Here is a 71,577-nt window from a genome sequence, read left to right as displayed (position 1 = left end):
AAAACCAGCACCAAAGAACTAAACTGGGAAAACTCCTAAAAACTGTGTTTTCTGCTGGTTTGTTTGGAGCATGTAATAAAACACCACAAGTTCTGCTGACTGCTTTTGAGAAAAAAATGTGACAGAGCATGGGGAGCAACAGGGGCAAACACTACCTGGCAAACCCACCCCAAGCCCAGGGCTAGTTCTGGAGGCAGAGGACCACTGGCCCTTCCATTGCTCAGGTGGAGGCCCAACATGTTGTTACCACTGAGTGCACATTCTCTGACACAGGAAGGAAAAGGGCAGATGCCAAAGAAGATGGATTTAGGGGATCTCAGAGCTGTATCCTTATATGCACACTGACAGGCTGTGGCAGGGACCAGGCACTCCAAACAGCCACACCACTCACCAGCTGCCCGCAGCAGTTCCCATAGCTCTGGGACAGACACACACAACAGCCATGACTGGGTTTTTGACCATACAAAGTGGTTCAAAAGGGAGAAGAGGCACAGGACAGCAAGACCAGAGCATGCCTGCCCAAGTGCACTGCCACAGCATGTGCTCTTGGAAGAGCACAGTCCCAACAGTGCCTTGACGTGAGTCTTCTCACCCCACGAAGGAGCAAGCCAAGGCACACAGTGGAACTCCACTCACAGGAAGCCTTTTTTCCCCTCTGTTTATAAACAGGTCAGGTCTGAAACAAGCAGATGCATACACAACAATGTCTTCAGCCATGCCAAATTCAGACACTGGCTGACATGGAGAGCAGACCATGTGCTGGCCACCAGCAATGGGATAAGGGCCTTTCACCCTGAGGTGACAGGTCATGTTTCCAGTTCTGGCTCAGGTCACTACGGACCACAAGCCATTATTACTTGATGTCCATTGAGTGTCCTGTACTAGATGAGGCAGCAGTTTCGATTCAGCTCCCCATGAGCAGATTCACACCACACTAATTTCCATCACACTTGACAAATTATTTGACACCAATTAGTGCCGTGGCTGGAAGGTTGAGCTTGGTGCTACAGGCAGGAGTCTGTAGGAACCCATTTTGTAGCTGAAATGTTCATTCTGGGAAACAAAGATGGCTGAGGATATCTCATGACTCTAGGCTCAGCTCTGTCTTGCCTGAGAAGGCACCTTCTGGTTCCTCCACATTAGAAGGTAAACTCAGCACTTAATTCTGGAGTAACCACTACCACCCTAATCCTTACTGATCATGAGCATTGTATTTGCTTCAGGCAGATAAGAGGGGAAAACAAAACAAAACATAAACAAAACAAAACAAAACACCACTTTATGCTTCTCTCAAAGACTCCAGGGTGAAATTTCCAGAAAGCAATGGAGAGTTTACAAGCCAACAGCTTTGCTGCTGTTTCCTATGAGTGGGAAAACCCCAATAAACGATGCTGCACAGCTCAAAGTGCTGACAGAAGCCCTGTGTTCCTGTCTGTGACAGGAGAGGCAAAGAAGTGGATTTCAAAGTGTAAAGCAAAGAAGATTTGTGACGATTGTCTTCTCCCTCCCCTCTTGCAAAGCCTAGTCCTTTAGTTATCTCGACTTCATTGTGTATGTTCTTCACAGAACGTGTCTTAGAGATATCTCCTTATGTGTATTTTGTAATCTCTATACTGTCTCCAGTCTGTAAAGGCTGGGAACTACCTCAGCTAGAGTTTGAGCTGCACTCACTAGGACCCTGGGAATCTTTTTCTGATGCTTCTGCTTCTAGTTTGGACACATCACAAAATATCCAATAACATTTTTAGAGAGTGAAGATGCTTCACTGGTACAAACTAGAGAATGTACAGGGGGATATTCTCCCAAAGCAGGCTCTACCCTAGAGTGGGAAATGGAGTAGGATTTCCATAGGAGGTTCAAATTGCTTAAGGACTTTGGCTGTCAGAGATAGTCCTGATCACATGGGATACAATGGCTCAACAGAAACAAGTTGCCAAAAGTTTATTACATATTATCATCACCATGAATCCACCATAAAATGAGATAAGATCCAACCTTATCATGTGAATGACACCTCTGGAACATGCAGAGGGACACACAGATGACAGAGCTTTCCTAATTACCAAAAACTTTATATTTAGGGGAGTATGTGTCTAAGATAAGGGCTGTATAAGATACATACTACCACATGAACTAAAATCGAGGAAATCTGTTTGGCATGGAGCTGCTGTTTATCTGTTCACTTTGATACTTGATGATCCCCTGCACTGCTCCATCCTGTCATGAAGCTTTTGATGGTGTCTGGCAGATAAGTACCTCCAGAAAAGTGCTGCGTGAGTCAGATGCCCTGTGTGTCAGGGCAGCTCATAGCCCTGTACTCCCACTGTAGTGGGTAGCAGACAACATTGACATTGCAAAGAGCATTCCTAAAAGCTTCAGTGCATCATAGGATAAGGCCATTCGCATGTGAGAGATGAAAGCCTACGTGGGTGACAATTGTGCCCCCCCCAAACTTTCCTCTTTCAGCTGAAGAAAGTATGGGCTACCCTGAAATATCTGAACCCACAACAAGCTATTTCTTATTACTCCTAGCATTATTCAACGTTCTGTGTTTGTCTCTCAAGTGACCTGTATTTACACTTCCTTAGAGTATGGCTGTGCCCATCTCTTGGGAGGTCACTTGATCCACTTCTCTGCCATCAGGCACAGGCAGTACTCCTGTTTTGTACGGCGCTTAGGGAAGTGGTCTAACAGTCGTGTACAGGCAGGTGTTTGGATATAGTTGGGCTTGATGTTATTAAGGTATTTTCCAACCAGGCAATTCTATCATTCTGTAACATGAAAAGAGGTAAAATTGTGTTTGTGTACCAGAAACTTACAGAATGACATTAGCCTGCCACTAAATAGACCCCAAATGAGACTGAATGGTAAACATCTCACTCCTGTGCACTGTATTAAAATGAATTACCCTAATTTGCTGCTCCTGGAATAATAAAGTGCATCTGGCTGAGGAGTGCTGACTCAGCAGTTTGGGTTTCTGGGGTTTACACAAAATCACAGTGTTGATGGATCTGTAACCACCTGAGTGAGCTAACATCACTATAACAGAGCATGTTGCTAAGTGGATCAATCAGGGGAAAACACCCAATGTCCCTGCAATATCATTTAAAGTAAATGTTAAATTTCTTTAGGTAGGTCTTTAGTTAACCATATTACCATGACAAATATTTCTTTGTCTAGCAAAAGTAATTAGAATTTAATCACTTTTACTGCATCTTAATTACCTCAAATGAATTGAAAGGGCATTTAATAGCGAAGATTAAATTGCCTTAATGAACGATTTCTGCGACTACATCAATATTTTAATCGCGTTAGCTCTTCCCGCCCTTCCCTACCCTCCTCGCTTCCCGCCGCAGAGGTGCAGGCAGCTCCTGGCCCCTGGGTGGCGCCCGCCCCTCGCAGCTCCCGTTCCGCTGTCCTGCGTGGGGGTAAAGCGCTCCGCTCGGCACCGCTGCCCCGCAAGAGGGCAAAGCGCTTCGCACTGCTCCGCACGGCTCCACGCCTCTCCATATCGCACCGGTCCGCACCCGCCCTCAACTAAGGAGTGCTGCCCGTCCCGCTTCTCTCTGTACCGCATCGTTCCGCACCTCATTGCTCTGCGCCGCTCTACATCCACACCATCCAACCGGGGAGCGCCGCATGCACCCGACTTCTCCGCGGCGCCCGTTCCGCCCCCGCGCTGCTCCGCCTGTTCCACACCCCACACCCAGGCAGCACCGCCTGTTACGTACCTGTCCGCTCTTCCTCCCCACGCCTCTCCCGAGCCCGCTCTGCGCCGCCCCGCCCCGCGCTCCCGGGAGCAGCTGCAGTACTGACAGCCCCGCCCCGGTCTCTCCCTCGCGGCTTCCCCGGACCCAAGGTTGCAGAGCCACGCTGGTCCTATCGGCCCGCTGCCGCCTGCCCTGAGCAGCGTGGTGGAGCACAGCCCCCCGCGTGGGATTGCGGGGCGCTCGAGTAACGGGTCGGGCGTTAGGGCGGGTCATCCCGCCTCTTCTGCTGCCCAGCCCGGGACTCTGCTGCAGTCGCTGAAAATGGAGTTTCTGAGTGATGCAGTGACGCAATCCATTGCAAAACCTTCACTGGGCCGTTAAGGGTGGTCAGACTTAGTTAAAAACCGTCTCGGGTTGCTTTCTTAAGGACCTCTGTGCCCGTCCCGGCACCCTCTGCTCCAATTTTTAAGCCCTTAGCCGCTTCCGACACTGAATTAAGTAGCGACGTACGTCTCAGATGAAGGAGAAACACGAGAAACCCGTTTTGGGAGGCGGTAGTATGACAGCTGGCCCTGCGTGGGGAGGGCTGCAAACCTGTCCGCACTAATGAGCCTGCACTAATTGCACCGCCTCTGGGTAACCTCTTAGCCACAGGTATGTGGCAGGATTGCTGTGCCTGCATATCCACAGCCTCAGGACAGGTTCACTGCAGCAGCTTCTGCCCCGAAGTCGCTGAGGAAGTCCCCGAGACTTAATACTTTTATCTGTGCACAGTAGTAGCACTTCTAATGTTCCATCACAAAATGCACACACACACCCACCAGCGCCAGCGTTCCGCAGCCACAGCAGCCGAGCAGCAATCTATGGCGTTTTAATTGCCGTTTGGGCTGTACATAAAACGTTACCACTCAGACTTTCTATCTCCCTAGAATGGGGGGGGGGGGGGGGGGATCACAACTGCTGTTGAGCTAATAAATTGTTCCTATAAATTACGCTTTCAGCATGATAAAACTGACTTCCTCTTAAGCAAAACGGCCCAATTAAACTGCATTTCCGAAGAAAGTCAGTAAACATCGGTCGCTTCTCTGTCAGTATGTGATTTATCCAGATAGATGTTTGAAATGCGAGCCATCATTTATCGATTTGATCATGCAAGTACCCGACATAATGTTATGGTAGGTCCGGGCTCGGTCCTCAGTAAAAACTCCCCTCCATGCTTCTAGTCTTCAGGTTAAAGTCACCAGCACTTCAGCAAAAGGTCCCTAGCGTAAGATACACCTTACACCTTAGCTCTACCTCGAAACGAACTTTTCCTTCGGGTGGAGGTTACGGGGGCCGTTCTGCCGCACAGAGGACAGGAAAAGGCTACTTGACACAAGGCAAGAGCTTTGGTTTAGAGTTGGTACATGCAAACGCCAACACTGGCCTGTGCATCTCGATATTTCAGTTTCAGTCTAACCATGGTGTTCCTTTCCAGGTGTGTGAAGGGAGATCGCTATGTGAAGATCAGCACTCAGCTCGGCAATGCACCTGGGCTCCCCACCTTCAGCAGTCACAGCCTTGGCGCCATGAACCCCTCTCTGCTCTCTTACTGGGCCGTCCTGACCCCTCATGCTTGCGAGGCCCGGGAGGAGATAACGCACAGTCGCAGTGCTGCGAGGAGCTCGCTTCCCCTCTGGCCATGCACCCATTCCAAAGCATCCAAACTCCAAACGAAGTCCTTTCTCGACGCCCTTCCCGGCTGAGAGCCGAGACGCGTCCAGTGACGCAAACCGACCACAGTGAGGTACGGAGGGTGCATAGCCCGGCCCTCTTCGTACCCTAATTTGTGGCAGCTGCTGTGATTCAAAATCGATGAACTGCAGCTCCCCACCGGAGCCAGGAGCCGTTAGGCTCCTCTGCAAGTCCCTGTGGCCCAGCTTCGCGTGGCCTCGACCCCAAAACAAGAGGACTGGCTTCGCCCCGACCCGCCGCGGGACTTGCTCGGAAGCGCGGTGGCCGGGGCCGGGACCGTCCCGCCAGGGTCATGCCGTGAGCGCAGCTGTGCTGGCAAGTAGCTGTCCGCGGTGCTGAAGCCGCGTCGTGCTGCTGCTTCAGGCTCGCCTGCGTGCCGGGGACATGGGGTACCAGCGGACGGCAGCGGCCCGCGCAGCGGCTCAGGGCACCTTGCCAAAATGCCACCTGGCCCGTAACGTTCGCCGGAACCGCCGTCTCTGCCCCATGCAGGCGGCATGCTCGGATCGGCGGGGCTTGCTCCCGCACGCCGGCGGTCAGTAGATGGCGCAGAGCCCTTGGGAACCAAGCTGCGACGTGAGGGCGGCCGGATGGCTTTGGCCGGTCGGAGTGGTTTAGAGACGGCGGACCGGACCTGCAGCGCACTCACGGCCCGGCCATACGGCACCCCCTGGGGCGGCTTCAGCAGTGTCCGCGGTCGGGAGCGGCCCTGCTTTGAGGCTGTTGCATCTCAACTGCAGGGACCATGGGAGCTGGACACGGCCGCTCCCGGTGCCTCTCAACCACGCGGCAGGTAATTAAAACAAACAAACAAACAAACGAAGAAACAAGCAAAAGCTGAGCCGTGCTATGAGGGCGGGGGGTTCCTTTGGGACTGGCGCGGGGAGGCCCGGTGCGGAGGAACGCCGACTCGCCGTCGCCCGGCCCCGCTCCTCCTCCTCCCGCTGGGCAAACATTAACGAAGGGCAAACGCGGCTGTGTGCGAGCTGTAAATCAATCCCGCCGCAAGGACACGTCCGGCAAACAACCACGGCTCCCAGTGCCCCCCCCCCCCGCCCCGGCTGCACACTGAGCTCTGTGCCGGAGGCTGGCTCGAGCCTGCGTTCCTGCCCTCCGGTCCCACCGGACTGGAGCACCGTACCTCGGCCCCAGCCACGGTCGGCAGCCGCGGAGAGGGTCTCTGTCACAGCCCGCGGTGCGCGGAGCTAAGCTCTTGTCTATACGAGCGGCGTTCGGGCGGCCCGTGCTGCAGGGAGTTCTTTCCTCCAGGCCCACACCGTGCTCGGGCGTCGGCGAGGAGCCCCCGGTCGATGCCCTCCACCTCCCTGATGCAAATGCTTTTATGCAAAGTCCCCAATGGGTAAATATTAAACAGGCCTTAATGAGGCAATCGGGGCTGAGGAGCTGCTGGGGCCGGGAGGCATCGACCTTCTCCCAGCTCACCGAGGCGACCGGAGGGGCTAAAGGTGTAAATGGCGTTCATTAGATTTCATATTTAATGTGGAAAACACTCTGATTACTGTATCGATTTCTTTACAACTAATTTAGCGAGAATTTCTTGCCGGCTTCCCAAGGCTTCAATTTAGCTGCGATTCACATCGGGACGGTAAAAAAACCCGAGATTATAAACACCGATTCAACAGCAGTCAGGTCGCAGGTAAACACGGAGCAGCTCTGGAGAGACAAGCCGCTCCACCCCTTGCATATGCCCCGCGGGCGAGCGCAGTTCCCTACTGTCCCCTCTCCCCTCGACCGGCACCTGCTGCCCCGGGACCGGCTCGGGAAGCCCGATGGGGAAACGGCCGACGAGAGTCCCCTTCAGAACGATCTCGCACCTCGGCAAAGCATACACCTTCTTGCAGAAGATCCAAAGAGGTCTTTGGGGGTCCGTTATACCTCCCCTGTCCGCTCCCAGAATCTTACTCGCACTGCGCTTCCCTCCCGTCTCTGGGCCGGGCCATGTGGGGGCTCCAGGCAGATGCTTTTGTGATAACAAACAGCTCGAAGCTGATTATTTTTTTTTCTGAACAAGATGAGTCGATTTTTGTCTTCTTTATCCCCTCCTATCCCCGCCTCCTCTCCAGATGAAAATAGCCTGAAATAAATTCACCCTCAAATCCCAGCAGGCTGCAGAAAGGCTGTACATTTTCTTTGACTTGTTTATTTTTTTTCGTGTCCCTTCACTGCCCTTCCAAATGTCAGTGGAGGAGGGGGGGGGGGGGGGGGGGGGAAGGCTAACTAAGGGAGAAACGGCCAAATAGATAAATATTCAGTAGTAGAGGGGGAAAGAGGGGGGGATAGACAAAGGAAAAGAGAACAGAGAGGAGTAGGAAGATGGGATGAATAAGATGGAGGCTGAAAGAGGTCAGCTTTGCAATTAGTAGTTCTGCTTACATTTCAAGAGACAGCCCAGGAAGTGTCAAGACCTCAATCCTGCTTCCATGTAACTACCAATTTTTCCTCTATTTGTTGGAGCTTCTGTAATCTGGGAGGTAGGAATCCCTCAGGGATGGCTGAAAGGGGCAAATACTCAAGATAAAGTACTGGGCAAGACCATGAGGCCTAAAATAAGCAGGCTTCATCCCTCTCACCACCTCCCAGGCGCTGCCCAAAGGAAATCAGAAAGGAAATAAATGAAGGTGGTGAGGGCTCTGGTATTTATCTACCTCGTAATTCTCTAAATGCCCTGGAGTGAGTTATAATTTAGACGTGAAATTTAATTTGTGTTGGGTGAAGTAATTTATGATATTTTGAATTGATGTTCATATGTCAATATCAATCGGGGCAAATTTTTACCACTTAGTAAGATCATCACACATTTAAAACCTGCGCAAAATAAAATCGATCCTCGATGCATTTACAGTAGATAGCTGACAGCGTGGGGCGGAATGAGCGGAGGGGCGCGGAGGGGCGCGCAGAACGGAGTGAACGGGGCGCTCAGCAAACCACCCTCATTGGCTGGGACGCAGCGCTATGTAAATCACCACGTGCTGCGGAACTGCCCGCGCCCGGGTGGGGTTGCACCGGGCGAAGCCACGGGCAGCGCGGGAATAGCCCGGCTGGGCCCGGCGCTGCCAGGCCGTTTGCATGTGACGTGGGGACGCTCGAGTGCAGGCGGCTCTGCCCGACATTCCCCCCACCCCCTCCCTCGCCTCTTCGGGTGGCGAGCCCAGTTTCGGCACAGGGAGGCCGTTTCTGTAAGGTGCCAGCCAGGGTGTCATAGGAAAGGGAAGGTGGAATAATGAGGCTTTGTCTGTCTAACGGGATTACCGGGATCCGTTTATGCGAGGGCAGCGAGAGGCTGACTGGAGGATTGGGCGGTTTGAGGGCAGAAGCCAACAATGTGTCTCTCCGGACCCGGCAGCTGTGTAGAACGCGGCCGTCTCCTGACAGTATTCGGCCACGCCGGGGGCAAGCTGCCGCCTCCCTCCAGCTGGGCCTGCAGCCGGGGCTGGCAGAGCTTCCCGGCCGGCAACGCCAAGGAAAGGATGCCAACAGACTCCGAAGTGAGGGGTTGTTCCAGAATCGATCTATGCAAATGAGCGGAGATTCAGGTCCACCGAATTGTCGTAAAAATGCGCTCCAAGTAGAAGAAAGTTCGACTTAACAATCGTTAAGGGGATACTGGAAACATAAACTCTATCCTCCTGTCCGGAGTAGCCCCAGCAAGAAGAAGATTTTCTCCTGGTGGCGTGGTTGTTGAGAAAGGGAAGGCGGAAAGGGCGTTTTGTGAGAGCCCAGACCTTTGAAACCGACTCTGCAGGAGCAGAAGCCAAAGAGAGCAACGTCCTCCCACTGGCGTGCTCCGCAGGGACAGCTACAATAGGGGAGAGAGATCTGCTATGAGCCCTTCCTAGCACTGCTTTAGGCTCCAGAAATGAGGAGGCCGGCTGGAGCCAGGCAAGGAGCAAGACAGTGGCTCAGCCGGGTTCCTGCACGGTCGGGAAGCGGTTCCCAGTCCCCACCGTCAGGATAGTCGAAAAGGCAGGACTGTTAGAGCATTTCAAAGGAGACAGATTTGGCTCTTCCCTTATTTTTTATCTGTGAAACGGATCAGTGACCCCGGCTCCAACTTGGATTGACTGTCTCGCGTTCTCGAGGGACAAATTAATGGAGACCTATCACTTAATTAACAAACCCTCACTCACGGCATATTAAACCAGGACTCAGCTCTGGGAGCGCAGGCTGGTTGGGTTTAGGGAGGTGGCGGAAGAGAACAGATACCAAATGGGACTGAGACCTCCAAGCAGACAATACCGGAGCTGCAAACACAGACCGTATGTCTCACACAGATGCACCCACGCAAAATTCAAACTCCGCGGCCTAATGATAATTTAAACCAATTAACCAAAAATCTAACGATTTTGACGTTTCTCAGCCACCACTCACAGGCCGGGCACGTAGGCTCTGTGGGAAAGCTCTTCCCCAGCACACCCTGCCTAGCTCCAGCTCTGAGGCCCGCCGGACACTGCCATCGGAACCCACTGCCCCGGGTTCCACCGCTGCCGTCAGCACAAAGCAAACGCACTGATTCCTCTCGGCGGTGCGTTACCGGGGTTACTTCGCACCCCGTTCATGGGCCGTACTGGGCAGTACCGATGCACAGAGCCCTGTGTCGGGCTTACTGCCCCAGTAAGCCTCGATCGCTCGGACAGACGCCGGTTAAAGCATTTCCGCCTCGCCCTGACCGCTCCGGTCAAGCCCTGCCACCGGCCGGCGCGAGTGTCGGCAGCTCCCCTTAACCGGGCACGCTGGACGCCGTCCCGCTGGAGGCAAGCGAGGCTGTCGGTGCGCCCCACCCGGGATAATGGGAAAATATGGGGCGCTGCAGCCCTCAGCCCGAACCTCGACCCGGCTTTGTCTGGCAGCCGGGAGCGTGTCTCAGCGGAGACGCACGGTGCCGGTGCGCGGAGCTGGGAAAGGGAGAGGGGAAAGGAGAGAAGAGAAGCGGCGAAGGGCAGGCAGGGCTGCTCTTCAGAGGCAGGCAGAGGGACCGGGGCGGCCTGGACAGGCCCGGGGCCCCAGCTCCACCACTGCCGTGCCCCGACCGCCCCGCAGCGGGCTCACCTGCCAGCCGCAGAGCAGACATCCGCTGAAACTCCGGCTCCTGGAGCCACTTCCACATCCTGCGGAAGGTCTCCCGGCCGGATTTGAGCTTGCTCCAGGGCTTGGGGTTCCTCAGTAGGTCTGAGAGAGTTCCTTGAGAGCGGCACAGCACCCTCTGGGCGAAGATAGCCTGGGGGATGCTGTATCGCTTGAGCTCGGTGGTGATCCTCTGAGCTACTTCTTTGGTATTGATTTCTTCCATTTGCCCTGAATTACTTCCACTGTTGACCTGCGAACCAGTTACAGAAGGGTTTTGCTCCCTGGCAGAGCCTAGGATCTGCCCGTGGCTCTGGGCATTCAAGTGGGCATGAGGGTGGTGTGGGATCCCGTTGATAGGCACCATACCAGCGGATGTGGGAGTGAGGTGTTGATCGCCATGCCTGGCTAACATGGCAGGATGGTGAGCTTCAAATCCATTTGGGGTGAGCATTTTCTCGGCGGGCATGGTGGCACTGGGGTGAGCGTAATGGGGCAGCCCTTGCTGGGAGTTGTGGATGCTCCCCAGGCCTGATCCAGATAATGGAGAGAGGCTTTGCCCCATGCCGGTAACATCCTTGTGGTAGGGGGTGTAGAGGTTGTTCATAGACGCCAGACCCCTTTCATCCCGCATAAGCGTGAAGCTGCCGCTCACGTTTCCTGGTATCCGCTGGTGGGGGTGGTGGTGATGGTGATGGTGGTGGTGGTGGTGAGGGAACTTGTCCGAGACCGTCGAGATGGGAGGTAGAGGCTGCAGAGGGGTTAATGTGGTGTAGGTGCTGCTCATGCTCATGCCGGGGGGTGTCTCGCAGGCCATGGTCATGGTGGGGTGCAGGGGGCCCGTCAGCGCGTGGTCGGGCGGCCGGTGGTGGTGGTGGTAGTCGCCGCCGTCGAGGATGGATGCCATGCCCATGGAGCGCGGGTGGGCTGGCAGGTGGCTGCCGCGGTGAGCCACTGCGCTCCGGTGATGGGGGCTGCCGCTCATCAGGTCAGCGGCGGCAGGCACCGGCTCATGGCTCACCCCGTGCAGATCGCCGATGTTTTCCATCGCCAGCTGCGCGTTCATCGTCGACCGTGCGGGTGGCTGGACCGCACATCTATCTGGTGGGCGGCGGGGCGTCCCGGAGCTCTTCGCTGCTGCCGCGGGCCGGTTCCTCCCGCGGGTCGGCGGCCGGCGAGCTGGTGGCGGTGCTGCTGCTGCTGGGCTGGTGGCTTTGCTTGCTTTATTTTTTTTTCCTTTTTTTTTCTTTTTTTTCCTTTTTTTGTAATTTATTTGTTTGTTGGTTTTTTTTGGGTTTGTTTTTTTTCCCCCGTCGGGTCGGTCCTAGGGCCCCCGCTCCCTCAGGCCGGGCTCCGCAGCCGCGGCGGGTGTCTGGCCGCGTCCCTCGCCATCTCTAGCCATGGCTCTCTCTGCACTCCGCCGTTTGGACACGGCTCCGCTGCTGCAGCGGCGCGGCCGCCGAAACAGCGCATGCGCGCCGCGCCCCCACTACCCCGCCCCCTCCGTGACGGTGCCGCCCCGTGACGTCACCAGCCCTATTAAGGAGGCGAGCCCCACGCGGCGGTGTCCAGTGTTGTTACTACGGCGCTCCTCTCTGTCGCCGCTTCGCGTCCTGTCAGCCCCCTCTGCCTCCATCCCTGCCCCGCCGGGCACAAAGAGCCACCCACTCCGCCTCCGCCGTGCGGGCGGCTCTCGGGTATGAGAGCCGCCCGCCCCACCCCTTCGGTGACTCCGCGTTTTCCGTTGAGCGTGGAGCTTCCTCACCTCACGGTGAGCTTCCGGGGGTGAGACCGCCCTGCCCTGAGAAGCCCACGAGCTGTGTCCGCCGTGTCCCGCTCACCTCACCTTCGTGTGAGGACCCATGCTGTCCCGTAGCCGCCGGCCCTCAGGCGCCCGCCGGCTCTAGGATCGCTCCGGCGTACTGCCCCATCGGGAAACTTCCCATTACCCGGCCTGGCGAAGGGCGCGCGGAAGCCCCACAGCATTGTGTCCCCATGCCAGCTGGGATGCCCCCTGTGCCTCATCTCCCGACCTCCCCCCGAGCTCTTGCCCCGTCCCCTCCCCAGCCCCGAGATCCCGCTGTGTTCAGTCAAGCAATGCGATGGGGAGGGACTTTTACAGCCCCTGCCGGGGACCCCGACTAGCCTGGGGGCTGTGCCCGGCGGTGCAAAGCGAGCATATGCCCCGAGGCGCCCAGCAGCCGGACATGCCGCTGGTTTTCTTTTATTTTTTCTCCTAAAAGAAAGAAAAGGAGGAGGAGAAAGAAAAAGCAAGCCCACCCGCCAGCCCCCCCTCGTTAGCTAAGGTGTCTTTATGCTGGAAGAAAGGGCAGATGTGCCTATTGTTCGCCCATTAACAATAACGAACCACGCCGGGCAGAGTGCAGCGTGTGCGCGGCACCGAGCGGCGGGAGGGACGGGGCGAGCTGAGGCGCTCTGCGGGAGATCCGCGGGGCCACAAACGGGAGGCCCCGGGCGGGCAGAGCACAAAGCCCGCCCCGTTTGACAGCCCGGCCGCTGCGCTTCCCTCCGGGCGCCGTCGGCGCTTGCCGGAGTTCTCGCGCACCCCGCACTGCCGTCGGTCCGCTTCGCCGCGCGAAGGCCCGGGGACAGCCATTAGATACCCTCCGCGGTGGGGCTTGCCCCGGTACCCGGGAAGCTTTCGCAGGGAGAGGGGACCCAGGGCTGGAACACCTATCGTCGCAAAGCTCCCGCCGGTGTGATGCAAAGCGAGGGTATCTTGACTCACTCCTTAGCTCCTTGGTTGTAAGGGGAGGCCTTCGCCCACCCTTCGTCCTGCCAAAAGCTCCTATGCCCTTTCCCTAATGGGAGCCATGAGTCCGCTGCTAGGAGCCACCAGTCCTACATCAGGGGCACACCGCAGGACCGGAGACTGGAGCCGGTCCTCGAGCAAGAGTCACCCCGGTAGGGAAACTACACTCTGGAGTTCCTTTCCCAGGAGGTATTACCCGAAGCTGAGAGCCAAGGGCCGTGGAGGTTTCCTCATTGCAAGGGGCAGTGGGCTGCTCGGGAGCCTGTGGGGAGCCCACGGAGAGCCCGTGGGAACTTGCTGCTGCACTGGCGCCGTGAGGCAACGGGAGCCCTTGCCCTACGCTTCCGTCCTAATGTACCGAGCAGGTGTGGAAGCGCAGAGCGCGGAGGCCTGGTCCCGCTCCTGCTCTGGCCATCCCCGACACAGCGTCTGCGGAATGTGGGGTGTCCACCTTCGTCAGTGCGGGCCTGGGGATCGTTCTTCGCCCGTCCGCCTCACCCGCGGCGAGTGCTGGGGATGAGCGGGCGGCAACGGGTGCCTGCCTGTCGCCCAAGCACGGCTACATGTCGCAGTCCCTTGTGAAGTCCTCACGGAGGACAGTGTCCTGGTAGGCCGGCGTGGGCTGCTAACTAGCTGAATGCGTGTCTGCGTGTGTATAGCCTGTGAGTGTATGTGTCCGGTCCGTGAGCTAAAAACAGCCTTAGAAGCCGAGCAAGCTCGCAGGAAACTTGAAGTCGCAACAACTATCCGCTGAGCGTGTTGCCTGTACTCCCTGGAAGACAGTACTCAGAGATTTCCCACCCCCCCACCCCCGCCTAAATGCAGAATTTCTACAGCGGGTTTATTTCCTGCAATTAACAGAAACACACACGTGTATTTGTAGGAACTTAGCACCGTCGAATCACGTCTCTGAAAGACATTCCCTACTCACCTCCGTGCAGTTTTCTGAGTGTACAAAGCTCCTCCGCATTTTATTTTTGCACTACAAAATACATATAGGCCCTGTTCTGTAGGACACCAGCCCGAAAAACTTCCACATCTTTATGAATTTTCGTAATGTTAACAGCCTTCTCCCTTCTCATTTCTTAAAGTTAGGGATATATAAGAAAAAGTACGTCTGTGAAAGACGAACAAGTAGAGCAGAAACCTCATTTATGATCTCAGGAAATGCTTAGGGTAAAATAAAGTAAAATTATGGAGAGCATTTTGACCTGAAGCGAACGACTGCGATTGTTTCCCGGGCCAACGCGAGGTGATGTCACAGATCTAATCGAAACGTTGTCAGCTTCTTCATTATCAATATACGAACACAATTTGCAGTTAAATTAAAAAATCTCATCTCCACTTGGTTAGCAGTTATCTACCAAAGTAAATATCATAGCAAATACGTTACTCCCTCGAGTTTACAAGAAATTACAGCATCAAAATTTTCCTTAAGAGACAAGCATAGAAACAAGCCCAAACAATTTGGAGAGTCCTATTACACGGCAGCCTCTGTCTAGGTTCAGTTTACAATGTTAGAAAAGATTGGTCGTGGATTCGCAACCATCTTCCCCCAGCCCTACCGCAATATTTTCTTCCAAAAATCTTTACTTTGTCTTTACTCTTTGGGGGGATGCCCACGACAGGACGACTGTGGTGTGCAAAAGCCGCCCGTGCGGAAGACCGCTCAGGAGCGGCAGTGCCGCCGTTCCCCGACGGCGTCCGGGCCCGGGTGGGCTGGTGGGTGCCTCAGAACCCCTCGAAGGAGTCGCAGGAGGGCTGGGCAGGTAAGGCAGGCACGACGCCTCGGTTCCCGGCCATCGAGGTTGCCCGGCCGTGGGCTCCCTACGGCGCGGTGCTCGGCACGGTTCCCTGGCAGAGCTTTCCGCCCCACCGGCGGAGATGGGAGAGCCGGAGAGAGATCATTTCGGTACGCTAATCAATTACTGCTTGTGCAGTCAAGTACCATATATTTAACAGAATAATCGTTACCGCCCTTAAGTCTTTATTTGATCAGCAGATACTCGGAGCGGACTTAAAACGCAACTTTGCTTGTTTGAATTGCGTTGCGTGTGTGTGCTTTTTAAATCCGAGATAATGACACCATGAAACGGTCGTAATCTTCCGCCTGACTTCGGCAAACACCGCGCCGGCACCAGCGCCCGCTCGGACAGGGCGGGCCGGCCCGCGGCCGCGATCGCAGTACGCTGGAGTGGACTGAACAGAGGGTGGTTTATTTGTTGTTATTATTATCTTGGTTTTTATTTTCATTCCCTATGTACTCGCTGCCGTCTTTAGAGCCCTCCAGTCTCTGCGCGAGTTTCCGCGCCTCCTCCTGCGCGGTGACAGCTTGCGGCACCCGGGACCCCTCGCATGGGGGAGCGTGTCAAAGGTGACGCTCGAAGGCTCCCAAAGCCAACAGCTGCCGGGGGGGATTAACTTTTCCAGACTTTCCCCCGTCGAGCTTCTTGGAAACTTGCTTGGTGACAAAAACAGCTACATCTGTCGGGGGCAGATAGAGAACAGAGGGCTGCAGCGGCCGGGGCAGGCGGGGGAGGGACCCGGCTTTCAGGGGAAGCTGCGTCCGGGCGGGTGCCCGCATGGAGAGGAGGGGGGTCCAGGCTCCCCCCGCAGCGCTCCACCCCGGGCCCGGGGAAAACGGCAGGCATCCCGGGAGGCAGCATCTCAGTGACTGGGCTTGTCCTCAGGCTGCCGGGCAAGCCTCTGCTGCCCGCGCTAGGGCTCAGATCTCCCTTTTACTCCCATGCACGCCCCCCGCCACCGGTGCCTGTCGGGACTGGGGGACGCGGGGCTAGCAGCAGGGCACCGACGGAGCTTCGCGGGCTGCAGGGCGCTGCCTCGGCCGAGTCGCCGCAATCCTTCCTTGCAGCCGCGCTCTCCCGCACTCCCCAGCGCAAACCACAGCGCTTGTTAATGAAGGAACTTATGGAAGATTGCAAAACACCGTAAATAATTTAGCATTGTATTTCAGGGGAAAAAAAAAGCTTTCTTAAATCATCTCCTCAATATAACTTGCAGACTTACAGTACGGCCCTGGTAAGTCTAAGTTTTTAAAGTAGCAATATTCAAAGAGACAGAGATGTCTGTATTAATTATTTATCCGCTGGTGCCTTCCTTCGTTTCTAACTTATTATTAATTAGGCGCCTCTAGTCTTTCGCAGAGAGCTCCACAGAGTCAGTTGCAGCTTTAAATATGAATTAAAAGCAAATCCAAGGTACTGTAATGCGAAAATTATTCCGTGTCTTCTATGGCAGAGATGAATAGCTGCACAGATCAATACTGTGAAGCTATGCTCCAAACGACAGGATTATTGATAGCTTGTATTAATGATGTTAATGACGGAAAAAGGAAAACAAAAACCCTACCAACTTCTAAACTTTTTATCTGCTGAAACCCCGCAATCAGGTGGACAGGAGCATGAATTAAAGGAGATAACGAGGACATAATTTATGAAACCGGATAAATGACTTCTGATAGTTTGATCTGTTTGAACTCTACACTGCCGCCTCCTCGCAGGCAGTCGGAGACCAGTTTGGCTCTTCCCCCCCCGCGATCAGCGTGGACCCTGGGGATGCGTGTGATCCACGAGTGACACACACGGTGCTGGGCGCGGCGGTCTGCACTCTTGTGCTTCAGGTCCTGCCAGGATGCTCTGGGAACCCCACAGGACAACACCCTTTAGGGTGCGAAGGACCTGCTCCTCGGGGTACCCCCGTCAGTCCAGCCCGGTCAGTGGCCCGCTGAGAGCTCCGCGGCACGGGCGGAGCTCAGGGTAGTCGGAGGAAGGAACGGAGCGCTGTCCCATCCCGCGCTCCTCCCCGGTGAGCGACCATGGCCCGGAGCCGCCGCCCACGACGCACTCTGGACACGCAGGGCCGGGCCGAGCCCTCCCGCCCGCGGAGCGTTGTGTCTGCGATGTCGTCCCTGCAATCGGGCCGCTGCTGCGCAGGCCTCCCACCCGCAGCGAGCCAGCCCGGGAGAGGTGCGGGGCTGGTTGCCTCTCCGCGGTACTGCCTTGACTCTCAAGAAACAACCTGTCCGCTGCAGGATAGCTGAGTGCCTGTGCCCGTATTAACGGGCGGGAGCATAAGAGGGATTAACAGCGCTCCAGCGAGCACCGTTAGCGCGCTTTATTATTTAGGGAAAGGTGCGATTAACGGGCTGCGCAGGCTGCCCAGAGGTGATGCTCTGCCGGCGCTGAGGAAAGGGCACCGCTCTGAGTTATCAATTAGGGCAGGGACACGCTTTAATCAGGCAGGGCTGCTCGCAGCGCCCGGAGTTTCGGAACTAGAGGTCTTTATTAGTTATATCTACGAGCCAATATATTCGCTCACTCACTCTCCCCCCCCCCTCTTTTCTTCTTCCTTTCCTCCTGACTTCCCCGGGCGTCAGAACGAGGGCTCCATCAGTTGTCCCTCTCGGTAATTAATTCGTATTAGACATTTTTCCATACAATGCTCTCCTGTGCCTGTATGAACACCTTCTATACAACTCTTTGTCTAGGTGCCGTCTCAGATATGCACGGTCAAACTCATATATATATATATATATTTGTGCTTTAAAACGCTGTTGTCTTTCAGCAGCAGTTTTTGAAAGATATTTTTGTAATTATTATTTTCAAAATCAGCTTCCACCAGGAGAAAGTCGCACTTGTTTCCATAAACAATTCACAGCAGATAGTGTAGATATCACTTAATTCCTACAGAAATCAATGTGAAAATTAGATTTATTGGCTACTTATATTGTTAAAAATGACAAACTGCTGCCTTTTATTTTCATAAAACCACAGAAGACCGAAAATCATTTAATAAAGAATCCACCTAGCTTAATTTCACTGTAAGTCTCTTGCATCGAAACCAGTTCTTTGAGCCTCTCTCTCATAAACTTGCCTTCGATTCTAATATTAATGACAAAATGAATACCTTCAAAGACAGTTAAAATAGTAGTATTTGTTTAATATCTGAAAATAATTTCACGCCGTTAGCTGACAGGGATAGTGTAAATGAAACAGGATCTGCTGTTTCAAATTGTTCTCTATCCTCTATTAACCCAGAGGTTTGTTGATTTTTAGTTTTTCTGGGTTTGTTTGGTTAGTTAAGCAAAATGTACCTTTACAAAACCCAAACAATCTATTTAGCGTATATATATATGTATATATATATATATATATATGTATATATTAGAGGCAGAAAACAGAAGAAGCGAAAGGACATCCCGGCACTCCCGGAGCGGGGGCAGCTGATACGCAGTGGCCGAGCCGGTGCCGGTGGCGTGGCCGTTTCTCCTCCCGCTACTTGTTGGGTGTCGCTGCGAGGAAACGAAACGTGAGGGCAGGGGCGGCTGCACTTCCCGCCCTCCACCCCCATCCGCAGGCCGGCTCCGCACGCTGCGGCCCCGGGCCTGGCCCCGTGCACCACGTCGGGGCCGGCCCAAGTGAGGGGTGCCTGCCTTTCTCTTCCTGGAGCTACCCCCAGCTTCTCGGCAGGAGAAGCATTGGGGCAGGTGGCCCCGGCCACGCCGACGTGCACCCTGGGCAGAAGCCAGGGTGAAGGGCAGCGAGATGCGGCCGGTCAGGGGACTATGGAGCCCGGGCAGCGCCCCAGCAGCTTCCGCGCAGCACCGCGCCTCTCCGCTCCCAACGCCGCTGGGATTTGGGATTCGCGCCCCGACTGCAGAGAGCGTCGATAAAATTCTCCGTATCAAATGAGCAATCATTTGTTGTGGTTACGTGTTGGGTAATGAAAGATGTTAGCAGGATCAATAAAAATGAAAACACTTTTACTTACATCTTGAATTACTGTTTTAAGGGGTGAGCTGTGGTGATGCAACAAACCAGAGAAAGATCTACAACCACCAAATGTTTTCAAATGAAATCAAAATGAACGCGTGTCACCCTGGACTCCCCCCTGACCCCGCCCCAACCAGAGGGCTGCTCGGCCCTCGGCTGGCCAGGGGCCCGGGCCCGGGTCCTCTCGTCCGAGTCATCCCATCCTTCGCCTTATCGCTGCTTTGAAAGGAAAACTCTGCTGTCTTCCAGGGTGTCTAAAGGTCAAATAACAGGTCGTAGCCCGAGGCAAATGGGAATTTTAGTGAGAAAAGAGCCAGCGAGCTCCACGGCAGCCTAAAAGCTTTCCTTTCGCCATCGCTAAATAATAAAATATCTACGTATTCCCATCATTTATTCCTGTGTACAGCGACACGGCAAGCACACGCTAGAGCTCCGTGCCTCTGGGTCTCTGCAGCGCCCGAACCTGCGGAGAAACCAGCCCGCAATCGATTTCTCCCGACCCGCAGGAACCGTAGCACCGCACTTCATCCCAACTAAAATAAAAGCGGGGCCCTTATGCGCAGAACATGATCGCAATCGATTTCGGAGACGCTCACGGTGAGTTTTGCAAGGAACAGCCCCAAATATGGAGGCGTGCAGAGCTCCGACACCACTCTCGCCTTGGACATGCCGGCGGGCTGCCGCCGCAGCCTGTATCGGGCTGAGAGTCGGCGGAACGGGCTCGGGCAGCCACACGGGGCGGGCGGCGAACGAGCCGACTCCGCGGGCGCAGAGGTAGCGGACGAGGCTCCCTTCCTCGTCTGCGTACACCCCGCTCCGCAGGCTCGGGGGAGGCCCCGAGAGCCGCCCGGGCCCTGCTCCGCCACTCAGCCGCCCTCCCACCGCCGCTGAGCGCCCGCGGCCGCTGCGCGCCCCGCCCCACCCGGCCCGGCCCTCCGCCCGCTCCTTGCCCCACTGAGCACGCTTACCCCACCGTCCGCCTCACGCCGCCGGGACGGGCATCCGATGCGGGCTTGCCTCCCACATTTGCCCCCTAAGAGGAGAAAAATCAAAAAATATATATAAAAAAAATCTACCTGCATAATTTCAAATGAGAACGAGAAGGAAAAAAAGAAGAAAAAAAATTGCGACCACCACGGCTGCCACGCCAGTCCCGTTAAAAATTAAAGCACCAAACCCTCACAAGGTGTAGGAGAGATCTTTTATTGGACCAACTTAAATGCAAGAATTTACAGCCAGAATTACACGTTCTTCATCAGCTCAACGTGCACCAGAGGCAGCAATTTGTGTATTCTCTGTGTCTGCAGGATCTGAGACGGTTTTGGTGGAGGAAGGGGGTGGGAGAGAGGACAGACTCTCTTTCACCCTAAAAGAGCCTCAGTTTGTGGCTCAGGTAAAAATTAAAAAAAAAAAAAAAAGAAAGAAAAAAAATTAAAAAAACCCAAAACACCACAACCAAAAAGCTCTCCAGTGCCCCGTTTTGCTCCATCTTTAAGTCCAGTCCAGGATCAATTCTCTCTCTTACATTCCCAGTCATAAACAAACAGCTTCCAGCTAAATCTTTTAAAGGTTAAAAGGAACAAAAATAGAAATAATAATCAAGGGCTTTTTCTTCTCCTCCTGCTTGTTGGACAGCGCATTTTGGTCAGTCTAGCCTTGCATTTAGGGATGCTACTTGCATTTGAATAGCTGCCTGGCTGGTTATGGATCGGGAGGCTATGAGAGGAATCAGTATGCAAATTGTTTCAGTTACAATCGAAGGGTTCGATCTGGAGAAGGTGCCTGAGCGGAAGTCGCTGTCAGCCAACGGTGCATTAGGCTGCCATTGCCTCTGCCGTCTGGGCCTGCTCTCCCTTTCCTCACCCTTTTTTATGCTTGTGTACAGGTTTCAGCGGTGGTAATTAAAACATACACACAAATCAGGGGCTGCTGCATATCACGTTGGTGCCTTTTGCAGGCTGTGGGCATGGGGAAAGGGGGAGTGGAAAGAACATATCGCCATGCTGCTGGGGTTATTATTATGCAGCAAGGGTGAGGCGATCAGTGAAATAAAACATTTATAAATGGTTTCGTGCTTACAGTAGGAGAGGTGGGCCGGGGGGGCTGCCTGGGCGCTGATCACACAGTGCAGGCTGCAAATCGATAACCCTTTCCTTGTAATCCCAGTAATTGTGGGAATCACGGCTCTCTGTTAAAGGGACCGCGGGCTGCAGCAGGGGGCCCAGGGCTGTGCTCATCAGCCAGCAGGCACAGCTCCTGCCCCCGAAGGACCCACCCCAGCCTCCCCAGCTTTGTCTGGGTGGAAGCTGGAAGGGATGCAGCCTGGAGGCAGGGAGAGGGTCTGGGCCCTCTAAGAACCATTTCCACAGTCCTCATTGCAGCTCCAGTAAGGTCCTTCCTGTCACCTGTGGCATCCTGCATTCAGGGCAGGACATGACCAGCACCCTCGGCTGGAGGCACTATGGGAAGACAGCAGCTCCCCGGGGCCTCAGGCAAGGGAAGGGGCTGGCCAAGGTGCTACCTTCCCTGCCCAGGCTCTGCGTGGCTGCTCCACAACCCCGTGGATGCACGGTGGCTCCCCAGGCTTTCCTGTCCCTGGCATTGACAGGAGCAGCAGGACACCTCAGCCATTCCATACTGGCTAGGCCTTCATAAATTTAATGATGTTTTGTTGCATGGCAAAGGGATGGGGAAATCTGGTGAGTTGCTGCACAGGGTGACCCCAGTGCAGCACCCCTAGCCCAGCTCTATCCACTGCCCTGTCTCTCCAAGGTAAGTGGGTACTGGGCTGTGATGCTGGCTGGCACAGGGTGTGCGTGGACAGGAGCACCAGGGGCGTGGGCCCCTGCTCCTGTCCTTTCTCTGCCGCTGACCATCTGTCATTCAATTAGGGCTGGGAGGCAGCTGAGGGGCTGGGGGGAGCGGGGCTGGGGGTCAGTGACCCTGTGCACAACGGCCTGCTGCCTCACAGACGAGAAGAAGTTCAAATGTTAAACGCTCTCCGGCCCCGGCTCATCCAGGGCACTCGCCTTTGGGGGCAGCGGTGGGGTGAAGGGCATCAGTCATTAGCACTTAGATTTCAGCTCGGAGGCTGACCCTGCCTTCTGTTGGGGGATTTTGTCTTGAAAAGAAGCCTTAACCCTTCCAGGGCACCCCACACCCTCCCTGGCCCTGGTGTGGACAGCCTTCCGGCTGGCGCTGCCTGGCCAGGCTACTCCCCACAGCTTCCCCACAGGCCTGGGGCTGCACCCTGGGCAGATGGGTTTTGGAGACAGGAAGGAATCCCTGCAGCCCTGTCCACAGCCAGCCTCTTGTCTGACCCTGATGAAGGGGTAAGCTAACGGGGCAACAAGTCTCAGTGCCAGCAGGGAGCCACACTGCAGACCCACAATGGAGGCAGCATGCACACTCTGCCCACCCACAGCTCCACCCCTGGCAGGGTGCCTGCCACCCCCCTTCTTACAAACAAACCAGAACAAATTGATGAATTGAGCTTTTGCTATGCTAATTCAGACATGATAAATATTTAACTATCAACCCTAGCAGCCAGCCTCTCTTCTTTACATGCCACTTATCTAAAGTAAATGTTTGCCCCAGAAGTGGCTGGGGCAATATAAGCATCTCATTCTTTGCCCCTTCCTTCCTCAGGAAAGCTGGGTAGGTCCAAAAGGAGAGTCTTGTCACGTTTGACTCATTTCTGAGAGCCTCCCTGGATGGTTTCCTCAATTTGAATGTGCTAATTAGCTAATCTGAGGCAGAGACACAGCACTCCACTGCCCAACTCAAGTCTCTCTGGCCAGATCACCCAACACCATGGCTGCTCTGCCCAGGGCAGATTTTGAATATATTCAGAGAGGGGGAGATTCCTGACTTGGGATCAAAGCAGTGAAGAATGAGTTTCCACTCTTTCGATGGGAACTAGGTCCTCTGCCTCATGTAAACCCACAGCATCTATCATTCCAGTGGGACAATGCCTAGAAAGAGAATCCCATGGCCTTCATTTTGAGGACAGATTACATAGCCTTCGTGACACTGGCACTGATACATTTGCTAGATGTTCTTGTTTGATACACTTACTATTTGCTGCTGAAGGAGAGCATTTTTGCTTTTCACAGGGTAGCACATCACAACCACTTGATCGCAGAGCTTGGCTTTTTCTCTGCCGGGCTTGAGCAGCTGTTTGATACCTTCAACTGCAACAGCTTTACAAGGTATTCACTTTAGCGGCTGTAGAAGCAAAAGAAAATGTCGCTCAGAATGGTGCAGGGATCTGTGCCACCACACATCTGGGACTCACAGCCCCACACAACCTCCTGCCCAAGTACAGAGTATATCATAGTAAATGAAGTTCTTGTATCATGTTAGGTACATCAAGGAAGTATAGGAATAACCATGGGTTGCCATTACCTGAGCAAGCACGTGGACTTGACATCAAGAGAGATGTTGAGGTGCTGGAATGTGACCAGAGCAGGGCAATGAAGCTGGTGAGAGGCCTGGAACACAAACCCTATGAGAAGAGGCTGAGGGAGCTGGGGTTGTTTAGCCTGGAGAAGAGGAGGCTCAGGGGTGACCTCATTACTGTCTACAACTACCTAAAGGGAGGCTGTAGCCAGGTGGGGGTTGGTCTATTCTCCCAGGCCAACAGCAACAGAACGAGGGGACACAGTTTCAAGTTGTGCTGGAGGGAGGTATAGGCTGGATGTTAGGAGGAAGTTCTTGCCAGAGAGAGTGATTTGCCATTGGAATGGGCTGCCCAGGGAGGTGGTGGAGGCACAATCCCTGGAGGTGTTCAAGAAAAGCCTGTGTGAGGCACTTAGTGCCATGGTCTAGTTGATTGGACAGGGCTGGGTGATAGGTTGGACTGGATGATCTTGGAGATCTCTTTCAGCCTGGTTGATTCTACAGTTCTATGATCAACTCCTACATTAAAATACACACAAGAACAAGACATGATATTCTGGAATGATCCTGTAAATCTGGGTGGCTTCCTTCCCACCCTCATCCACCAGTTATTTAGAAACTTTCCCCTAGTATCGAGTAGTAGAATGAGAGGAAATGGCTTCAAGTGGCACCAGGAGAGGTTTATATTGGGTATTAGGAAAATTTTCTTTGCCCAAAGAGTGGTCAGCCGTTGGAACAGGCTGCCCGGGGAAGTGGTGTTAAAAAACCCATGTAGATATGGCACTCTGAGATATGGTTTAATGGCCATAGTGGTGTCAGGTCAATGGTTGGACTCAATGATCTTGGAGATCTTTTCTAACCAAGACAATTCTGTGATTCTGTGAAACGACGCTGGTGTATTTTTGAGCTTGCTCTCCTTGCCTGGTTACATCCCAACAAAAGGGAGGCTGCAGAGTGGGAGGCTGCCCTGAGCTCAGACTGCAAAAGGTCAGCGGATGCTGCACTGGAGATGTGAAGCACTAGTTACTTTGCTATAGAGTCAGATATTGGATTATCAGCAAAAGTTAATCCCAGTCACGTGACAGATCTTATATTTGCTGTCATAAAATCTATCATTATTTAGCAAGCACAGAAATAAAATTCTTCTGTAGACTATGAAGCAGGAATCTTTTAGAAATGTCTGTTTACCACAACAGACAACATATTGACCATTAGTTTTGAGAGCTCTCAGACAATTCAGAGATGTGTGTGAACACAAGCCAGTAGCTAGCTTCGCTGTGTTCATGGTCCAGAATCACCCCCCACCAAATAGCTGTACATCCAGCTTACCACTCAAGCAGATGCTAATTTCTTGATTTAAAGACTATGGTTTTGTTAAAGAAAAATAACAAGGAAATTGTACGTCATCAACTTGCCTTTAGTGATGCTGCTGTTTGCAGTGACGCTCACAAGCACACACAGTGAGGAGATACACTTCTGCCTTATTGCTGCAGACAAAGCTGCCTTCCGTGGATGCATCTGACCTGGTATTTACCACTACAAACAGCCTCATTTATTCTGTCAGTACAAAGGGGCTGATCTCATCCTGACCTGAATCAATGCAAATTGTCTCCCTGGTACTAGAGGCATCATGTGGAAAGTGGACCAGGTTGCTTTTTTACTCTGCAGAGGATACAAATACTGACTGTTTCCTTGATGTCCTCATCTTTGCTGAAGGATCCCTGGCTGGAAGCTGTGAGATGAAATAGAAAGGAAAAGTTGTAATGCTAGTGGAGGGCATGTAGGAGCTCCAGCAGGTTACAGCACTGTCCCAGCATGCAGACTCCTCCAGCAAATGGCAAAGTGTTTGACACCCTTTCTCTGTGCCATGGCAAGGTGGCTCAAGTTATGAGAGAAAGCTGTCCTGGGTAAGGACTATTAGCTGCAGGTGACTTGTGATTTGTGCCAGATTTCCTGATAGGCACTAAGGCATGTTACATGCACTGCGACAGAGCATTTATAAATGCATTTTTCCCAGTCCCTATTTATGGATGCCTTGGGGCACTCCACAAGTTGCCATGGCTCCATGGTCTTCAGGCCAAGCTTGGTTTGCCTCTGACATCCTGGCACTGAGGAGAGTGGAGGGAGTGTGAGCACTACCTCCTTCTAGCTTTAAAGTGTGGGGATCCCATAAATCCTTCCACATCTGGGATCGCTTGTAATGGCCAGTGTCAGGAGTTTACAGAGGAGCTTTCCTAAGATCTAGCGCCCAGAATCAATAGCAGCTGCAATTCCAGGCAGGGGGATAGGCTGAATCCTGATTTGATTCTCAGGTGTTTTCAATTGTATTGCCAGCAAAAAAAAATATTGTTGTTAAGCAATTCTGCTGGTCTGCTTGTGCCTTTTGAAGTTGCCTTTATTTCTTTGAGCTCAGATTCCTTGAGATCTTCTTGCTGTTCCATCCCCAAACTTGCATGTGTCTAATAAACGTGGCAGCTTCCCAGCAGATGTCTCCATCTTCTCCATTTTCCCCTTTATTGAGGAGATGGACTTCACCAGAGAGCACATCTTAGCATGTGGGGCCAACACGGGCTCTTCAGAAAGCTTCCAGAGGCCCAGCTCATGCTCTAGCCATGAAGGAGCAAGTGGACATCACCTAGAAAGGCAGGGTTTGAAACACCCTCACTATTTTCCTGCTTGCCCCTGAGCAGTACATCTGAGAACACCAGCTACCACCTGTCTGGAAGCATGCATTCTGCTCTGGGTGGCATTTCTGGAGGTTTCAGCCTCCGTCATCATTAACACTGCTTCCCTTTCTGTCTGTGCACACAGCTCTCAGGGAGCACCAAGAGTGTGGAGCCTGGAAAAGGCTGTGTCATGCAGCGTGTCTTTGGCTTGGGTCACAGCCTGCTGGCCAGGATGGCTGGCCAGACACTGCCCTCTGCACAAGGCCCTTCTGGGCTCATGCTGAACCACAGGGAAGCTGAGGCCAGACTTCATTGGCCATGTCAGTTTCCTCCAAAGTGCCTACATCTGAACTCCTTGTGAATGGAAGAAAGGAACATGGAGGTGATGGGCAGCATCTGTAATAGGAAATTGCTGTCTGCAGATGTGTGTGTGTGAAGGAAAGCCTGCATCAGACAGTGGTATCAAGGGATAAATTCCACAAGTGAGTGAATCCATCTGAGTGTAAGACACAAGTTGTGCATTTTCTTCAAGGAGCTGAACAGCTTCAAGGACATCAATCCACTTCATGAATAACATGGTTTCCTTAGCATTGCCCGTGCTTATTCAGCAGGAGAGAAGACAACAGGCAAATAAACAGATGTTTGTCTCATTTTAGGTGATGTTTTGAATCCTTACTCCTTTCACACTTAGGTGGAGCTGTTCTGGGAGTTTTGCTTATGTAAGGGGCTTGATGACATTCCTCTTTTAAAGGAGAAATGTGATAATGTCACAGTTGAAAAACCCTCTGGAAAATGTAGCCTTCCCTTCTGGTTTGCTCTGCAGGTGAGTGGTGTTCAGTGGGAGATGCTCCAGCTTTTTTTTTTTGAGTGAGGCTTTGCCCATTGAATGCAATGAAAAGCAGCTTGTTACCATCTCTAAGTATAAAAATTTCTCCTGCCTTTGCTTGGAACAAATGGAAATCTGATTGCTCCCTCTAATCTTCCTCTGTACAGCTGGTGGTGCAGGGACCAGTGACAACCTGGCCCTGATAAAGACTTCAAGAGTGGACCTATTATCTATATGCCAGAAACACTCCGATCATGTGGGAATAGTTAAAGGTAAGAAAATATATAACAGGTCATCTGTCTTTCAGCTATAGTCAGCTCAAAGGTGGAAACAGATTGACACAGCTGGGTGTAGCCATCATGCTGCAGCCTGCAAATGCTGGTCAGCAGAGCTGCAGCAGGCACAGAGCACAGACCCTGCTGTTTGTCTGCAAAAGGTTTTGGCTGCCAGCTTTGGAGAGCCTGACCAAAGTGCTGCCATTTGTTTTACTGAGCCTGCTCTGATGAGTTAGTGAGGCCAAGACTGAGTTTGGTTCTCTGTTCTGTAAGCATGTGAGATGGCAAGACCTTTTCTTGATCCAGCAGCCTCTGCAGCTCTGGGTACTGAGGTCAGTGCTTGCTGACAGAGGTAGGGAGGAAGCTGGCTGGTGACTCTGAGCAAGCACTCCAGGGCATGTCAGGCAACACAACCCCCCCATGCCACCCATCCCTGCTGCTGGGGAAGGAGCTGGATGCCTGAGAGGTGAGAGCCTTCATCTGTACACTGCACTCTGGCTATTTGCTCATACACAATACCGTTGTGGGCAGGCTGTAACCCTTGGCCTCCAGTGCAGATGGCTGCATGAAAACAATTCATCTTTTGTAGAGCAGCAAATGGAAACATTACTGCCTCGACCCTTAATGCAGGTGAACATCACTGCCCAGTGCAAAGACTTGTGCATGCAGGGACCTTTAGTTGAATGCTGGCTTTTGGAGGCTTGTGGGCCTGTAAGACAAGGCAAAGAAGGCTGAAAAAGTGGATACAGGGAAGCAGAGAAGCATTCCTAGGCAAATATTAGGACATAAGCCCTGAGGAAAGCCAGGAAGCCCTACTGTGCACAGGCTGGCCAAGAGGCTGGGAGAGCCGGGCAGCAAATACCACTCACTCTGATTCCTGCTGTGGAAAAGGCAGCAAGATATGGTTGTTTGCTCCTTGCAGATAACCTGGAAGCTAACTAATACCCCAGCTTCACCTATTCCTTATCCCAGGGGGAATCAACCATCTGCAGTTTTGCTAGCTGTGCTAGATAGAAAGGGATAGTTCATTAGCAATTTATACGTTCGGTTTGCCTCCTGAAATGGATGTTTCCAGCTGCAGGGATGTGTCATTTCCCTGTTGAGATGCCCCTGCTTTCACAGTAGTGACTCCCAAGCCCCTCTCACTTTGAGCTGGAGTTACTAGTGTACGTAAATAAGCCGCTGGAGCAGGGTCACATAACCATTCTGTTAGGTTCTGCCCTGTCAGTCCTATTTCATGGGTTCTGACAGAATCTTAACATGTTTGCATATGTAAATGTGTTAAAGAGAGCATCAGCTGAGGGAATACATTAAACTCAGTCATTCTTCCAAGTTGATTTAATCTGACAGCACCTCCATTAAAAAATAAAAAAGCATCAGTTTTCCCTTTGTGGCTTGATGTACAGTAATTAGCTTGTTAGAGCAGGAAACACCTCCTTTCATAATTGATTTTGCACCCCTTTTACTTGGATATCTCTGACAAGCTGTTTCTGGTTCCCCAAGGACACCATCAGTACTTCCCATGTGTTTGGAATTTCATGAATGTGAATAATGAATATGATTTATCCCTCCCACACTCCCATGCATGGATAATATATGTAGCCAATTTGTGAACTGGACCTTACATCAGAAAGATGGGTGTCAAGGTATTAATAGTGTAGTCACCAGACGTGCTCAGGAATTAGGGCACAGCTAAGCAGTGGTTTTCCAGGCATTAGCAAGATGGGAACAGGTTGCTCCAAGTGTCTGTACACTGGGGAGGAAAAAAATGGAGGAAGATTTTCTGCATAGTCCAGTGTATCTAAGTTAGCATGTCAAATTGGTTGCTTATTACGGCTGGCACAGTGCCTTAGTGGGCTAATGTGTTAATAATGTGTAATGTTTCTCTTAGGCAATGGCACCACTCTTCATTAGTGCTTCTCAAGCCCTGTCACTGTTGCTTAGCTCAACATTTTGTTTCTGATGTTTGAGTAAGGGTATTTGAAATCAGGATTTCAGATCTGCTAATACATGTCACACACTCTTTAAAAATGGATTTTAAGAGGGCCTTGATAATTTTATGGCTACTAATAACATTTGTAGCTATGTGAGCTAAGCTAATGATAAGAGTAATCAAATTTCATGTTTCACAGCATAAAATGAGCAACTGTAGGGGTCAGGAAGGTATTCATTCCCTGCCCTCCTCCCCTGGGAACCACCGCCTCTTCCAGTTGGTTCAGTAGATGAGTGGTGTTTGGGATGTGAAAAAGCAGAGCGCTACAGGGAGGCTCAGGGTGTCACACTGTACAGAGAATGGATCTTACTTCTATGCATAGGAAATCTGGTTTCAGCTGGCAAACGGAGTGAAACACGCCAGAGAGGCATTTGTTTCACACCGATTACCTCTCATGTTGGCATCAAATACATGAGGCCGATTCTCCCCCTTTTTGCGGCGGTTTGCTCAAGACCCCTGAACTTGGACATACAAGCCTCATATTTCTAAGCAGCCACAACATGGCCTTGGAACTCTCACTCTCATTTTTCAATCAGTGAAGGTGCTTGCTTAGATTTCCCTCACGTTTTTGTATTTCACCCCCTGTATTAGCAAATCTGCTCCGAGCATTTCTTTAACATTGAGAATAACTGCAACAGGCAGCTGAGGGAGCCTGGAGCCACCAGCAAACACCTTCCCGGGGCTGCAGGACCACAGTGGGGAGAATGGCCAGTGCTGCTGACAGTTCAGGAGCGAGGCCATGGGGTCACATGCAGATGGGTGCAGGCCAGCCAACATTCTCATGCCTCTGACGTGTCTGCAGTTGGCTCCCCATGTGCTTTGGCAAGGGTGTGCTCTGCAGTGGTGGCTGTGCATGAGTGCTGCTTTACACGGCCACGTGCGCTACAGCAGTGCTCAGCTGATGCTGAGTGGCAGGACTGGAGCCAGTGGGCTGAGATCTGGCAAGGCAGCAACCTGTTTGATTGATATATGCTTTGGATAAAGACTTTCAGTCCCCTATTTTGCCATATAGTGCCTAGAGCATTTTCTAGCACCCATACTTTGAGACATGTTTTCTAAAGCCTTTTAGTGTGTTGTGACAGTGATGTGCCGAGGAGTCTAGAAGGACTCAACACAATGTGTAATAAAATAGAAAGGAGATGTGCCAAGTAAAAAAATCCTGCAGACAGTCAAAAAGCTCTCTGTGCTTTTCAAAGAGAGAATTAGCTTTTATTTATTTTTTTAAAGATCTTTCCCCAGGAAATATCTTTGTTTTCTTTGAAATTTATGCATTCATTCAATTGCATAAATAATTTGAGAAGGTTTTTGTTTAATTCCATTTGACCTGACATCTTTCGGTTCCTGAAATGTAGTTGTCAGAAGCCTGGGATTATTTTATAGAAATGCAAAACAAAAAAAGTTGAACAGAATCTAAAATAGTTTCAGTTCCAAAAACATCTTTTGTAGAAAAAGTGCTCTCAGTGAGCTCTGGCTAACAAGATGTAATTTGTCTTTGGGATGTGTTTCCAGGCAGAGGGCCAGCAGCCAGGAGGGCCAGATGCTGCTGCACAAAGTGCTGGTGTGAGCTTTTCAAGATTGCCCAGTGCAGTGAGCTTGCTGACAGTAGTGAAGAGCATGTGAACCCACAAACAAAAAAAGATTGTTTGTAAAGGCAGCATTGGAGATATTCAAATTGGTCATGATTAGAATAACTAACATTGTTCACAACAACCCCCTGAAGCACTGCAGGCCAGGCTTGGGTCAGAGTGCTGAGTTAATGGTTGGACCTTATGATCTCAAAATGATTCTGTGATTCTAAACTAAAGGCATCAGAAGAGTGCTTTGAAAACCATTTTTGCCTGGCACAGTTTGATAATTAGAGCTGAGCACAGGATAACATGAGGTTGTAACAAAGAGCCAGACCTAGCACAGCAAAGGATATCCTGATCAACTCAGGCTTCCCAACTGCTGCTTCTTTGAACAAACTGGAGTAGTGCTGGAGACTTCTTTGCATGGCCTTTGACTGGGACTAGGCTGTGTTACTTCCTGGGAACAAAATCCTCTTATGCCAGCAAGCATGCCTAGTCCTATCCCGTGGGCATGTGGCCCTTATGGGCAAGAATAATAGAATCATTTTAGTTGAAAGACACCTTTATGATCATTGAGTCCAAACTTAGTCTTAGTCACCACTAGACTGTGTCCCTCAACACCAGATCTACACACTTTCAAATGCTTCCAGGCATGATGACTCCATCACTTCCCTGGGCAGCCTTGTCCAGTGCTTGACAACTCTTCCTATGAATAGATTTTCCCTGATGCTCAACCTAAACCTGCCCTGGTCCAGCTTGAGGCAGTTTCCTCTTGTTCTACTGCTTGTTACTTGTGACAAGAGGCTGACCCCCACCTCACTTCCACCGCCTGTCAGAAAGTTGTAGAAAGTGAGAAGGCCTCCTCTCAGCCTCCTTTTTTTCCAGAAGGAAACAGCCTCAGCCTGAGGAGGAACAGCCTCAGTTTGGGGAGGATTTAGAGGATCCCTGGAAGGACAAGGAAGCAAAGGAGGCAGCTGGGCAGCAGGGTGGGAGGTGAAAGCCACTAGGATGTGGTGCTCATAGGAAAGGTTTGAGCTATTCCTGCTCTTCATGCATTAGAAGGCCTTGATGACACTGCCTGAGCTCATAGCATAGGGCCTCAGGACATTCAGCCGTGAGGGTTAGGTAGTGCTGAGCAGGCTGGAGGGGCACAGCAAACAGGAAAAAACCAGGGACCAACCCCAGTGCCCTGAAAGAAAGGCAGGGCTAAAATTCTGGGTTCTGGGTAGAAACATCAGTGTAGAAACATCATTATACAAACACCCTGGGTTTGCTTCCCTTCTCACTCTGGCAGGTTTTCTTGGATGCTGAAGTGAAGCTGCCCCACTTGCTCATGCCCTTCCTCTTCCCACGTGCTTCCCGGCTTTTCTGTCTGCGGTGCCTGGGGCTGCCTGCAGAGCTGCTCAGCTCAGGAGTCTGTAGCTGTGGGGTGGTAGGTGATGCTGAGGCACCGATTTCTCCCCTTGCTGTCTGGGGATGCTAATTCAGCCCAGGGAAGGGAAGCGAGAGCCCTGAGGGAGGGCTAAAGCTTGGCTGAGCAACACTGGGCACTGCCAGGAGTATTATTTTGAGGCTCAGAGTGGTTTGCCATGGAGAGGGGCTTCCTAGTACACCAGGGAACATACCGGGGAAGGCTGTAGTTAAAGACTCTTTAATTGAGGCCTTCAGAAGGGTAAGTATAACACTGCATTGCTCTGTTTAAGGGATTTTGCGTATCTCCACCATCAAGGCTGCATTTGTCTGTAGGATTAATCACTTTTTGATCCAGAGGGTTTAAGACAGACAGCTTACTAGGAGTGTGCTCCATGGCTCTCCCAGGCTGGCAATTAGCTTTATTTCTTCATATTGTCTTGTTTATTATGCCCTTCTCCACACTGTTTTTTTTCCCCTCTTCTTCCTGACCAGTATCTTAATGCACTGATTCATTTTAAATCCATTTTTTAACTGTGTTTTTAGGAGACTTTCAAACAGAGGATATTTAGTAAAAGCTCAACATAGAAAATGAAAAACTGCTGCTGAGCAGAGAGGAGGTTTGTATGTAAATGACACTGCAAAGAAATTCTTGGATGAACTCAAAGAGACCATTTTGCTCTATTTTAGAGTTCTATCTCTGGCCTGGCTGAGGTTCTCCTACTGATGTGAAGGTCACCAAGAACCTCAAATATGCCCATTGCCATTTAACTTGAACGTAATCAAGTTTCTTTGGGATGACATGTGTATCTTACATGAAAGAAAAGAATATGTCCCAGGAGCTGTATGTGTGCATATCTATTCAGTTCCCTTCAGAAGCTAAGAAACCACCTTCTGATCTTGGCAGGTTGTTGTTGTCTTCTGTGTGTCACTGTCTCTGAATGGCAGAGAAAGCTCATACACCTGTGTTCTACCATGCAAGTCTTCCTCTCATACTCCAAGTCCTTTGCTGGCTAGTGCAAAGATGATATATGAAGTCTTTATCTCTGTCTTGTGTGTTGTTTGAATGGAGGGGACAAGCAGGAAACTGTCCTTGAGCTATAGACCACAAAAGTTAATGAAGGCTGTGGCTGGGAGGTATACATGTGCAGTTCTTATATGGGATTACACACGTATGGGACCTGTGAGCTGACAGCAAATAATACAACACTTGGCAAAGCCCCATCAAAGCTCACTTTGTGGTTGGAAACAAACCAGATGATCTACCTAAGGGCTCAGAGGTTGTGTATTTCCACATGTGGCTTTGCTCTGAATTTTCTGGGTCATGTCAGTCATGCAAGTTCACTGCTTGGCATCCATTGTTCACTCAGCAGCCTGCAGGAACAACACTGACCACCTGTATATGGCACTTTGCTACACCCTGAGGACCAGCGCAAACTAAGGACTGAATGTTGCCGTGTAGAGCAGCACACGGTTGGTGTAAGTACGGCACACCACACCAGACTTAGTGAAATAGGTGGCAGCTTTGCATTGACTTTGCTCGGTTTTGGATCAGATGCTAAGAGCTATAAAATTTTGTTGGCCTTTTGACATCCCCAATATGAAGTTACTAGCACGCTCAGAGCTAGATGCAGCATGAGCCACGCTCTTCTGTCACAGGCAGTTTGTCTTCCTTTTTCTTGGCTCTTCTTTTAATAAATATAACCTTTTCTCCTATGGCTCAGGAATTGTGTAGAACCATCTCAACAAATGTTCTCAGGTTTTTAAAATATTCGGTATTAAAGAGATCAGACCAGATGGGTTCTGCTGCCTTCATCACTCTAGGTTGTGTACTCTGTGTTGAAATGATTATTGTCATCACGCAGTGAAAGGCAGCTGATGAAAGACTCTCTCTCCCTCGGATGAGCTATCCATCCGCCCATGCCTGGTGCAGAGTGCACAGGTTTTGTTTTTGAATGATATATTGCTGTGTCAAAGTGGCTTATGTGCTGCTTAAACTTACGTTGGTGAATGATAGAGAGTATGTATTAAACAATCTCATTGCAATGGGAGCTGTATTTTCTCATCTCTGCCTTTGGGAGCACCACAGCAACTCCCCCCCACCCTGCTGCAAGCCTGACAGGTTCTCTTGGAGCAGGGTGCCTGAGTACATCTGCCTTCAGGCTGGGGTCTTAACCCTGGGCGTTTCTAAAAATACAGTTGGATAGCAACCATTTAAGTCTTTCTGTTTGTGCTGCACACTCAGCTCTGTTAATGAAGGAAACTGTTTCATGTAACTGATTTTGGAATGTTTGGGTTTGGGTGGATGTGTTTCCCTTAAACCTCTTTCTCTTCTTAAGTAGAGTGACTTTCATTTTCTCTCTTGCTTGCTTTTAGTCCTCTTTACCCCCCACCTCCCCACCCCCCTTTAAATCCTTTACAAAGCTCAGCAACAATCTCTAAGAAGAAACAGAAGGAGAGAGGATGCTGCAAAGATTTCCATTTTGGGTCTATTGCCAGTCTCTCAAACCACCCCTAAAGGAAGTATATGTTGAGCAAAACACATTTAAAATGCCACTCTGCCTTGAAAAATGTGTTGAATGTGAAATTCACTTCTGACAGCCTTCGACACTTCCACAGTCCTCCAGTGCACCTGGCAAATTCCAGCATTGCTGGGCAGAGCACTAAGACCTTTTCCAACAACTGAGAATAATTAAACCCCCCAAGACATAGCCATTTTCTCTGTGTAGTGACACAATCAAATACTTAACCAAAAAATAGCGCAATGAAAAGTCTAGGTCACAAAATGGAGTACTGCAGCCTGGAAAAACAGCTTTCTGACCTTCTGGATTTCCTCTACTAGAAGCCTACCGTGTAGTGAGCAAACCCTATTTCTTACAACAAAGAAATTTAGCAGCCTCTGAGGCTATGTCACCTTGCTGGCAGAAACACTGAGCAGCAATAGTGCTGAAAGTCAACACTAATAGCTGACACCAAATTAAACTGCCAGAGTTTGTGTGATGTAGTTCTGTCACCCTTTGACACATCTGATGTGAATTCAGAGGCTTCTGCTGTAAACTCATCAGCAGAGCTCATGACGCATCATCTTTACATATCTGTTCATCCACATTTGTCAGCAACCTGTGTGCCTCAAATGACTCCAGCGATTGGGATATAGATTGCTTTACCTTCCTGTGTAGTAAACACTTGTGATACCCTCAGCTCTAGCCTTTAGCTGACAAAGTCTTGTTAGCCGCACTTCAGCCTTTCTGCATCCACGCTGAACGTGGTGATTGATGAGGGCTGATTATGGCAGTGGGGTGGCCTGTCCCTTCTTAACCTGGTGCTCAAATCATCTCCAGTTTGCCCATGCAGAAGAGCAGCAGGCACACTCCTAAGTGTCTTCATGAAGTGCCTGATTGAAAGGCCACAGCCAATTAGGCTGAGCTGAAATGGACACTTGCAAGATGTCTTTGCCTCTCAATTCCCCATGAGGTGCCTGCAGAGAGCAAGCACTAAACAAGCACAGACAACCCTTACATCTGCTCACACGCACCCAGCAGCATTCAAAGCTGGGGCCAGTGTTTTAGTCTGGGAAACATGGCAGGGTGACTGTGTCTTCATTTCACAGCCCTAGACTAAGAACAGCTCCAGCAAGCACTAGGTGGATCTTGATGTAGCAAATGGTGCTCACAGAAGGACGACACTGAGGCAATGGTTCACCAGTGACCACTAGATAATTTCCCCTCAAAATAACACAACATCTCAAAATACTTCCCCAACTCTGTCCCCTTGGGCAATCTGAAAGGGATTTCTAGTATTTTTTCTCTATACCAGTTAGTGTTACTGTGGTTTCAGATTGATGCCTTTTGGTTATCAGCTGCTAATTTTCCTATTCATTTTTTACTTACTGAAGTGATGAAAGCAATTCCCGCAGACAAGAGCAAATCCCTGCTGGGGTATGTTGAGTGCTGGAGTTGATGCAGAGCTCTGAGCAACGCTGAAGAGACTCCATAGATCTGTACCAGGCTTGTGTCTCCCCTGTGGACCAGAAAAAAAAAGGGTCTGTAATTTCTCTTTATGTCTCCATGGTATGTGATGTACCTACTACCAGCCTGTTGGCCATGCATTGCCCTAGAATATTGAGTATCTTGAGCCTTTTCTTCCACTGGCTAGCTTTGCTATCAGTGTGAATTACTATGGAGAGACAGCTGTATATTGGCTCACAGGAGGAACAAACAGAGTAAGAACCATAAATTGGATTTTCTTAATGTGTAAGTCTATTTTACCATATGGTTTAAAGTACTGGACTCATAAGGTAATGTGCACTGAAACGTATTTATTCAAAAGTGAGCTACAGAAGAATAAGAACAGAAGCATGATGTCCTATCAGAAAAGTCACTCTGTTTTCACTCCATATCTCCAAATCTTCTGCTTATGTAATGCTGGAATAAAAACATTGTGCAGTGTCCCATGGTCCAATAACCCTTTGCAACATCAAAATTATCTCCAAAAATGTTAATAGAAGATTACTGCCTCTGGGACAAGACTGTGAATCTTGTGCCAGGTCAGAGAGTAGGGGAGAGCAGTTCAGACTGAACCAAGCAACATCTTTTTCCTATAAATTATTAATGTGTGTCAATCTGACAAAAAGCAAGGGAAAAAGTTTGCTGGTTATGTTTTTACATCTTTTTCTTAAAACAGTTAAACTGGAAAACTTTGCAAGGTAATAAAAATAGAATTAAAAGCTGTAAAAATATTCCCCAGTAACTTCCATTGCTGATGTGTGACCTGCTCTGTTTGGAACCTGCCACACGGTGCCACAAGACTTGTGCAAAGGAAACAGCTCGAACTCTCAGACCCAGCACCTCAGATTTAATTTGACATCCTAAACTTCATACTCTTGTCCTCTAAAAATGTCTTTCCTTGTTACAACTCGTTTCAAGGTCTGCAAGAAGTTAGTAGAACACTAAAGCAATTTGGAACTCCCTCCACCAGACAGAATGCTCCCATCCTGGCTGCAATAGGAAGATCTAGGGGGATGGGGTGGGCAGGGAGAGCCCAGAGCAGCCAAATCAATGCAACCAAGAGACAAGCACCAGCTACATGCATGTAGCCTCCAGTCTGCCACCTCTCCAGGCACTGGAGTCTCATTCCATGCACGAAGGGCATCATAATGGAAATTCTGACAGGTCTTAATAATTCTGATGCTTCTGGGCATCTCTGTAATTATCAGATAGAGGCTTCTGGCATGTAAACAATATTAGGGTATCTCTCGTGCCTGACTTGTTTTATCTGGCAAAGCTCATGAGGTCAGGAAACCATATCTTCTCCTTGTGCTTTTTAAAATGCTGGTTGCTCTACTGTCAGCTTACAGTCACAGCAGAGGCAACTGGGCTAATTCAATGCTTATTTCAGTTTCCAGAATTCCTGCTAACTGGCTGTAGAATAATAGAACTATTTTTGTTGGAAGAGGCCTTCAAGATCAAGTCCAATCATTAACTCAGAACTGCCAGGTCACCACTAAATCATGTTCCTCAGCATCACATTTGCACATCTTTTAAATGCATCCAGGGATGGTGACTCTATCACTTCCCTGGGCAGCCTGCTCCAGGGCTTGACAATCCTTTTGGGGAAGATATTTTTCCTAATATCAACATAAACCTTCCCCAGCACATCTTGAGGTCACTTCCTCTTGTCCTATTGCCTGTTACTTGGGAGAAGACACTGACCTCTACCTCTCTACAACCTTCTTTCAGGTAGTTACAGATAATAAAGTCTCCTCTAAGCCTTTTTTCCTCCAAACTAAAGTTGCCTAGTGCATGGTGCTCAATGGACTGGAGTTTTTTTCTGCAGTGTCCCACAGAGGAGAAACATGAAGCCTGCACCTACAGAAACTATTTATATATGCACCTGAATCGGTTTTTGTGTCATGCCATCATTTGGACTGGGGCTGCTTGCCCTTTCTTGAACTGTCCTAGTTGGTGCCTGGGAAAGATAATTCCCCATCTGCCAAGGGGCTTGTACCACTCTCCTCTGTTTGCCACTTTCTGATGTAATGAACAATATAATTATTATGAGTGCATTTTGTGGCACTCATGATCAGGTGAAGGTTTAAATTAGATGAGTTAAAATGGATCATGAGATGCAAAGCAGCCATCTCTACCTGGACTACAGCCAGTACACCACAGCATTCCTGCAAATGCACTGCTTGAATGAGGGATAATTACCTGGAGATAATGCTGCATGACAAGTAAAAATAAAGCAACTAAGCAACAGTCCCCTGTCTCCCCTTAAATCTTGCCTCCAAATACTGAAACCATCAGTGCAGTAAAGGATAAACCTCACATAAAGCAGGTGGTGGTGACCAGAGAAATGACGATGCCTGGGGAGGTGTTCTCCACATAGCCTAAGGTCACAGCATGGTAACTTTGTCCTGCATTTCCTTCTCTTTGGACCACAGACTCCAACCCAAACTGCATCAGCCCAGTACCGCGTGTCACACCACTGGGCTCCCACTGACTCCTGAGGTAACTGTATTTAGACCAGGGCCCTGCTGGGAGCAGTTGGGTTGTGTGAGTGACAGATGGAGGGCTTTGCAGCTCCAACAGAAAAACATTTAGTTATTGAAATAAATTCTTGGGATAATTAGACATTGTAGCACCCTCTTCTGGCTCCCTGCACTCCCTGGGTTGTGACTGTCTCTCCCCTTTAAGACCATTCAGCTCACATGGATCTGCTGGTTACTGGTTTGGAGCCAGTCTTGATTCTCTCCCATTTTCTACAACCTCTAGGAGAACTACTCCTCAAACTCTTATTTCCCACACGGAGTCCCTTCACAATTAACCTTTTTGTGCAACCTTTTTAGAGCAAAACCCTTTTTTTCTTTCATTTTTTTTTCCAGTTAATGATTGTGGAAAAAAACCCCACCTGACTTAGCACATTTTATATGGTTCTGACTGTACTGCTGTGGAGGAGGTTACCTCAAAACCATGAGAGCAGAGAGGATTCTGCATGAGGAGCAGGAACTGTCTGAGCTTGTGGCATCTGAAGGGACATGGTGGCCTTGGGGGGCAGCAGAGTGGTGAGGGTCCTCATCACCTTCAGTACTACTACTAAGCCAGTTGGGGGTCTTTGCACAGGTTATGGGGTGTGCTCCTTTCCCTCTGATGTCATCACAGTGAACTCAGATGCAAGCAATTATAACTTATATTGTGGGTGTGTAAAATTCCCTCTAAGAGCTAATTAACTCTGAGGACTAATATTTCTGTCTCAGGGTCCACAAATGTCGTTAAACCATTATAAAATAAACTCTTGGAAAAGAATTCATTTTTAAAATAATGCATTGCTTCCCTTTTATCCAGTAGGTTAAAGTACTTTGTTCCTTGGTATTAGCTTTAAATTTTTCATGTCAGGGTGAAAAGCAATTTTTTAATTATAATTTTAATGCATCTGACCATATTTTGTAATGATACATTTTGAACCCAACTTGTAAAGGTGTCAGAAGGAAATATGACTATTCCACAGAAATACCTGAACCAGAAGAACGCAGTTGCAATAACATAGTGCTTTTTAAAGTGCCAATTATTTATTTTAACTGTGATATTACACCTGTCATTAGCACCAAGTGAAATATTTACTGTGGTATTGGGAAGGTTTCAAATTCGTCAGTTTCAATGCTCACAGAATTTGCAGGAACACAAGGTACTAGGGTATGGCTCCTCCAAAGCAGAGCCGGTGGCAAAAATCAGCCTTAAATCCGTTTTCAGTAGTTTCCCTGCTTTCCTCCTTCAGGTGACAAAGCCTTCCCCTGCTGCCCTGCACTGCTCCACATCCTTTGCTTTATTCCCTCAGGGCACCGGGCAGCTCAAACACTGTTTAAGCAAAGGGGATTATCTTTGCTTTGAAGGCTTAGCAGATGAAGAGAGGGAATCATCACCACATCCTGCTAGCAGCAAGCCAGGAGGAGACTGGCTGGGAGGTGAGGTGAGGCAGGAAGGTGCTATCAGCACCCAAGGTAGCAGCAGGGCTGGCCTAGGGGCTCCCAGTTGCACAGGTGCATCGTGGCCTCTCTGGGGCCTGCGAAGTAGCTGTCTCCTCAGGCACTACTTCTCTCTGGACCTTGGGTTTATGGACTGTCATTTGTAAGGCTAAGATTTTGTGTGGGCAGGGAACACACCAGCAGGCTTGGCCCTGGGTGAGGTTGTTTCCAAAGACCACTGAGATGACTGGCTGCTTTGTAGCATCACCCCTGCCAGCCCCCACCTTGCGTGATTGCAGGCTGCAGGTCGTGTTGCCTATTCGGACCTGTGAATGCTCAGCAAATGCTAGCCATACTCAACTCTGCTGAGTTTTTCAGGCTACAGCTTCTGCCTTGGCCTTATTACTAGAGAGTGACCCTCAGTTTTCCTTGCAAAGGCAGAGAAACTGTTCAAGTTAATTTTCTTTTTTCCATTTTGGCTGCCTGGCTCAAACTATGTGGCTTAAAAAAACCCTTAAACCACAGCATACTCATAGATCAGTGTTAGGAGTCTCACTGCTCTGACAGCCACAGGAGATCTCAGTGAGCTTACCAAGGAGATGTTCATGAAGCACCCAAGAAAAATGTATTCCTCCCATCGGGATGCTCTGAAGCAGTGAATGAAAGCACAGCTTCATCACTCCCCTGAGTACAGAGCCAGTGGGAAAAACTGCTTAGATGCTTGGCAGTCATACAGGAAAATGAGTGCCTCTCGGACAAACAAAAAGGAGAGAATGAGAATGGAGTACAATGAGGTTTTGATCAGCTACATTATGAGTAGCTTCTTCAGCTATAGGGGAAAAGAGGGTTGCAGAGGATATTGCAGATTTATACTCTGAAACTTGGACCTACCCCAACCCTAAGCTAAATCAGAAGTCTCTGGTACTTTGTATTTCTTTAACACATTCTGTGCCCATCTCCTCAGGGCTCTTCAAAACATCTTTTTGAAGGAGGACTCAGAGATAGTACTTCTCAGACCTTTGTCTCAATACTGATGCTCAGTCAGCACAAATCACTCATTAGGCCTGTTTGTTGACTGCTTTTTGGCATACCACACTGATTACACAGTATAGCTTATGTATCTAACATGCCTGCCCCTTGGTGTAGACCTCTTTTGACATAGCTGCCTTAAATTTTCCCTTCCATTCTTATACCACTCAGTACAACTCCTTGCTAGGTGTGTAAGTCTCACAAGACAGTGCTGGAGGAACAGAGCTGACTAGGAAGCTGCTGCCTTAATGAAAGCAGCAACAGCCTCCAGAAGCATACTTTCTCCCCCTCAGACAAACATCTCTTTCCCCATTTATGATGGACCAAAGGTCGAAGATAACTGCCCTACAACTTCCACAGCTCTGCTGAAATTTTATGCCCTGGAATTGCTGTCAAGTTTAATGTTCTCATTTTATATAACGAAATAGCAATTGTTTCAGCTCTGCAGCCTGAATGAGTTCACACTGAAAATGCCTGAAAATTTTAGGTGAAATTTCACAAACTGCTTGGACCTTCAGCCAGTGGTCTTACACAGGATTAAAAGCAGAGAAAAGCAGCAGTTCCTTGGAAAAGTGAGCACTAGGCATACCTGGAGAATTCTTTCTGAACCTAATATCAATGCATTTGAGAGGAAACCATCAGAATATTTGCCCTCCTGTACAGCTTCATCGACCTTCTCTTACAACCTCTTGTTGGTTTTTCCCTTTACAGGTTTTTGGTACAGATCCTTGGTTATAAGTCTATGGTTCTCGGATGTGTTATTGCTTTGTAGAAAGGAAGGTCATTTTGTTTTACTCCTTAATAATACAAAACATCAAAGTAATTGCCTCTTCAGTAGTATTTTTACATAAGCATGGTCCCATCCACAAAATTCCCACTGACTTTCAACCCATGGTTGAACTTTAAGAAGAAAACATTATGCCTTAAAGGTGACAGTCTAATGCTTGCAATACCTTCTAATCTAGCAAAGCCAGTGGTTTGCCTAAATGCCAAACACATGTCCCTTATGAGTCACAAGTCAGGGCTGCGGGAAGACCCCTCTAAAACACCTGAGGACAGCTTCCAGCATCTAACAAAGCAAACCAAGAGCTGCTGAGTTACTGTGGAGTTTTTTTTTCATGGTTCAGTTTATAATTGCAGCAAAGAAGCCCAGTAGAGCCCTGTTTTTTTGTGTCAGTGGGCGAAACAGAACCAGAAGCTGCAGCGGATCCCTAGATTTTTCTTCGTGTGCCTCCTGGCAAGTAGAAACTGAGCCAAGTCTATAGGCACAAGGTGTAGCTGTGATGCTGAAGCACAGCCAATCAGCGGAAAATGTAGAGCCTCAGAGTTACCTTTGGTCCCTCTGAATCTACTTGCACGCCCACAGCAGTGCTAGAGGTCACAGGTTCATCTCTGCAGCGTCAAACCCGGTGCCTAAGACAGTCCCTGGGGTGTCAAAGTAGCTTATGCTGCTCTAGGAAGAGAGGAGGAAAAATGTCTCCGTGACCAGTAAGTCTAAAATCTGTATTATTGTCAAACAAACAATAGCAGCATCAGCTGCTGCTGCTGCCCAGGAGCGGAGCAGCGTCATTAGCGGAGCAGGGCAGGGGAGCTCCGGGGGAGGCAGGGCTGCCGCCGGCACCGTGCCCCAGCTCTGCGACCCTGCAGGCAGCGGCAGCTTGTGGGGCAGAGGCATGGGAGAAATCAGGTGTTGCGAAACGCTTTTCCTTCTCCGAAGGGCAGCAAGAACAAGCTTTTTACTGCCTACTCTGGAAAACACAGTAGACCACGGGGCTTTTTTAGCTCGTATTTAGCTGGCAATTTGCCTTACGCTTTTCAGCAGACTGTTAGTAGCCATATTTCCAAGTACCCCCGTGCTGCTGACTGCTGCTGACTGCTGCCGACTGCTGCTGCTGCACTTCAGATATGTTTGAAATGTCTTTATTTGAATTATGACTTGCAACAGCTGTATTTAAAATCGTATACTTCACCTTCGCTTTCCACAATCAATATTGTTAACAGGGATAAAGCCATGGAAGGATAATAGAAAATATTTACTCATTTCTCTCTGTGCAATCTTTTCCAGCCCTCGAATTACCACATCCCTGATCTCACTCACCTTCCACAGAGGGATGTATCTGGCTGCTGGACGTGGCCAGCATGGGCATGGCAGCAGCAGGAGATTCTGACAGCTGTGCTCTCATGGCAGCTGGGAGAGGTGTTCCTCAAGGACCAAGACCTTCCCCTTGCATGCTGCTCCTGACCACAAGGCTTCATGTTTCCTTAAAGGAGGGCTCCCCAAAAAGAACTGCTGATCTTCCTGTGCCTCTGGGTACAGGTGGGCACAACTATGGTGGGGGCAAGTGAAGGGCAGAGGCTCACCCATAGGGATACTGCTCACTTGGTGCCACCTCCTCTGCCATGTGAAGGGGACTGCATTACCACTTCCTTTCTGGCTGCACCACCCTGTATAATTGCACTGTCTAAAGGGTACTCAAGTCCTTCCCAGATATTCTGGTAAGGCTTTTAAGACCAAACTTATTTGATGTAAACTGATGCAGTTCGATCAACTCAATGGTGTAATGTCATCGTAGAGTAGCTAAAGCCTTCACTTGTTAGTTTTTGTAATTGAATATACAGCTCTTCCAATTTCAGGTAACGGACACCTTCATTTCCACATTAGCAAGGGGTTGCTTTACTCCAATAAATATTGACCTGTTGTGATGAAGCATTCTTATTATCAGGATGTATTGGTACAGCACAGATATATTGACAGATTTTCAGCTCAATGTTGTATAAACATTTTACAGTGACATATTTTGAGCTTACTTTGACATGCTTCTGAAAATATTTGTGCTGGCAAGAAAGCTGTGAGCTCACTCAGTTATCTCTGGCATGACAAGGGCTGGAAGGATGACCAAAGATTCACTAGGCTTTCAGGCTGTTATCAGTTGTTTTGCATGTACAAGCCCAAGCACAGGTCAGGAGACTGTTTGCAGTGGAGACCCACTTTCAGAATTTGCCCCATACATCATCCTTCATTCTATCTATCGATAAATAATGAGATACTGAACCCTAAAATTCCCATGCAGAGAGGTTGTGTCATTGGCTTTTCAGGATTTTCAGTTTTTGTGTTTTGCTCCTTCTGAGGGCTGAATGGTAGAGCCAGGGACCCACACCCCCTGCCTACAAACAGTCTGACAGTTCACTTCCAAAGCACAGTGCTAAGACAGCCTTCTTCCTCCTTGTGTATGTGAAATAAAATCCATGAAGCTGCAGTGTAAAAGCACTTGGAGATGACAAGCAGAATGGTATGTAGAGTGAATTATGGGACCCAAACTGTTCTAAGCCATTTTTTCTTTTCCCTAAAACCACCAACTAAGCTACCAATACCCTTCTTGTGCAGAGGCACTTTCACTAGAGTCACCACCCTGGGCAAGGCATCAGCAAGCGCAAGTGCACAGGAGCAGGCACAGCCTATTTTAACATTGCTGTAATGGCTGAATTCCAGCGACTCATTGGTGAGAGGCAATTCTCTAATCCCAGAAGAACCAGTATCATTTGAGCTGTCAGCAACTGGCAGGCGGGATGGATTGTGCCTCTGGCTGTCAAGCAGCGCTGCAAACCTTGCGGTGGACTTCCCTCCGTGATGGCATGTTGGCATGCAGCATCCCCAAACTTTTCTGATCCTGTTTGCTTTATCTTGATTAATAAGTTCAAGTATTCGCAAAGCTGAGGCCTGCCATTAAGGAGGCGATAAGCCATAATTTGTAATAAAAGAGCTACCTTTTCCAATTGTCTTCAGCTGAAGCAGAGAGTCCCCGTAATGATTTATTGCCTTACTGCCAGGCTCTTGATAAGTGGACACCAAATGGCTCCTCATTACTCAAAAGCTCCTCTGATTTCTTGAACCAAAGTCTTTTCCAAGCTGCACTTAGTCCACTTTCCTTCCAAAGAAAATGAATCAAAGCCTTTCTCTCAGTAGCCTATAAACTATTTTAGCATAAAAAATATCATAAATGAGAAAGGAGAAAATCTTGTTTGCTAAAGGGCTGCTGGATGAACTGCCTCTTGCCCTTTTGATAGCATCTTTGAAATGGAAATGGCCAGCTGCCTGACCTTCTGTTCAATGACCCTTTTTGTACAAAGTCAAATTGCAGTGGCTTCACAGCAGCAATTCACCTATGGACATAAACTAGATTTCAGGGGGAGTATGGAAGAGGAGGCTTCTATCTGCAGTTTCTCTAGAATAAGTCTCCCATGTTAGTATTTCCTACATACACATTGAGAATCAAGCTTACATAAACTGCTGCTCATGGAAGATATTCAGAATTTTACTTCAGTAGCTTACATCTCTCTACTTCTTTACATTATGGATGGAACAGGACTTCTTTGAAAATCATTAATCAAAAAGATTTAGTATGTGAACAGTGCTACATGCAATTTGGAAAAAAACCTCTATAATCAGTTATTGGATTGTGGCATTAATTATTGAACTCATTTTATTAGAGCTCAAGGAAAAAAAAAATACAATTCTAAGCGGGATGAAAGATCAGAGAAAGGGGAAAAAAAAATCCATCCCCAAACAAAAAATAGCCAAACCCACAAGCCATTAGAAATTACATGTTTTTAAATGTGTCAAGACTTAGGTGCCCAAATTTAGAAAGTGGCTGCTCACGTGAGATGCCAAAGGACTGTTTGCCTATCCAATGCATGCCCTTGCAGCCTAGTTTATCCTGCGATACAATTGCCTTTTAAGAGCAGCCACTCTGTTAAATGTATTTGCCGAATTCAAAGCCATCCTTCCAGCTGGGGTAAATCACTCATGCTCTATTATACCAGCTGAGAAGCTGTCCAAGGAGATTTCCCAGATATTCACAGAAACATCAGATTTGGGGTGCCTGTTGGCAGAAGCTAGGAGCAGTGTGGGCCACAGCAGGGTTTCCCCGGCTGAAAACCCAGTAGTTTGCCTTGCACCGTCACCAAAACCAACTCATCCTGCCTCTTTTGGCTCCACTTCTGTCTCACTGCCAAACACTGTAAGACCAGATGAAGAAAAAGGAAGTCACTGTGCTTTTTTAAACAGTATGTTTAGCAGTATTTCAACTTTGTCTAAAACGATACCTCAATCATGTAAGCACAAGCAATCACTCATAGCTGTCAAAAAAATGAGACCCTTAAGGTGCCTAGTATATTTTCTGATTAAAGAGCAGCCCTGATTGTTATTTTACAGCTAACAGCTGGTATGGCAAAGCTAAAATCTGAGTGTCAATTAATTCTGTAGCAGATCAGCTGAGAAAGACAACTGTGCACAAGCATATGGTCATTGCAGGAATAAGGCTGCTCAAAGTTGAGAGTGTTTGGTGGTTTCAGGCTGTCACTCTTACAATACTGCAAATGCAACTGAAACAGTTCAGTTCATGTAACTGGCAGTCAGAAGTGTTTAACTGAGGGAGGGAGGAGGGCTGGCAGCACTGGCAGGTTCTCCTGTGATTGCTTGATGTGCAGCGGATTGTGCCCAGTGGCAAGTTGCCCAGTCTTGTAGCACACACAAAACCAGTTCATAATGACACCATAATTCAATCTGAAGTCTTGTTTCCAATAAATCCCTCATGAAATTAGTACTCTACCTGGCGGCAGCCCAGGCACCTGCCAGCCCTGCCACCCTGGGATGTGGCACGGGAGGGATGCTGCAGCCTGACTGAGCGCTCCTTACTCTTGGCAAGAACATGGTGGTGGCCAAGGGAAAAGGCCACTGAGCCAGGACCCTGACATGCTGCTGTTGTGCCCTGTCCTCCTGCTCTTTGGTGGTGGGTACACTCAGCTTCCCTGTCTGGGAAACACTAACAGCTTGGAAATTTTCTAGCTGATTGATCACAATGCAATTTTTAGGGAGGAGGAAAACAACAAGCAAAATGAGTAGATAGAGCACAGAGTAAGAGGTGACCCTCCTTCTGTTCCTGCTGGCACAGGTCAAGCCAGGAGGACTCTCAAGACATATTCTTGTGTTCTTAAGTTCAAAGGAGCATCTGTACATTTCCTTAAGTTTTAGCATGAACTTCTGTCCTTTCCTACAGAAGAAGACTTTCCAATCACATGGAAATTCTGTCAAATCAAACAGCATGATTAAAAAAAAAACGTTTTGTGGAAGCTGTCCACAAAGAGGTTCAAATGAAATTCAAGTGCTTGGTTTCAAGAATACCATCCTCAGGATTACCACCTGGTATTTTGAGTTCTGAGGTATTTAAACTTCATTTTACAAGTTAAAATTTGAGCATCCACAGTTTCACTCTGTCAGAAACTCCAACAGCACAACCAGGCTCAGCAGGTCCAGCACCTCTTGTGGTCTAAGAAGGACATTGAGACTGCTCTACTTTCTCTTGTAAGCCTCAGCCTCACCTGTGCTGTCTGGCTTCTCTTTTCGCACAGCTGGAGGAAGAGGTGCTGCCTCTCTTTTCCGGAGGAACCCTGTGGTTAAGGCAGAGGGAGACCTGGATTTCTCCTCTTCTGCTTGAGATGATTGTGTACAGGGATGTTGTGGCTATTAACTGTACCTTCTACAGGAAAACTTTGTGGGAATGCCAGGAGAGAAATTGCTCTTCACCCCTCCTGTTGAGAAATGCAATTTGGAGAGGTCTCTGGGGGCAGAAAAGTCAGCCGTGAGCCTGACCATCTTGCTGTGAAAGTAAGGTGCTCACCTCTGAGGCAGGATGGCCCTGATGGCCATGTGCTTCATTCAAGAGCTAATGTGATTAAAAAAGACACAAGCAAATAGCCATCTGATGTTACTCCTTATATAAAAGTCTCTGAAATACTACTGACAGAGAGTGAAGTGGCTTTTCAAGTCCCATATATGAAGGACTCTAAAATGGCCAAGAAGTATTTCACAGATGTTTAAAGGAAAATAAAAATCCCTCTCTGAGCTGAGAACAAGGATGAAATATTTAGACCAAAGGTTAGTGTCCTCCCATATATATAAACCTCCTGGGTCACTGGCTGTTAAGATAAAAATGTTTCACTTGTAGTGGAGCCCTGCAAAGCTGTAGCACTGCTGCACTTACAGGAGTTAAAACGCAGACCCAGAAATATGTGGAGAGCCGAGTGTGAACCCAGGCTGGGGCACGTGTGCACAGTGTGGCCAGCTTGGCATGGCTGAGGGCTGGGAGCAGTGTCAGTCCCCCTGCAGCCTAGCATGGTCATGCACCCATGCACCCCTTGTGCTGCCCTAGGTCGGGTGGCAGCCTCAGCCATGAGGCTTCTTTCAAGCCAGGTGGGAGGAAAAACCCTTCTGCAGAATAGGCTGGGCAAGAAGAATCATTATAAGCTTTTTCAGAGGAAAAGAACGGTTTGGGTTCTTTTTCCTGTTTAGAGATTGTCCCTGTCACCATTTCATGCAGGCATCTCCCAAGGTGCCCAGCACCCCACCTATGAGAGGCACAAGGTTGGGGCAAGCATCTGGGAGGGACCCCTTCACCCCACCCTGCACCTGTACCCATGATCCAGCACCCAAGGACAAGCTTGCCAGGAGCTACCAGCCATCACCTCCATAGTTACAAAGTAAAATGCTTCCTTTTCTGCCATACTGTCCCAGTGAACATGAGGTTAAATGAACCCCATCCAGTGTCTTGTTTGAAATTAAAATGGCAGCACTTCTTCGTTGGGAAAGTCTTATCATTTCCCTTTTCACCAGTGGCAACATGACAGTGAAAATCAGTTAATACAATCCTCATGAATCAGTGCTAGCCCCACAGATGCTGGGAATCTTTGACAGAAGAGCTTCATACCCCGGAGGAAGTTACCTAATTCCTAGAGGTCTTTACAAGTTCGGCACTCCCTGTTGTTTCTGCACAGTAGCAGTGGAGGATTAGGGGCATGACACAGGCACCACCACAGACAGAAGTGCTGTGCTAATATCTCCCTGAAAATCATCTGTTGGCTCCGCTTAAAATCCAGGGCTCTCAGGTTAAGGAACAAACACTATCATACTCAGATTAAATATGTTTATCTCCCCCAAACGAATAATTATGGGAGCCCAGATTAATTCAATTATTTTACTTAAAATAACAAGCTGAGTCCTGCAGTGCAGCTTAACCAGACTAATGAGCACAACAGTGAGGATGAGCAGAGAGCTAGCAAGGGGGAAGAAAAAAGTAGTTCAGAAACCAGTGTGAGAACGTGCAAATAAAACACCTACCAGGTTTTATGCCTTGCCCTTATAATCATTGCCAGTGCTTTAAGGAATTATGCAATGCATAATTGTTTATGCACCCTTATTTTCTCCCAAAGAGCTGATTATTTTTAGTGACACAATGATCACGCAGACCATAGGATATGGGCTGAAGATGCCACTTCTGTATTTTTCTGCTTGCTGCTATTATTCCTGGGTTGTGGATATATTAAAGCACAAGCCAACTCTTTGCCTCTGAAAATCAATGAAAGTTTGGCTGTTGACTTTAACAGAGCTGGATCAGATCTGAAGGTCTGTACCCCCCACCCCCTTTTTAAATAAGTGGGCATTTTATAGGATAATGGTCCTGGAGTGTATTGATTGGCCTCAGCGAGGCTGTACATTGCCCTCACTGGAAAATGTAAAACCTGTAATGGGCTCAACACAATGGGGATGTGACTGACATGTGCTGAGGGCATTTTGGGGCTCAGGATGCACTCTGCTTAGGGCACTGCCATGATGAGAGGCATCGTGGAGGACACCTGACAGACCCAACAGGGCTGTGTCACATGAAGCACAGACCCCCATAAAGCTGCATCTGATCTGAGGGCTGGTAACCTCAATGCCATTGGCATTGTGCCAGTCTGCCAGCACAGCACACGAGGCTGTGTGTTTCTCTGCCCATGTGTTGGTAGCCTTGAATATCACTGTGACAAATAAAAGTATGGAGAGACCTGTGGGCTTCTGCAGAGATGGTGTGAGCCCTAGGTAAGTGCTGATGGACATGTTGGTCATATGCCACCCTCATCACCGCCTTAAACTAGCCCCTGACTTGGCCAGCGGTTGGGTATCTGTATTTGTTGCTCTCTGCAAAGAACATTCAAATCAGAACCACTGTCCTGGAAAAAAATCTTTCCAATACAACTGATGATGTGAGTCCACGTCAGTGGCAGTCTCTTATTGACCAGTGGGGGTTTTGGATCAGGCCCTCCCCCATGGTCATTTCCAGAGGCAATTAGCCTGATAGCTCCTGCTTTGCCTTCTGTCACGTAGTGCGATTGCTCTGGGGCTGGCCAGGCTACCACGCTCTCCTGGAAGCCATTTCCCTTCACTGAACTTTGATTGTGAGGAATAGGTTATTGTCCAGAGCTTGAAAAGGAAACTGTGCACAAACCCTTGGTGGATCCAGGCGCCAGCTCTTTTCATAGACAAACCCCAAACAACACAGAGTTTTCTCCTGCCAGCCGCGTGCGATTGCAAGGCAACCTGTGCATGTGTGCCAGCTGAATGTGGGAATACGCCGTGTGAGACTGTCTGCTGAGAAACATCACAGATTGGCTCTGCTTCCAAGACTTCAAAGTCTGAATAGAGAGGAAACAAAATGCTAGTTTTGCAGAAACCAGAGGAACCCTGTTATTGTTTTTAAATCTGACTTCATCCCACTTAACAGACTGTTTTCAGCACAGTGTTAATGAGAAGCCACTGTCATGAAAGCAGAGGATATGGGTGTCAGCCACTTTAATAGAGGTGATGTAAAAACCATAGAAAGTTGATGTGTGCCTTGGACTAGCCCTATTACACAGGCTGTGCACGCACATGCATGATATTCAGGACACCTTCTTATCAGGTTTAATTCTATTAGTACCCACTGCTCATCTATGTCTTGTATAAAAGCAGCAAGGCAATCATTAGAAATAAGCGTTGCAAGGCAATGCAGAGAGCGGAGGACAGCCGCAGCTTCTCTCTTGCTGTTTGATTTGACATGCTTGCGTAAACACATACAGGACAATTCTTTATTGTTTTATTTTAGGTAACAAGCAACCAAAAATACCCCAAACCTGAAATAATTGGAGCACGGTTTTGCATAAAGGAAGAAGCGGAACTACTTATGGCTACAAAGACAGAGGAGATTGTATTAAAGGGCTGTGAATCTAGACCTCTTTGTTGTGTTCGCAGGGATTTTCAGGGTGATTTAGTGTGGATTGATTTGCAGTTTATTCTGCAGCCATTGTTTGTAATGTGCTTTGCAAGCTCATGTACTCTGAACCTTAATTGTTCTAAATTAAACTATGGGGACCAGACAGAACACATTTCAATCAGAATTACAAAATATTGCACCAAATTCCTTTGGGATACATAATCTCTCGCTATGTCTGCAGCGCTTGTATACATGGAGGAGGAGTGAGGAAGCATATTTAGGAAGACATTTTACTATAATTTAATTTATCCCTTTCCATTGGTAAAGCAAACAAGGGCAGGGATATTGGCAGAAACAAGGAAGCGAAGTCATTCTGAAGCTGCTTCACAGCAGTATTTTTTGCACCCTGCTTAAGCAGAATTGTCTGTGCAGGGCATGGCAGCTAGAAAGTGCTGCCAGCAGTGGATCGCTGGGCACTGGCTGGGATCACAATTACTCTGGCAGGGTATAGAAGGTAAGAAAAGCTTGCTTGGGCTAGTATAGGAGAAAGGAGAAATATAACTTGCATTGATTTGAGCAATTCCGGGCAAAAGAAGCTCAGATATCAGTAGGGTTGGAGCCCTTTTAAGCCAATATGCCTTTAGTGAAAGAGCTCTGTAATATTTGCTTGAAAAATACCTTTGTGTATCTTACTAGGACTGACCTGGCCCCTGGAAAGTTGGCAGCTGAGGAAAACCCTTTTTATTTTATTTTCCCCTTTTCTTTTCTTCAGATAATTGCTTCCCCAGATGAAGCTCCTCTGAAAAAACATTGAAAGGCTTTTCTGATAAAGAGATTATACATGAAGATATAATTTGGGAGGAAAAATGCCTGGTGAGGATGAGAAAGACTGTGAGAATGTAGGAGGGGTGGCAAAAGCAGGGGATGGCTTTTGGGGAAGAGCAGGTGATGCCAGCATAAAACCCATATCCGTAGGGAAGTGAGGGCTCAGGACAGCAGTGCCACACAGAATTGGATGCCTGGTGTGTACAAAGCTCTCCTCAGGGCATCAGAGATGCAACAGATGTTTCTATCCTCTTCTATCCAGCAGGAGACAGGGTTAAAATTATGGAGATTTAATTTTTTAAAATTTAAATTTTGGAGATTGACAGAAGAAAAAAATTTCTGTGCCTCTGTTCTAGCAAGTCAGAGAGTGCTTGCTCCAGAGTCCCATGGGCATCTCAGCACTGTTATTTGGGCAATTTGAGCTGGGACCTCTGAGCAGTGGCTATGTCAGCAGCTTTGGGGGCAGAAGCAGTGTCAGGATATCAATACATCCCAGGGTACACTCCAAGGAGACCATCAGAACCCTGCTGAGGTGGGCATAGGGAGAAAGAGGGGTCTCTCCAACTCACGGGGCAGGTGATTTAAGAGCTCCTGAGATGGCCCCTGAACAACAGTGAACTTCTGTGACAGGCTTAAGGAAGGAGCTGTGATAAAGGACAGAGACCAACAAGCTTTGGCCTCAGTTGAGGGATGCTGTTTATATGGACAGTCTTTGGAAGACACCATAATTTTGGGATAGGAATTCAAGCCTTCTCTGTGCTCACAAGAATCAGTGCCTCTTCCTGTTACTTTCAGTCTAGAGAAATACAGATCAACTGAACAGCAGCCTGACAGGCTCTGGAAAGTCACAAGTGATTTGTCAGAGCTTTTTTGCTGGGAGCACACTACAAGTGAGAGCATATTTAGGCACCGTATGTGTCCCTTTTTATCGACTGCACCTGGGCTTCCATGCCGAGCCTGAAACAAACCCGCTCATACTCAATTTAGCATAGCAGTCTGAATTAGTTAATTTTAGTCAGTTGGTGATTGTTATTGCTAAGATCCACCACTGTTCTGCATTGCACAGGCATTAAAATCAGTGTGAAGATTGACAGCCTTTTTCCGGAAAGAATAAAAGTATCTGCACATTCATGATGAATATAAACAGAAAGGTCAAGACTCAAAACCCAGCAGTCACCTATATAGTCTCCAAACAGTAGACTGTCTCATAAGGTCACAACTCATTTAAGCCCAATGCTTCCTATGAATGCTCTGGCAGATGTACATAAGTGAATGGCTTATTTATCATCAAAGCCTGAGCTCAGATATAACTTTATTGAAAACACTAGATTTTTTGCTCTTGTGTTTTAGACTACCAAATCAAATTCAATAACATTAGAAGAATAGATTCAAATGCTCAAACCGAGATAATACTGACTGAATACGCTGCTGTCAGTGCCTGTAACGGTCTGACATCCTCTTTATAGCAGTGTGTTTCAATCTCTTCCATGTTCATACAGCTATAATCTTCTGCTGGAGGTAGGGATCTAATACTGAAAATTTAAGCCAACTGACAATAGGTTTGCTGTCTTTGGTTATCTTTTATGGTGCTCTCATGCACAGTCCTTGGACCACAGGTAAAAACAACCACCGACTGAGCCATTTACACAGCCCTCTTTCCCACAACACCTGAATGCTCCAGACACCAGGGATTTATTTTTATTGCAACAATGTAAATTAGAAGAATGCTATTTTTTCCCATCCCATCTATCTGAAGAGCAGAAACATTCAGGGTAAGATTTCAAGAACAAACAAAGAGAAATAAAAGATTAGCTGCCCAAATCCATCCTTATGAGCCTACCTAATGTAAACAAACCCCAGCAACTCTTGGTTGCAATATCTGTGGGCAGGCCAGGATTCTCTGCCCCATTTAGCCTTTTTACCAGTAATTCAATTTGCCATATTCTTATTTACTGTGATAGTATTTCTTTAGCATTGAGATTTGGCTTCTCAGTTTTTCAGACTGCAAAAGACAGATAAGATGTGAATTGTATGGGCAAAAGTGAACTAAGAGCAGTTGTTTATAGCAGTAATAAGGTTAGCTCATCAAGGGATATTTTACTTTTGGTGCTAAGTTCAAAAATGTATCTATATTATGGTTTTAGCTTACAATCAAAGGTACCTTGTGCCTAATTAGCCTTCATGGGATCTCTAATGCAACAGTGATCTAAAAACATAAACACATTTTTTGTTATAACTGGCTTATTCAGAGGGAGAACTGAGAGCCAACTGCACCAAGAGATTGGCTGGTAAACAAATGAGGTGGTGATTTAGCAACTTAAAAGAAAGGACTTCAGTGGGTCCAGTACAGTGCATTTCCTACATGAAAAAAAAACAACAGTGTCACAGAACTGACAGTCTTGGCACAAAGGAAAAGGCTGGGCAGGCACAGAAATGGATTTGCCCATGGTAAACACTGCTGAAATTCCACTTCTTAATAAAATGCTTTGTGCTCAGGGTGCCAATCTCATCCTCACTGCAAGATGCACAGGACAATACATGAGTAAATAAAATATATGCTGATTGCAGTCCTGCTTTCTTGTCTTTCTTCTAGCACTGCCATTAGGATAGAAGGTGAAAAATACTTTTGGGGAGACCAACTTAGCAGCTACAGTTTTTAAGTAAAGCTTATTATTTGTACAGCAAAAATCAAAACAACCTTTCATTTGTCACTGCAGGGAGAAGAAGAAATATGATTCCTGTCTTCTGGCTCTGTAATGTCCTCTTCAGCTGTGCATTTTGTCCAGTTGTGCCTTATCATGTTAGTGAAAGAGAGGTTACTGTTTCCTTCTTTATTTTTTTGCCTTCCATCTTTCTTTCTCTCTCTATCTCTTTATTTTAATACCTCCCTGTTCTTAACCTCTTGCTCATGTAACATCTCAGTTTTAAAATGGTCATTCACTATCACCATTTCTTTTGGGAAACACGTTTCTAAGCCTAAGCATACAAGATTATAGCAGATTTCTTAGCTTACTGTGCAGTGTGTTTCCCATGTGATAGCTTCTCCTCAGGAAAGCTATTCTTTCATGCAGCCATAGCACCAGCATTGATCAGTGGAAAAGTTCAAGGCAGCAACTCATCAAGCACAGCTTCAATACTAGATTCCAGACAAGGTCTGCAATAAATAAGACCAGTAACAAAGCATCATATTTCCTCCTTACACAGAAAACCAACGGTGACACAGTTCTAAATTTCAGCATATAAGGACAATTTCTTCTCCGCATTGGAGCAAGATGAGAGCTGGAGGTACACTCCCTTTTAAAATATAAACTATCTTTAAGTAATCACAAATTTTTAGAATGCTAGCCTTTGAAGTATGCCAGCATATAATTTTAAATGCAGTTTCTTACTGCATGAGATTTTTAAGTGCTGTCACTGGATAGGACTTTGCTGCCTGGACACTGTGATATTATTGAATGTGAGCGTTTAGAATATATTATTCTGACCCCGGGTGTTAGTTACTGCCTTTTTATAAAATATAATCATAGTTCCAAGATTTCAATGTTAGCTAACAAAAAAAGCCACCCAAACCAAAACAAAAAAGAACAATCTAGTGCTGTAAGCAGATAGGAAAAAAATTCCAAATAGCAGTGTGATAAAAAAATATACACCCTATGAGGCCCTCACAGATTATTGCTATTGATTTCTTTCCTGGAGACGTGGAAATGTTACCAGATGGGGTGTTAGGCAGTAAGTGTGTGGGTGCAAACGCAGTTTATTGCTTGCTGTCTAGAAATCACTGGAAACCTTCACAATTCTGTTTGGCTGTGTCACATAAAAAGGTAAATTTTTTGCCCTACACCAGTCCTTACAAAAAGCTACATGACATGCTATAGCAATGAGCATACAGTAAATTCATCTCTGAGGAAAAAAAGATCAACAAGGGAATTAAACACACAGAGATACATGCACGTGCTTCATGGGGACCGTAAAATGCCTTGAACGTATTTAAGGATTTGTCCTCATCTTGGTCATATTCTCGCATTGTGTTGATTTACATTCATCTCAAGGACTAAATTGATTTATTTCGTGGTTTTTCTCTTTTACTTCTGCCTGGAACATTGGGGTCTGTCCTGTATTTTATGCTTATGGAAGTGCTAATAAGATTTCCTGTAGGATTCTAAAAGTCAGGTACTGGAGCTGCAGTATAATGCACAACTGTGTCTGAGCCCCTCGGGGATGCACCCATTAAAAAAAAAACGGCTGACCTTCTGTCACTTTCTTCCTCCTCCCTTTTAATGATTCCTTCTATATCCTTTTGAGAAGATCTTTACAGCCCTTTGACCCCTGTTAGAACAGGAAGACTTAAACAGCTAAAAGTACCCTCAATATCAGCGGTTGCCAACAGGAGCTCAAGAGGCTTTTTGGGAAATGCCAAAAGACAATAACCTACATTTCCAATGCATTTAGAGACAGGTCCACATCCACTATTGTATAATTCCCCTTTCTTTAGCTTTAGCACAGGCCACACTTGCTCTGAGCCTAGGCCTGACAGTCCAAACAGGCATTCCTCCAACAGCAAAGCTCATGTTCTGGCAGCAAACCCATCTTCAACACTAAAGCAGCAAATCTGTGCTAGTTGTACAAGTTATGATACTTCTTATTTAGCCTTCAGAAAACCAGAACCGTGTATTTTGGAAGGGTCAACTGCTGTGGCAACGATGCCAACCTTCACATCCCCTCCAGCAAAGCTTGTGCCCTGCCATTTCCTGAACCTTGTAAGATCCTCTGGTACACTGAGCCCAGTGCATGCCACTGCACTCTGTGAAGAGGAACAGTGCAGCAGAGCCAGGTTGTTCCAAGCTGAAAGAAGCCTTTGCCTGTTCTCTCCGGATATTTCTCAGGTGGTGGGGAGCAAGCCAGCAATCTATAGCAAAGCAGATCAGTGCTCACAGCTGGAGAACAGCTTGTTACTGAGGTCAGATATAGGCAAGAGCATCTGGTGGGAGGAAGCCTATATGGGCCAGCTAGAACAACACCAAGATGAGTCTGAGGGGTGAAGGTACTTTGCAAGCAGTTGCTTAAGCAGGCTGGCAAAGGAGGGAAAGGAATCTTTGTGCTCTTATGCAATAATCTGTGAGATTCTTCCCTCTTTCTGCAGAAAAGCAGACTCTGATTCTGCTTTGAGCCTCTGCTCAGATCAAGTCAAGGACTCATCTGAGCAGGATGGCAGATTAAATGGCCTGTACTAAGCTAGTGCTGGGTTGCTGAAAAGCAGTGAAGTGATGGTGGAGTAAGAGTCACCTAGGAAGACACATGGACTGTTGCAATGGTGCAATCTCATGAGTGTCTATTATGTATGTCATCAAACAAAACATTATCAATTAAGCAATGTGATGTAGTCATCATCCTTAAAATTCAGGGAACAGTGTTTGGGCCTAACAATTTTTAAGGGAAGTTGAGACAAACCCACTCAACTCTCACATACTTCTTAGCATCTGACCTTTGGGGAACGCTAATCATAAGAGTAGAGCTGAATCTGTGCTAAAATTGACCTGAGACATCTGACTAAGATTTTGCAAAGTGTTACAACCAAAGCCCTGAACTGCCAACGCACCCAAGAAAGAAAGCATGCAAAACATGAGTTAGGCTGAAGAAATTAGTGAACAACAAGCATGTTCCAGGAAGGACAATTAAACACAGACACAAGTTTATTTCAGTATCTCCCAAGACTCTAGTTAATGTTTATAGCTTGCATCAGGTTCAAATTTTGATAGCTCAAGCGGTTCTTTGCTAAAGTGTGAATTTATCTCAACTCAAGTGTGCCTGCACACTGCAGTGGAGTTCAGCCCCCTTTGCTGCTGAGAGTGAACTTACTCTTTTAAGCATACTAACCAACTGTCTGTAGTCTGTTTGAGCAATTACAGTACGGAGACTGAACTGCCATGAATGACCTTATTAGGTCATTCGTAGACCAGTAGGCTTGGAAAATTGATGAAACTAGTCTTCATGGAAGAGATTTCAAAGACAGTAACAAGGAGATCCTCATATGAATGATGTTCAAGCCCTACAAAATAAATGGCCATGAATATAATGGGGCAATATCCAGCATAAAGTGTGATCTTTCAGTCAATGAGATATACAAGTAAGTCTACAGGAAAGAGATCCTTCTGTTTACACGTTTGCATGACCTAGCAGACAACGTGATAATGACTGAGTAGCCTCAGTGTCACACTGAAAAAAGGTTGAAGCTTAGTATAATACTTCCCACAGAAAAACTCTGTGAACCCAGAACACACATGTAGCAGAGCATCGCTTGCTTCTGACTTCTGCAGACTCCATGGTGGCCACACAATAAATACAGATGCAGAAGCTGTCATTTTTTCCCCTTGAAAACTTGGGAAGTGAGATCAGGTATATCCTCCTTTGCAAATCTGCAAATCTAGCCAAGGGCAGCAATTCTCTAATTTTCAGGAAAAAAAGTAACAGCCCTGGGAAAGGGAAAAAAATCCAAAAAGGCAAAATTTTCCTGCAGGCTTCTTGCTGCAGATGAAAAATGAATCAGAACACAGGTCTGATAAGCCTCATAGGCCAAAACAAAGCACAGCCAAGAGTCCCTGGTTCTTGCTTTGTCCTCTCTGCGGCACTGTGTCCCTTGGGGACCAATTGTGCAGCTCAGAGAGTCCTTTTGCCTCATGGCCTGTCATGGAGTCTGTTGGACTATAACTCACAGCTGCTATTTCAGAAACATTTATTTTTGTTTGTTTTAATTTATTTCATCTGCATGCAAGTGCCTGTGCACACACACATATGCTGTGTGTGCACAAACCCCTGGCTCTGCTTTTTCAAGAGGTCTGGAGTGCCCAGGCATTTTAATGTTTTTCATGCATTAGTTTCAGAGGGCTTCAGGAGTGGAGCAGTATTTATTTATGGATTACATTGACAGAATGCTCCCTACAAGTGCTCCAGATTCAGCTCGATTGAACTCAGTGCACTTACACCACAGTTCTGATCCTGTAGAGCAAGGGGAGTCCACCCCAGTGATGTTCTTAGTTGAGATGCTGAAGCTAAGAATATGCATAAAATGTTTGGGGAGTGGAGTTCCAACCTCTAAATATCACATGAAAATAAATGTCCTGTGATTCTCACCAGCTCCTGAAACTGTAAATCTTTAAAGTTTATAATGAAATATTAAATAAGTCAAGAATGAATCTGACACTCCAGTCAGACCTTCCAGGCAGAAATCTTCCTGGGGTGCATATTCATATAAGCATTTAGAAATTCTGGGTATGCAGGCATACAGTAGGTATAGAACAAAGCACTCGTTACCATAAAAAGGCAAGGGTAGTCTCTGAATTTGCATCAATACATAACTAATGAAGAGACATCCAATCTTAGATTTCTACAAAGTACATAAAGCTTGTATTTCAGCCCCAGAGGCCTTCCCCTTAGCAAAAAGCCCCCGGCAGCAGCAGCAGCAGTTAGCAGGGCGTCAGAGCACTGCGTGTTAATGAAATCCCTCCTTCGCAGCAGCGATTTCAGAATTCGGCAATAGCCAATGAAAATTACATGCAAACATTATGGTCATTTGTTATCATTATAAATTGTGATAATGTCATGGCTGACTTACAAAGATGATGACCTGAAAGGCCATGACATTATGACATTACATTTTATCAATAATGAAAAATTGCTTCTTTTGCATGATTGTACCAGAGGTGAGCCAGGACCCCGGAAAGCTGCCGGCTCCTGCCGACCAGGCTCAGCACTAGCGAGGAGAGCAGGCTGAGAAAGAAGTATTTGGGGAAGACAACCAAGCCGACTACACCAAGGTTAGAGAGAGGAGAATATGTTTACCTCGCAGTATACAATTTGCATTTCTGAAGGCCTGGATGAGATATGCCTTGAAGGCAGCACAGGGGATACTCACCCAGTGCAAGGAGCTTACCATGGGCTCCTTCCGGTACTTGAATGGCACAGTGAAAACCCTGGGGACCAATGAAGACCTTAATAGAAGAGTTTAATGTTTTCATAGAATCATAGAATCAACCAGGTTGGAAGAGACCTCCAAGATCATCCAGTCCAACCTATCACCCAGCCCTAACCAATCAACTAGACCACGGCACTAAGTGCCTCATCCAGTCTTTTCTTGAAGACCCCCAGGGACGGTGCCTCCACCACCTCCCTGGGCAGCCCATTCCAATGGCAAATCACTCTCTCTGTGAAGAACTTCTTCCTAACATCCAGCCTATACCAACCCCGGCACAACTTGAGACTGTGTCCATGGCACAACTTGAGACTGTGTCCATGGCACAACTTGAGACTGTTTAATTGGCATTAGCTGCCAATTCTGATTTGGTTGTTTTCTAATCCAACCTCTCTCCATTGCCTGGACTGCCTCTCTGCCAGGTACCACAGACAATCAGCTTTAAACGGGATCTTTTAGTGATTCACAGTATCCTGAAGGTCTACCAGAGAGAGGTGAGCAGGCTGGTTTTGCAGGGGGGTGATTTGAAACCAAAACAGCTCAGCTATTACCACTGGTATGAGTGTTGCAATTTGACAGCTGCTCTGAGAGCTGAAAAACTGGAATCCTGCAGGACATGCAGTTGTGCTGTGCACATGACACTTTGTTTCTCCTAACTGTACAGAAACCTAAGCTCTCCAATGCCTGAGCCTGGGCAGGTGCTTACACCTGGAGGAATGTGTAAAGTCAAACGTCCTAATTGCAAGGCACAGGAGAGCTGGGCTGCTTGATGTAGCCACCTCCTCACACTTTCCAAGCACACTGGAAGGCCCAGACCATTTGCTAGTGAAGCACAGTCTCTTCGGAATGCTTCCCACGGGGGATTTCCTGCATTCACTCCTGGACCACGATATAAATCTGAGAAGCATGATATGAAGTCCCTCTTCCTGGATGCACCTGGCTTTGACACACACTGCAAAGGGGGCTGTATTGTGCAGCCTCACCACTTCCACCTGCTCTTTTCCGGGGCCACAAAACAAATTACTTTCCCAAAGTCCCTGTCCCGTATGCAGTTGTCTCCTGCACTTCTGCATGCCGTTTCACTGTAACAGCCATTAAGTCCAGAGCAGGATCTCCTGCTTAGCTACCTCTTGCCTACTATCTGGTGTCCCACCATCACATGCCCCAGGCAAAGGCCTAAGCAAACAGATGGGCTTTGCCCCACGCCTGGTGCTTCTGCTGGTGTGGTCTTACATGTAACAAAGGCAGAGGCTGCATGCTCCAGGGTATGAAGTGAGTGGGGGCTATAATCTGACTTTAGGCCCTACCATAAATTCCTCAAGCCCCTGGAGTGACACTGAGGGAACATTTAACAAGCAACATCCCCTCTGCCAGCCCCACCATGCCTACCCACATGGGATGTGGCTCTACTCTGCTCTAATGTGGGTATGTTAATGTCCCAGGGATGCTTATATCTAAAAATATGTTCTCACTGTAATTGTTTTGAGAACACCAGCCAAAAAGCCATTGTGTTTTTGGAGTAATATTTATGGAGACAGTATTATGGTTAATATGAAAAGAAATGCCCATACTGATTCTCTTACATGTTACCATAGGAAGATAAAAACTGAAAAGTTGATAATTTTACTTGCTGGTTAGCCAAGTCTGTAATGTTTCAAGTGGGTTTATGTGCTGCTGATGTCTCATTAAATCAATGCATAGCTTGGTGGTTGGATTGGTGGGGTTTGTTTTGTTTTGTTTTGGGTGGACCTTGAAAAATATACCTTTTAAAAAGTGGGAAGTATTTTTGTACCTTGCCTGTTCTCAGCTGAACTTATTCTTTCAAGCTGTCAGTAAAAAAGCAAATGCTGTGCGACACATATATACTAAAATACTGCATTACATGTCTATACCACAGGCTGAAAATGCTGAAAGAAGAAGAAATCTAAAATCTTTACATTTGGGAGGCAAAATACATTCTATTTTGTTTCATCTTTTGTGCAAGTACTTCGTGGCAGAAACATAAAAGACTTATTTATCTGATGCCATTTCCTCACAGTAATGGCTTCTGTACATGTTCTCTTGATGCTGCTGTTTTGAGCAATCTATGTGGAAATTAAAAGCAGCAGCACCTTATCCCTGAAAAAAATATGACAGAAACTCTCTCTTAATTCTAAAGGAAAGGATGGCAATGGCAGCAGTGCAAGACAGCTGCTTGCCAGCACACAGTGAAAGAAGCAGAGAGAAAGGCTTGACCAGTTTTCACCTAAGAGGTTCACTTTTTGTGTGCATATGGGTTTCTGCTGGTGGTGTGAAATCCCAGGGCATCTGCCAAGATGTATTGCTTAATGTTCTCTGCTTTTCAAAGGTTCAGTAAGCAAAAGGGGTTATCCTGAGCAAGCTGCTGTGACCATGACAAGAGCAAAACACCTCTGTGTATAAATTTGAAACCTTTAACCTCCTAACTGTCAAATTTCAATATTTCTGGTCACAGTGTTAAATGCACCCTAGCATTTTTATTGAAAGAGTTTTCAGTCTATCCGGATGGAAAAATCAAAGTTTGCCTTTATATTTACACACTGGTAGTAAGTTGTTAAGAATAAAACGAGGTTGCTGCTAGCAATAGTTTGTATTAGTGTAAGCTTAGTGTAAGCTTTATAGCTTCAGTGTAGTAAAATAGCATTCCTGTTTTCTCTGTTACCTGTGACGTACACTCTAAGTGACTTTTGTTGCTGCTTTAATACACACTACGTTGTACTAATGATAAGCAGGCTGTACTGTGTCAAGGATAGGGGTCAAACTAGACAGAAAGGAACACAGGAAAAGGTGAGGTGGAATGAGATAAGATAAAACACTACCTTAAAAAAAAACATATATATTTCTTGTTTCCAAGTTCTTCAAATATCAGTGCTCATCTTACCTATTATTTTCAGTTGGTATGTTTTGCCTTTCCATATACAAAAGGTATGATTGCCACTGACAAAGTGATCTTACATTGCTCCACCTAGAGATACCCTTCTATTTTTGTATCTTTTCCTTCTCTAGCCAGTCTTGTGCATGAATCCTCTATCATTCCATCACAAAGACCTTTATGACAGGAGACAGGTGAAAGAAATAATGGCTGTAGAAAGCCATTTCCCTTTCAAACAGTAAGTAAATATTATCAGAGCTATGTGTGACAGTGATGGAGAAAGCTGACATGGAGCTCTCCCTTCCAGGGGAATCACTGGCTCCTGCTCCCTTCTGTGCAGCCACCACCAAGAGCTTCAGCAGGCAACATTGAGGATGATATTTATAAAGCCTCTGCAAAGCAAAATCTCCTGAAATGTCATCACTGGCAGCAGTAACGACTGCAGGCGCTTCACCCTTCAAGCCCCTCACAAGGCTACCTGCCTTGTGCTCCTAAGCTGTGTACAAGTCAGGATTGAATATTTATTGCTAAGCCTTGCTGCAAAGAAGAAAATGTATTTTGGGGCAATGAGAAGATTACAACCCAGTTTCTGATCTGCCATGATCCCGTTTTACGCTGAGGTGACTGTTGGCTTAAGTCACTGTGCTGTATGTGGAGTACAGGTAATCAGATCAAGGCTTTAAGCACCTATTTCTTCTGCAGAAGTGTCTCTGCTCCTGGTTCACAAGAACAGCAGAATGGCAGTACCAGCATCTCTAGGGATCAGTGAGCAAAGGTCTGTTGCTACACGACTCATGTTTTTCAAATATGGATGCAGCAGCAGCACATGGCACTTTTGGGGAAGAACTTTTTCTTGGCTTGCTGGCACAGATGTTTTGTGGGTGAGGGATTTGCTAAGCCACCCAGACAGCACCAGGTACATGTTCTGTCTCCTCTCCTAGCTAAATCTTCATGGGTATTACTGCTTATAAGCTGCAAGAGGATCACCCCTAAGACAGCTTTGTATGTCTAAAGCTTGGTCCTCTCCTCAGAGCTGCACAGATACAGCATGGCATATGCAATCAGAATCTGCCTTACTTCAAAAGTGGTTCTCAGGAGTCAGCTTCTAAATAAAAGGGCAAAAGAGAACAGGAAAGCAGCCAACTGTCCTCTGCTAAATGCAGAGGAAGATGTTTCTCAGAGTGGGTGAGGAGTTCTCCCCTCTCTCCTTGGTTGGGTGCAGAAGGGCTCCATTACCTCCTTCTGCTCTCCCCTGAGTCTCCCAGGATACTGCACTCCTCCTTGAGGTACATTAATCTGAGCTAGAGGTTCCTCTAAACTCAGTGGGGTGTGTTTTCTGGTGAGCAGTTTTAGTGGCATGCATTTTTCAGGCTGTCTCACATGTCCTGGAAGCTTATCCCTGACTGGGGACCACACCATAGGATGTCAGGCTTGGCACGGCAGTGCGGATGAGAGCCCTGAGCACGGGGGTCACCCACGCACTGAACAGCTTTAGCTTTATGGGAGCCCCCTGCAAGGGCACAGCCAAGCTGCCTTGCCTACAAGGACACAAACACAGTCCCCACCTGCTTCTCTGGGGACAGGGGTGTTTAATTTATATAAAGGAGGCACAGCTGGGGAAAGGTATCTCACTGCCCTTTGACCTGTCACTTGGCTTGAAGAAAATGGGATGTTGAAATGCTCCTCCTCTGAAGATGCAGACAGCAGCAGCTACCAGAACCAAGATGTTTAAGCTTGTTAAAGTAGTGATGATTTCCCTGGCATTGATAAAACAGAAGGCAAAAATTTAGCAATTGCATCCACAATTACCCCATTTCAAATGGAGTTATCGAGCAACAGCTCAGGTAGCTCCTGCCCACTGGAGTGGGACCTCCTGGTTTACTCCTCTGCCGCTCCCTGATGGTGCCCACAGCTCTGCTAGGAAACACTTGCAGCCTTATTGGATTTTGCACAGCTGCAACAGAAGCTAAAAATCAACAATTCTGCCATCCATTCTGATCAGAAAAGAAAGGATGGAGGGATCCACCATAAAGCAGAGAGAGGTCTCACACAGAAAAATCAAAACAGAGTGCAATGAAATGGTGATTCTGTCCATGTGACACACTGGGGCCACGTAGCCCTAATAGTCCTTTGAAACACCCTGTTAAAAATGTATTTGAAGTTCTTATCACATTTAGGAACTTGTTTATAACATTTCTGGATTTATCTGAAATCCATTACTAATTCCTACCAGCTTAGTCTGTTGAAAACCAGGAACTGGAACGTGCAGAAAATCCTTGGGTTTAGCAACAATTTCCCGATGTATTGTGACAGAAGAAAATAAACTTCATAAGTGATTGTCTGGTGCTTACTTATTTACTACAAGTTATAATGAAATCCAGGCCTTTATCTTTAGCACAAAATATGCCCACTGATTACAAGGAGTGCTGCAAGCAGGCATATGTGGTTCCAGTGTAGGAAAATGAGAGTCAGTGTTGAGGACACTGCTTGGGAGGAAGGAGACGACATCTGTCCCATATTTTGCCACAATGCATGGAGTGATGTTGGAAAGGTTGTCAAAGCTCTGTGCTGGCTGTAAAGAGGCAGCAGTGAGGACCACTGTGAGATCAAAGGGGAGGTGATGCTGGCTTGCAGCTCCTAACATCACGCTTTTCAAGGGACAGGACTTCTGCTGTTGTTGCTCTTGTTTTCAAAACATACAATCATCTCAGTTTGGTGAAACAACAATCAAATACTATAATTTTAACCATGAAATCGATAGCCCTGAAAATGACCTGGCTCATTATAGCTCTCTTGGGGAGTTTTCAAACAGATAAGGATAATGGTGGAACACTGGAACTGGAGTGGATCAAGTACTAATTTTAAAAGTAGATGCATGACAATTTTCACTACTAAATTCAGGAATGTGCTCAATTACAATTCTGAGACTCCATTCTCTATTTGCAAGTGTTTAGGTAGATTCTTGTGTATCTCTCATAGGGTTCCTTAACTTCAAAACATCTTCGGTCTTAGCTCAACTCACAGAATGGTAGGGCTTGGAAGAGACCTCTGGGGATCATCTAGCCCAATCCTCGCTGATAGCAGATTTGCCTAGATGAGTTGTACAAGAACATGTCCAGGTGGGTTTTAAAAGTCTCCAGAGGAGATTCCACAACCTCTCTGGGCAGCCTGCTCCAGTGCTACGTCACCCTCAAAGCAAAGCTTTTCCTTTTGATTAGGTGGAATTTCCTGTGTTCTTATTTGTAACCATTACCCCTTGGTCCTACCACTGGGCACCACTGGAAGATGATTGGCTCCATCCTCTTGACACCATTTTGTGGTGGTGTTTATCTGCTGTGTTGTGTTGAAAATCTTCATTTCAGCTGTAGCTGAAGTGTATATAAACCCTTATGACAGTATTTAGAAATTCCCATTGTGTCTTTACAAAGATGCTGGTCAGCTCACCGTTCCCATAGCAAAGAAACACCACATTATAGCATATTATGTGCACTATACCATTAGAGTCACCTGAACTTTGAAGAGGAAGAGTGTCTGTCTTCGCAGCAGACCCGTGATTGCTGGGAGTTCCTTCAACATCCCCTTAAATTGCCGGCATTTGGCTCATTTGTGCCGCTTCTATTCAATTGTTGTCTGTGTGATTCAATTTCCCATTTAGAGCCATTACCGTGTGTCATGAACTTTCTTAATCTGAAATGCGAGAATCTTCTCTTAAATACGAGGCTGCTGAGAGGGAGGTGTCGTGGGGGCAGGTCCCGCAGGACCCAGCGAAGGGAAGGAGGTGGAGAGTCCTGATGAGCTCTCCTGGCATCACTTCCTCCTCTTCCTCCTCCCATCTCACTGTTGCCTTCCCTCCCCACTGCCTCACTTTGCATCATTCCCCACCTGGTCACACACGCAGTTTGCAGATAGGGACCTATGAGGCGCACAGGCAGTTTTCCATACGAGGATGTATAAAAGGTGTGTTTATCACCAGCTGGAGCTTGGAGCTGAAATGTGGAAAAATTAAGAACATTATCTCACTCCTTCCATGATCTGTCTCCCTGCTCTGTTGCAATATTAACGATATCCAACAAGAAAAACATATCTACAGAGGAGATTTCCAGGCTTGATTAATGCTGTTTGTCAGGTCAGCTGGGCAGAGTTGGAGTGGAGTCTCGGACCACAGTCCTTCAGGCAAGGCTGAAGGGAGTGTAAACAAGCTATGAAAGTTTAATGACATTCAAATATCTGAATGACTCCTGAAACGGTATAGTGGTTAGGAATTGTCCTGTACAGCTTTTGTAAAGAATTCACAGGGTTAATGACTAAAGAATGGAGTTCTGGTGATCAATATAGTCCTCTGGCTCTATTGATTGGAATCGCCTGCTTATTTTGCAGCTAAGATTTTTTAGCCCATTCAGAACAAAGACACCCTAGGGGACTGTTAAGTAAATAGGCATTTAAGACTTTTTCGTTGCTAAGAAAGTAGTTAATTATTATTAGTGCTTAAAAGTCTCAGTTTAGAGCATCCCAACTGAACATCATAATTTTGCCAGTTTTCCATATGTTTTCTGCAAATTCACATGTATTGGCAGATATTTAGAAGTGTGCATCTACTGGACTGGGCAAGGTGCCAAAGGATGCTTCATCCCAGGAAGGGCTGCAGGCACTGAATATTTTTGCAGGGGACCCTCACACAGGAAAAGATCTGGCCTGCCAGAAAGGCTCAGCATTTGTGTGGTGATGACTGCTAAACACCACAAGTATGCCAAGGAACTCTTGGTCTTTTGCTGAAAGATGGCATTCAAAGGAGCTGAGGAAGACGAGCTCCTAAAAAGGCAGCTGGGCTTTATACATGCACTGTTCTTTCCCAAAGAAAGTGCTTCACAAAACAAAAAACTTTCTGGTTTCCATTAAAACTTTCTGCTGTTACTGGTTTTGCAGGCCAAATTTGCAGAGGATCATCAAAGCACCCAAGGCAGATGCCAGTACAGAAGGCTGTGACAGAGCAGGACAAAACATAACTTGATGCCTTTGCCTGGCCAGCAGCAAAGCCCACAGTCTCCTGAAGCAGCTAGTACCTGCCTGCACTCACTTGCTGGATTTCAGAGAACAGAAGGGCCTCACAGATCCAGCCCATAGTTATGCATTTTTAACCAGAGATGTCAACTAGATGGCAAAACGGAGCCTGTGCTGGGCTGCAACGCTGCCCTGCCTCTGTGCTCCCGATTAGGTGCCTCCTGCAGAAGCCAGCTGCAAACTCGGTCCTACTCTTGGCCCTCAGACCAACCAAAGGAGATAGGCCCCGTAAGATCTCTACTATTTTCAGAGTGGAGCTGGAATAATTATTAATATTATTTTCTTACTACCACACAAATTTTGTCTATGTTTGGTTTTTTTTTTCTTCGAACAAAACACTGCTCCTTGCTGAGCAGAGGAAGTTATGCAGAACAGTGTTTCCCCACTGACCTGCTTTGCATTTTGATGCCACTCAAGCTTCCTTTGTGCTTTGCTTGTTCAATCATTTTTGCTTGTTACTCTCAAAGCTGTGAACCCAGTGGATCAGAGGAAAGACATCCATTTGGGACTGCAGGCATAGCTGATCTTTTTCACCCCCCTTAAAAATTAATTATCATAACTGCTTGTTAGTACAGGCATCTGGTAAAACACTGAGATCATGGACCAGTCAAGAAGCACTTCTTCACCAGCTGAGACATTAGGAAAACATCACATTTCTTATATGATCCAATTAGCAGCTTTTCCCCCTGACAATGGTTTCCTACATACTTAGGCTATTATATACAATTTAGTAATATGTGGAAGTATTCATCATGCTTGCATTCCCTGACACTAATCCTGTTTGTAGATTCTCCTCGCTTTCCCTTTCCTAGGATTTAGAGTGTAGATTCCTGATTGTAGCTTGTACAGAACAATGGCTGGATTTTAGCCATGAGTGATGTCAATCCATGAAGCAATAGAGGCAGAAAGACAGGTCTAGTCCTAGCTTTACAGGTGTCATAATTTTTGTCCATACCTTGTCCAACTGTGCCCACAGTACTTTAGCTGAGTTGTACTCTCCATTCTTGGTGGACTCTTTGCCAACACTTGGAAACCTCTATTTCTTATTTGGTCCAGCTCCTAACAGAGATATTGTCCAAGTACAACTCCCAAATCTGAAATCTTTGCCTAAATCTGCTGCTGTCAAAAATCCCAGTGAGTAAACTGCAGTCTCTCACTGCTAAGGTTTACCCTTCATCTTCATTAGGAACACCAGCAAGCAAAAGACCTGCATCAATTGGTCTAAACAAAGTTGCACATAGAAAAGAACAGTTCTGATGACTCTATAATGAGGCAAGATCTGAAAGTCATCATAGAGGATCATTAGACAGATCTGAGCCAGTTTGCAGCTGATCTCAGGTTAACTGGCAGAGCTTTCTTTGCTATAGTTTTACATACTACTGAACACCTGGACTGGAGTGGGAGAAAATGGGAGGAAGAGGAAAGTAATGGGTTTATGAACCCTAGGGGAGAATCAAATTGGGAAGAGAAATGGGAAAGAGCTAACCCTGACTTTGTTTCCACTGTGAAGTATTCTTGAAAACTATAAACAAAAGCCACAAAGTACTTTGTGCAGCAAAGTCTTGCACAGTTATTAACACATGTTCAGTCACTCAGCAGTCTTTTGAGAAATTTGGTAGGGAAGGCTCCTGCACAACTGGGGATGGAGGAAGGGTTTAAAAATCTCACAGAATTTCCATTTAAACTTCATTTCTCAGTGCTCTTTTGATTAGGAAAAAACATTTAGAAACATTTCAGGTTGATTAAGACATTGAATTTGATGTCAGAAGTTTTTATTATCTAGGAAAAAAAAATTTAATCATCAGTGAAGAAAAATAACCTGATTTGTTATGCAGCATAAAGATCTACTGCACTTTGCCAGCAATGTGATGCTGAAGGAATAGGTGCAAAGGGTGCATGTTCATATCAGAAGTGTAGTCATTAAGAAAGAAGAAAAAGGAAGGTCCAGCACTAAGGAATTAATGCAGTGTTGCCCAAGGGCTACATTCAAATACATTTATTTTTTCAATTTGCAGTTTTAACTTTACTGAATCCATCTGTTATTTTCATTTATAAATGCTCTGCTCTTCTGTCCTCTGGGTACTTTTTCCCTGTAGTTTGGTTTTTTTTTTCCTCTTAGCTTCTCACTAAAATGTGTGAGATCTTCTTGAGGTCTGGATTGCCAGTTAAGGTAACATTTACTCTGGGAACCTGTAGAAGTTGGAGCCTTATCTTTGCAGGGCCACAGATTGAGCTGTGCTGTGTCCTGCAAGGGAGATAACACAAGGATCCTTTGCTCAGTCTTTCTACATGAGTCGCTTGTTCTTCCAGGGAAGAAAGCACTGATGTTCTTGGTAGGTTGTATTTCTAATAGCTGCACGCATTAGGTGTTAAGTGATGAGTTTTGATAATACAGAAGAAAAGCCCCAACCCTCCATATTATGAGACAATCTTTACCAGGTGATTCTGCCTTCTCTTTTCCAAGATGACTGATGTGGGTTACTAAACTGGTTCTGTGTTAAGAGAAATGACATTTGGTCCCTTTCTATTGACAACTGAAGTCTGATGCCAGCACAGCTAGCACACAGACTGGGGCCATTTTGTGTGTCTAACAGTGATAGCATTGTATGGAATGACTCCTTCCCACACGTGCCATGAAAATCATGTCTATTTGTTTTGCACTGGAAACAGCTTTAAGTTTCTTGGGATCACAGTTCTCTTCCAAGCCCTGCCGTTCACTGTATGACTTTATTCTGTCTCTATAAACTCTTTTGGGTTCTATTGCTCCATCTGTATAACGGGGACAATGACACTCATCAATTTAGAACAGTCTTTCAATAGCCCAAAGAAAATGCACAAATGCTATCACTGAGATGTGGGTGATATGAAGCAATGATTTGTCTTTTAAAACAAGACACACCTCCCTCCAGTAGATATGCAAAATCATCTTTATGGGTTTGTTCTTTACCATGATTTGTATGAATTGTAGAGCAGTCATCTTATACCCTGGTATTCAGAATAATGCAACGTACTTACTAGAAATCCACCTAAGCAATTACTTTTCTGATCTATTGCCAGATTCTTTTCATATCAGCTGCAGCAGCTTGCAAAACCTAACAAATAACATTTTACATAGGTTTGTAGTCTGTATTCAATTTTATCTGATTATTTTTAGCACAGTGATTACTGTGCTAAATTACAGCTAAGAAAATGGAAAATTCATTTTCCAACAATGCCTTAAGCTTCACTAGCATTTTAGAGTAGAACATTTCTGTGATGGCCTTTGATTCAATCCAGGCTGAACGAAAGACATTTCATCACCACAGAATGCATTTCTTTATTTGCCTTGGATCTATGATTCTGTCAGTATTGAGAGAAAAGAAAAATCAATGCTGCACTATAAACCTCGGGCAGCCCCTGGCCAACGTGGTCAGCATGGTGTGAGCAAAGGAAATGGCAGGGGAAAAAAATTGACCGCTCAGCAATAGTGTGGCACAGTAACGGACAAAGCTCTGGGCTAATAACAGCTTGCAATTACACATGGAAAGCCAAAGCTTGTAGGGCATTCAGTACGAA

At 47.4% G+C, this 71,577-nt stretch overlaps 1 protein-coding gene and 2 long non-coding RNA genes across 3 annotated transcripts in view; 1 reads left to right on the top strand and 2 right to left on the bottom strand.

Moving 5' to 3' along the window:
- The window catches only part of ONECUT1 (one cut homeobox 1), a 19,931-nt gene extending 7,961 nt beyond the window's left edge, over positions 1-11,970 (bottom strand). Inside the window, exon 1 of the mRNA XM_064157594.1 lies at positions 10,512-11,970. Within this exon, the coding sequence (XP_064013664.1) occupies positions 10,512-11,592 (1,081 nt within the window). The 5' untranslated portion in view covers positions 11,593-11,970. The remainder of the gene's footprint in view (positions 1-10,511) is intronic.
- A 7,031-nt stretch (positions 11,971-19,001) lies between these two features.
- On the bottom strand, positions 19,002-36,210 carry LOC135182945 (uncharacterized). The gene is made up of 4 exons (XR_010305360.1): positions 36,121-36,210; positions 23,169-23,318; positions 20,060-20,124; positions 19,002-19,554 (listed from the first exon to the last, which is right to left on the bottom strand). It is a non-coding gene; the product is annotated as an uncharacterized LOC135182945 (long non-coding RNA).
- A 6,024-nt stretch (positions 36,211-42,234) lies between these two features.
- Positions 42,235-46,084, top strand: LOC135182702 (uncharacterized). The gene is made up of 2 exons (XR_010305275.1): positions 42,235-42,707; positions 43,285-46,084. It is a non-coding gene; the product is annotated as an uncharacterized LOC135182702 (long non-coding RNA).
- The last annotated feature ends 25,493 nt before the right edge of the window (positions 46,085-71,577 follow it).

The sequence above is a fragment of the Pogoniulus pusillus genome, chromosome 17 (genome assembly GCF_015220805.1).
Source record: "Pogoniulus pusillus isolate bPogPus1 chromosome 17, bPogPus1.pri, whole genome shotgun sequence".
NCBI classification, from domain to species: Eukaryota; Metazoa; Chordata; class Aves; order Piciformes; family Lybiidae; genus Pogoniulus; species Pogoniulus pusillus.
This window is presented reverse-complemented; position numbering and strand designations above follow the sequence as displayed.